Genomic DNA, 72,089 nt, shown 5'->3' on the forward strand with positions numbered 1-72,089 from the left:
AAAGGTTTTTCTTTTTCTGTGTTCCAATTTTAGTACTTTTTGGAATTCTTCAGAGTTGGCAAGAAAAATGGAAAATTTAGCATTTGAAAAGGACCAAAAGCACTTACCAGAGCTCTACTTTTGCATAGATTTTTCTATAAACTGAAAACTCAGAAATAAATGGCTAAGTCATGGACCACTACACATCACTATCATGGTAGAGTAGATAGTGTGCTGTACTTGAGAATCAAGATCACCACATTAAAATTTTGCTCAAACAGTAGCTATGTTACCTTGATCAAGTCATTTGATCTTTCCAACCTCAATTTCTTTATCAGTAAAATGAGGGTATTGGATTCCATGACCTTTTACATTCCTTCCATATCTATATCTATGACTTCTGAAGAATTAAAGTTAACTATCATGAAAAGGACAAGGCAGCTCAGTGGTACAGTAGATAGAGGGCCAAGGCTGGAGTCAAGAAGACACATCTTCCTGAGTTCAAATCTTGAATCAGACACTTACTAGCAGTGTGAACCTAAGCAATTTGCTGAACCGTTTGCCTCAATTTCCTCTTATATAAAATGAGCTAGAGAAGAAAATGGCAAGTTATTCCAGTTTCTTTGCCCAGAAAACACCCAATGCTTTCTCAAAGAGTTGGACACAACTGAAAATGACTGAACAACCAGGACAAATCATGCAAAGGGCCACGTTGATGCATACGATGGTGATGGATATGATGGTAATGGTGGTGGTGGTCTTTATGTGGTAATAATGGTCATGATGAGTCACAAGCCCCAGTGTTTAAACTATATGCATATTGACTTTGAGTGTCATGTTACATCCTATTTATGAAGAAAAACATCAAGCATTAACGTCAAATGATACAGTGCCAAAGTCTAGCAGGGAATCATATAGCTCATAAATGACCAGCAATCTTAATACATATCAGTACTGAAGACATGAACTTCTAAAACAACTTTGCTAGTCCAACTCCCTCAAACTAATATCATTTCTAAATATCATCAATAATTACAGTTGCCTTGCATCTAGCATCTCTCCTTCTGATTCATCTTTTACACTATTGCTAGTTTATTCTTCCTTATGCACAGATCTAATCGTGTTACTTCTCCACTTGAAACCCTTCAATTTTTCCCTATTGCCTAACAAACAAATTCCTGATTCCTTTTTCAGGCCCCACACAATCTGGTGTTCCTTTACTTTTTGAAATCAAAACTCACACTGCTTCACACTATTCTCTATAGCTTAAGTAAATTAAATTACCTACTCCAAGTCCTATTAATTTTTTGCTATTTCAGTGGTTTTCCTCATGTCATTTCCTACCCTCAGAACATCCTCCCTAGCATTACTATCCCATTCCCTATATGCCTTAATTACTATACATCTTTCACGATGCAGCTCAAATGTTTCCCTTTATGAAATAGTCCATGATTTCTCTGTTCAGAAATGATTCTTCTTTCCTTGGGACTCACATAGTATTTTCTACTTTCTTGATTCATGAATTCTCTTACTATATCAAAAAATCAGGGTCCCTAAATCACATATGTGTTAGGAAAGGTTTTAAGTCAACTAGCTCCCAATAAGTTTTTTTTTTTATCTTAAAACTTTCATTTTTACAGAAATGTGGTTCTAGTAAAGAGTTTAAAGAAGTAACAAGATCTTTCACTTTTATTGAATTTCCCATTTAACTATGAATGCTTAGAGATACTGATTTTTTTCTCCTGTCAAAGAAAGGTCTAAAATGGTCATTACCAGGGGGCAGCTAGGTGGCGCAGTGGATAAAGCACTAGCCCTGGAGTCAGGAGTACCTGAGTTCAAATCCAGCCTCAGACACTTGACACTTCCTAGCTGTGTGACCCTGGGCAAGTCACTTAACTCCCATTGCCCCACAAAAAAAAATGCTCATTACCTGGGAATTACATAAATTTATAGTTAGTCAATAAAATTTAGCATTGAAAGTGAAAATAGGAAAATAGACAGTGAGGGTATCACAAGTGGACTTAAACCAGAACCCATTGGTATATCAGATTTTTTAAGTGAGTTTGAGAAATATGAGAATTTTAAATTTTAGTTGCAATTTATTCATTAGAAGACAGGGATAAGAAACTATTGCTCTGGTGATGCTGAGTGGTTTAAAACTAAAGGAATACCTCAGTCTCTACAAAGATGAAATTCATGATTATTCAAAAAAGTAATAGAGAAATATATTTATGTGTTTATATACATATATATGTATTATATTCACATATGTACAATAAATATTTATATATACATATGTATAATGGGCTATAAATGAGTATTCAGGATAACAAATGGATAGCCTATACTCTGCATTTGTATCCAAACAAAGTCAAAATATCTAAAACAAGGTTTCAGCCAATTGGGTAGGCCCCCTATGACAGATGTATAGGAGGTCATAGGAAGAGTCATATGGTATGTGTGAGCATGGGTAAATTGTGTTGAACTGTTATTATGAAAATGTTATGCACAGGGACAGCAATATTGTTAGATGAAGAATTGTGAATGACTTAACTGGTTTCAGCAATACAATGATCTAAGACAATCCCAAAGGACTAATGATGAAGGATACTATCCTCCTTCAAAGAAAGAACTGATATTGATTGAACAGAGACTGAAACATGCTATTTTCACTTTCTTTCATTTTTTTCTTTTATTTGAGTTTTAATTCAAAATTACTAATATGAAATGTTTTACATAACTGCACACATATAACCTATATTTGATTGTTTACCATCTAAGGGAAGGGAAAAGGGAGAGAGGGAAGGGAGGGAGGGATAGAATTTGGAGCTCAAAACTTTATATAAAAATGTTTATTTAAACAAAAAAAAGATTATCAAGTTCCTTTTAGTCCTGCTGCCCAATTCCTCCATGGCTCACATGGATTTCTTTTCAGTTCTGCACATCTGGCAGAACACTAATTATTATGGCTAATATGATATGATAATTACTGATCCTCATTTCAGCATTGCTCCTAAAAGTCTGATTAACACAATCCAGAACCTTCTTGAATAGCCAATAAGAATATTGTCATTACATTATTCCTTAACTATACTGAGATATATATAGCAGGACATCTAATTCTATGCAATACAGTGCTATACACATTTATTTAAATTGTCAAATTCTACCTACTTTGGAATTTTCAACTGTTGAAGCTTTTTATTGTCTTTCTCATCACAATTTGTGGTTCTAGTAAAACTTTCCTGATATTTCAAGGGATTCTCATGTCTTCTTTCTTTTGGAAAAGCAGTTCTCAAATATTTGGACATCTAAATTAGAGTCTTTTGATCTTTCTGGTATAAAAATATCAGGAATGTCAAATTTGCTGAAAAGAACATATAGTTTTAACAAGATCCATTTGGAAAATGAATATTAAATAGGTTTAATGATCCAAATTGGGACTTTGACAGCTGATACACAATAGGTAGTACATTATATGAATGCCATTTGAAAATAACTGAATTTCAGAGAGTAGTTTGTCACCTCCAGACTATAAAAGTCTGTAGAGAATGTTATCCTTATTCTCCAGAGAGCATTGTGTTGCATATAAAGAATTAGTTCAGAAGCAAAATTAAATGCTCAAGTAGTTTATAGTTCTCTTCATTATCATTTTTTCAATACTTTAAAGATAGTTTGTAATAGCCACCTTAAACAAAAATAGAGTAAAAGGGACCCCAAACAGATGTGACATAACAACCACACAAGATGATGGAAAACAATCCCTGGTGATTGTAATCCACCAGTTGACTATTAAACAACATAATTCTCGCCCAAAAAGGAAGTAATTTGGGAATAATAATAATAATAATAATAATAATAATAATAATAAGCAGTACTTCTCTATCCATAGTAGCATTATACTGATTTCCTGATTAGTTCATTTGTTCTGCTTAGGAAAATCAAGACACCCTGAAACACTGGCAAAGAAACATGAATAGGGGGAAAGAGATCATTATAGTTCCTAATTCCAAAGAGAAAACAACAATAAAAATTTTGGATTTGGGAACAATATTTTAAATATTTTTCACTTATTTAGAATTTTATTTTTCCCCAAGTTATATGTAAAAACATTTTTAATGTCCATTTGAAAAACTTTGTGTTCCAAATTCTCTTCCTCCTTCCCCCACCCCTCATACTCCATCCCTTAAAAATGCAAGCAATTCAATATAAGTTATACATGTGTAGTCATGGAAAACATTTCCACATGAATCAAGTTGCGAAAGAAAACAGAAAAAAAAAACTTAAGAAAAGGAAGCTAAAAAATAAGCTTCAATATGTATTCGGACACAATCAGATATTTTTCTTGAGATGGATCTCAAGTTGTTTGGATCATTACATTGCTGAGAAGAGCCCAGTCATTCACAGCTGATCATCTTATAATATTGCTGTTACTTTGTATACAGTGCATCTCACTTTGCATCAGCTCATGTAAGTCTTTCCAGGTAGTTCTGAGAACATCTTGTCCATCATGTCTTAGAGCACAATAGTGTTCCATCACAATCTCATCCCACAATTTGTTCAGTCATTCCCCAATTGTTGGGAATCTCCTCACTTTCAAATTATTTGTACCATAAAAGGACAGCCATAAATATTTTTGTACATATAAGTCCTTTAACTTTTTTTCTCTTTTTGGATACTGACCTAGTAGTGGTATTACAAGATCAAAGGGTATACATGTTTTATAGCCCTTTGACCATATGTCCAAGTTGCTCTACATAATGTTGGAATCAGTTTACAACTCCACCGACAGTGCATCGATGTCTCATTTTCTCCATATCTCCTACAGTATTTGTCATTTCCCTCTGCTGTCCTATTAGCCAATCCAATAGGTATGAGGAAGTACCCCAGAATTTTTTTGACCTGTATCTCTCCAATCAATAAAAAAGAGCACTTTTTTCTTCATATGGCTATAGATAGCTTGGATTATTTCATCTAAAAATTTGTCATATCTTTTGATCATTTATCAGTTGGGGAATGGCTCTTATTTTAACAACTTTGACTCAGTTCTCTGTGTTAGAGAAATAAGGCCTTTATCAGACAAAATTGCTTCTATTTTTTTTCACAGTCACTATTGCTAACTGAAATGTCCTCTATTCTACTACATCCCCATGCAATGTACTCTAATCTCTATCTCCTTTCACTCTTTCCCTCCTCAAAGCTGTTTTGCTTCTGACTGCCCCCTTCCCCAATCTGCCCTCCCTTCTATCACCTCCCCACCTTGTCTTCCTCACCTCCTACTTTCCCGCAGGGTAAGATAGATTACTATACCCAATTGAGTGTGTATGTTATTCCCTCTTTGAGCCAATTCTGATGAGAATAAGGTTCATTTAATCCCAGCACCTTCCCCATCTTCCCCTCTACTGTATAAGCTTTTTCTTGCTTCTTTTATGTAAGCTACTTTTCCCCATTCCACCTCTTTCTTTCCCTTTCTCCCAGTGCATTCTTCTTACTTCCTAGTTTTTTTAAGATAGTCCCTTCATACTCAACTCACACCTGTGCACTCTGTCTAAATATACTCTATGCAGCTGCCCTAATAATGAGAAAGTTCTTATGGTTTACAAGTATCATCATTTCAACTAGGAATGTAAACAGTTTAACCTTTTAATATCCCTTATGATTTCTTTTTCCTGTTTACCTTTTTATGCTTCTCTATGGTCCAGGATTTGAAAATCAAATTTTCTATTCAGCTCAAGTCTTTTCATCAAGAATGCCTGAAAGTCCTCACTTTCATTGAATTCCCATTTTCCCCCTGAAGGATTATACTCAGTATTGCTGGGTAGGTGATTCTTGGTTGTAATCCCAGTTCCTTTGCCCTCCATCTAATCCCATGCCCTCTGATCCTTTAATATAGAAGCTGTTAAATCTTGTGTTATCATGACTGTGACTCCACAATACTTGAATTGTTTCTTTTTGGTTGCTTGCATTATCTTATCCTGTACCTGGGAGCTCTGGAATGCCTGGGAGTTTGCATTTTGGGATCTCATTCAAAAGGTAATTTGTGGATTCATTCAATTTGTAGTTTACCCTAGGTTCTAGAATATCAAGGCAATTTTCCCTGACAATTTCTTGGAAGATAATGTCCAGGCTTTCAGGTAGTCCAATAATATTCAAATCATCTCTCCTGTATCTATTTTCCTAGTCAATCATTTTTCCAATGAGGTATTTCACATTGTCTTCAATTTTTTCATTCTTTTGCTTTTGTTTTATTTTTTCTTGATTTTTCATAAAGTCATTAGCTTCCATTTTCTCAATCCTATTTTTTTAGTGAGGCAATTGTGGTTAAGTGACTTGCCCAGGGTCACACAGCTAATAAGTGTTAAGTGTCCGAGCCCAGATTTGAACTCAGGTCCTCCTGACTCCAGGGCCGGTGTTCTATCCACTGTGCCACCTAGCTGCCCCCCAATGAGGCTTTTCAAAGCATTCTTTTCCTCATTGGCTTTTTTTTTTTACCTCTTTTGCCAGTTGGCATAGTTTGTTTTTTAAGGTGTTATTTTCTTCAATTTTTTTTGTGTCTCCTTTACCAAGCTATTGACTATTTTTTGTTCTTTCACTCTCATTTCTCTTTCCATTTTTTCTTCTCCTTCAATTACTTTATTTTCAAAGTCCTTTTTGAGTGCTTCTATGATCTGAAACAATTCATATTTTTCTTTGAAGCTTCTGATGTAGGATCTTTGACTTTGTTATCTTCTTCTGAGGATGTATTTTGATCTTTCTTGTCACCATAGAAACTTTCTAGGGTGAGCATAATTTTTTTCTGTTTTCTCATTTTCACAACCTATTTCTTGATTTGTAACTATTTGTTAAAGTGGGGCACTGCTTCCAGGATGGATGGTGTAATGTCCCAAATTTCAGGAGATTCATGCAGCTATTTTCAGAGGAACATCTAGGAATTTCTAAGTTTCTAATTCTTCCAAGATGGTAGGATTTAAAGGGAGGTATGTTTACTACTCTTGTGGCCTGTGCTTTGGTCTGCAAGCAACTACAGGCCTGTTTTTTTGCCCTGGAACTATGAACAGAGTCCTGCTGCACTATGGCTGTAAGGTCTTGTGTGCTTTCGTTCCTCCCCCACCTGGGACTGCTAATCAAGACTGTGACCTGGATCCAAATATGGGCAAAAGAACAGACTCTTGCCTCAGTGCTAGCAAAGAGATCCATGTAATCTTATGGAAAATTGTTTGACTCCCTTACTGTAGGTGGGATGAGTTCTAGAAGCAGTTCTTGCTGCTGCTGATTTAGAAGCTACACAAGCCTGTTTCTGGTTTGCTGTGGCTGTGGCTGAGTCTGCACTGAGGGGTCCTGTGACAGGATGAGCTTGTGATGGGCTGTACTCCATTGTCACCCAGGTACAACAGACCTTTCTTCCTGACCTTCTAAGTTGTCTTGGGCAGGAAAATTACTTGACCCTCTCTTTTTGTGGGTTCTGCTGCTCCAGGAATTATCTTATTGCATTATTTGAAGGGGTCTTGGGGAGAACTTAGATAAGTCACTCTCATTTCTCCAACATCTTGGCTCTGCCCCTAATGATTTACATCTTTGAAAGAAAATATCTGAATGTAGAATCTTAAGGTTTTATTATGTTGCAACTGTTCAACCTATGAATTCTAACTCAATACCTACACCATGGAAGTCACCATACTAGACAATGGTGATATGAATATCAAAGTAAAATTACTTTTCTTATTTTTACCCTTTTAATTTAATATAAATTTAATGTTTTACTCAGTGAAAGATACAAATGCTTCAGATACAGGGACATGTTTCTTCCTTAGATCTAATCCACATTGTCAACTGCCTTTTTGGCATCCCCTTCATTCTACTCATACAGTAGCAACCTTAGTTTAATAACTATGATTCAATATCTACTTTTCAAAACCATTTTTCTGGCTTCCCATTTGGGTGGACAAGTAATTCGACAGAGAATTGGAACTTTGATCTGTTAGACATATTAAAACCTCATAGAACCCAGAGTACCCCTCAGGAGAGTGGGGGATTTTGCCACAAGGCTTGGCCATATCACCTCTTTCCTCCACTACTACATACTTTTAGCCAGATCAGGACATTTTGAGCTTAAAAGAGACAAACAGATTTTAGACTTTACCTCTTCCCATTGGTTTCCTAATGATATACTGAGATTAGGTGACAGCAACATCTCATTGGAAACTTAGGACAGATGGATCCAGATTCACTATGGTTAAAAGGAATATCATGAGCATTCCATGAATGGTAGAGGACTTCTTACAGTAACTTGGAAGTGTGAGCTACACCTTTGAACATGTACTCTTTAAACTTCAGAAAACTTTGCCCTGGAGTCTATATGTATTTGTGGCAAAATATTTTAAAGATTGTTGGGGTAAATAACATTTATGTAAGGGTAACTATATATCAAGCTCTGTGTTATGTGCTTTATAATTATCTTATTTGATTCTCAAAATAATCCTGTGAGATAGGTGCTTTTATTACCCCATTTTACAGATAAAGAAATTGAGCCAAACATAAGTTAAGTGATTTGCCAAGGATAAACATTTTGGAGTGTAGAGCCAAGATGGTGGAAGAAAGGCAGAAACTTTCCTGAGCTCTCCCCCCAACCTCTCCAAATACCTTTAAATAACGCCATAAGACAATTCCTGGAGCAGCAGAATCCAAAAAAGGAGAGAGTGAAATAATTTATCAGCAAAAGGCAATTTAGAAGGTCATCAGGAAAGGTCTGTTGTACCTGGGTATAAGTGGAGCACAATCCAGAACATGCTGGGCTAGCACAGACCAAGGCTCAGCAAACCAGGAGTAGACCTTGGGAGGCAATGAACCAGAAGCAACAGCAATTGCTTCTGGAACTCTCAGGCCACAGACAGTAAGGGGGTCAAACTACTGGTCAGATGAAGATTACAGGGGTCTTTTTGCTTGCACTGAGGCAGGAGTCTGTTGCTTTGCCCACACTTGGATCCAGGTTACAGTCCTGGGGTTGGGAGGGTAGAGTACCAGGGCAAGGAGGAGCATTAGCACACCAGAGCTTATGGCCACCATAGAGTGGGTACCCATGTCATAGTTCCAGGGCAGAAGAGAATAGTTGTCCTTTCTCACAGAGCAGAGCACAGGCCAGAAGAATAGCAAACATACCTCTCAGAGCATACTATATTGGAAGAACTGAAAACTTATAGATCCCTATAACTATCTCTGAAAAGAGTTACACAAAACCCCTAAAATTGGGACAGTGCACTCTTCTTCTTGGATGCAGAGAACTATTTTAACAGAGTCAAGAAATAACTTGGCAAAATGAGGAAACAACATAAAAAACAAAAATTCTTACCATAGAAAGTTACTATGGTGACAAGGAAGATCAAAATATACACTAAGAAGAAGATAACAAAGTCAAAGTTCCTACATCCAAAGCCTCAAAGAAAGATATGGATTGATCTCAGGCCATGAAGTTCTCAAAAAGGACTTTAAAAACAAAGTAAAAGAGGTAGAAGAAAAATTGGGAAGAGAAATAAGAGTGATTCAGGAAAGTAATTTAAAAAAATTCAATAGCTTGGTAAAGGAGACCTGAAAAATACTGAAGAAAATAACACCTTAAAAACAGACTAGGCCAAAAGGTAAAAGAGGTCCAAAAAGTTAATGAGGAGCAGAATGCCTTGAAAAGCAGGATTGGCCAAATGGAAAAGGAGGTACAAAAGCTCATGGAAGAAAATAATTACTTAAAAATGAGAAATGAGCAAATGAAAGCCAATGAGAAATCAAGAAACAATAAAACAAAACAAAAATAATGAAAACAAGAAGACATTGTGAAAAATATTATAGGAAAAAAAACGCACCTGGAACATAGATCCAGGAGAGATAATTTTAAAAACTACCTGAAAACCATGATCAAAAAAGAGCTTAGAAATCATCTTCCAAAAAATTATCAGGGAAAACTGCCCTGATATTCTAGAATGAGAGGGTAAAATAGAAATTGAATGAATCCGCAAATTACCTTTGGAATGAGATCCCCAAATGAAAACTCCCAGGTATTCCAGAGCTCCCAGGTACAGCATAAAATATTGTAAGCAGCCAAAAAGAAACATTCCAAGTATTATGGAGCCACAGTCAGGATAACACAAGATTTAGCAGCTTCTACATTAAATGATCAGAGCATTTGGAATATGATATTCTGGAAGGTAAAGGAACTGGGATTATAACCCAGAATCACCTACCCAGAAAAGCTGAGTGTAATCCTTTAGGAGGAAAAATGGATATTCAATAAAAAAGAGGATTTTCAGGTTTTCTTGATGAAAAGACCAGAGCTGAATAGAAAATTTGACTTTCAAATACAAGACCCAAGAAAGGCATAAAAAGGTAAATAGGAAAGGAAATTATAAGGGATTTTACAAAGGTTAATCTGTTTACATTCCTTCATGGGAAGATGATATTTCTTAGCCATAAGAACTATCTAATTATTAGGGGAGCTGGGTAGAATATATTTAGACAGAGGGCACAGGTGTGAGTTGAATATGAAGGCATGATGTCTAAAATATAAAATTAAGGGGTGAGAGGAATGCACTGGAGGAAAGGGAAAGTTAGAGGTAGAATGGGATAAATTATCTCCAATAAAAGAGGCATGAAAATGTATTTACAGTAGAGGGAAAATGAGGGAGGTCAGGGGGAGCGAGTGAACCTTACTCTCATCAGAATTGGCTCAAAGGGATTAACATACACACTCAATTGGGCATAGAAATCTATATTATCTTGCAGGAAAGCAGAAGGGGAAGGGATTAAGAAAAGGGGTGTGTTTGTGATAGAAAGGAGGACAGATTGGGGCAAGGGGTAGTCAGATGCAAAACACTTTTGAGGAGGGACAGTGTGAAAGGAGAGAGAAAAAACAGAATAAAGACAGGGGAGGTAATAGGATGGAGAGAAATACAATTAGTAATAGTAAATGTGAAAAAAATGAAGCAATTTTCTCTGTTAAAGGCCTTATTTCTCAAACATATAGGGAATTGAGTTAATAAAAGCTATTCTCCAATTGATAAATGATCAAAATATATGAACAGTTTTCAAATAAAGTAATCAAAGCTATAGCCATATTAAAAAACAAAAAGAAAACACTGCTCTAACTCACTATTGATTGGAAAGATGTAAGTCAAAATAATTCTAGGGTACTACTTCATACCTATTAGATTAGATAATAGAACAGAAGAGGGAAATGACAAATACTGAAGGGGATGAGGGGAAAATTAGATATTAATGCACTGTTGCTGGAGCTATGAACTGATTCGACCATTCTGTAGAGCAATTTGGAACTATGCCCAAAGGACTATAGCAATGCCATAGCTAGGTCTGAATTCAAAAAGAGATTTTTTAAAAAAGAGATTAAGAAAACCTATTCATGGAGAACTGAATTGATGTCATTAGAAACTGACTCTTTCGGGTACCCCTAAAATCCCAAGGGGAAGATGTAGATATTCTAGGTCTGGGAATATGATGCATCAATGAGAGGGGGAATTAGGTTAGGAATACTCAGAATGATAAGTGTGCTATATTTGCCCACCACAAAAGAATCATTGTTTATTGATTGGTAACTCATAGTACAAAATACCTATATCTATATCTATCTCTATCATCTATCTATCTATCTATCTATCTATCTATCTATCTATCTATCTATCTATCTATCTATCTATCTATCTATCTATCTATCTATCTATGATGACAATATTTATGATGATTCTTCTACTCACATTTAGATTGTTGTCTGGATTACTTTTTTTTTTGCAAAGCAATGAGGGTTAAGTGACTTGCCCAGGGTCACACAGCTAGTAAGTGTCAAGTATCTGAGGCCAGATCGAAACTCAGGTCCTCCTGAATCCAGCGCTGGTGCTTTATGCACTGCGCTACCTAGCTGCCCCCGTATGGATTACTTTTGAGAAATTGTGCAATTTTTTGTTGACTCCAAGCTTCTCACAGAAACGAAGAATTATTTTTCTTATTACCATATTCTCATGATATTGCTTAGTTGTGAATTGTCTACTACAGCTTCCCAAAAAGTTGAAATTGAACCCAAATAGCAATGACAGAAAATGTAGTAGAAATAAGCAGGCTACAACACTTAAATGAGGAACTGTGGAAGAGAGGGAGAGTAAAGGATTTCATCCAAAAAAATGTGTCACTAGTGGGTGAAAAATAGACCATTCCTTTAAAGTTACAAGGGATAACCTAGTAACTATTAGATATTCTGAGTACTCTTTTTGTATCCACACAGTAGTATGAGACATGCAGTAGATTAGGTTGAAACATCAGTGGTGGATCATATTTGTGGGAGATTATCATTGTAAATTGCACAGAATAATCAGTCATGAATATTTGCCCCACTATCTCAAAATCACATTAATTAGAACAGATTATTATAATATTACCAAATATTTTAACAAATCAATCAGTCACCTGTGTTTGGTCAATACTCTTGCTTCAGGAAGAGATCATGGTATAGTGAAAAAGGTATGGACCCAAGAAGCAGATTTGAATTCTTTATCCACCTTTGAACCTATTAAGATATAATGACTTTGGGCAAATCATTCCATTCCTCTAGGACTCCATTTTCTCCTCTTTGTGCTAAGCAGTTTGGATTAGATGATCTTTCAGATTCTACCCAGCTTAGAAGTCCTGTGGGATCATTGATTCCTATTGAGACAGAGCAACGTGTGTTTAAATAGGCTGCAGTTATCTACTGAATAGCAGCCATTCCTTTCTGCAAATAGTGAGTGCTTTGTGAAACAGCTGATAAACTGTATATCATCTTTATAGACTAATACTTGCATTAAACCATAACGTTATTCGTAAAGGGAAAACACACTTGTATGACGGCTGTTATTAGGAAGTAGAGTAAGGAATGACTGATATTGTTTCCTTAGACTGTATGACTTTGCCTCACCTTACATAAATATTGATTATGTAGTATATATGTGCTTCTACTGATTAGGTGAACTGGCCCCTCATAAGTTTCCTGCATAGTTGGCATACAAGGCCTAAAATGGATTGCATTTGCTAGTGCCTCTCCTAAAGAGAAATGTCATCTTTACCCTTCAGATAGCCCAATATAATTATTTGCCAGAAAACTAAATTTGGAATGGCTTTCCCTAATCTCATCATCCTCCTAATATAATATAATTGGTTCCTTAAAACCAGTGGGAGCATTCAGTGCCTAGTTCTGTCTATTCTGAATTTAGAAATCTTAGAAGTGACAAAGTTTTAGTCACTTTTACTGGATGCACTTCCTAAATGTGAACTTAGCCTTTATTCCCCAGTTAGGACTTGTCAGAAAATGCAGAGTAGATTCAAATTTAATTGATTTAATAGAGAGCTTTTGGGGCATAGTAATTGCAATAGCTATGTATGTTAAGACATTAAAGACTCCCCAAAGCAAGGAAATGCAGTTATTAAAATATTATTCTTCTATCTGCAAAGAAAAATTTCCTTAATTGACTTTCTTAAGACTCTGGAAATGATTTCTCTATTTTACAAAAAACCTCTCTCATCTCACAGATGCATTTCTTTCAATTGTAATAAAACTAACTGTAATTCATATATAAATCTGGGGCACTGTAATTCAACAAATTATGCATGATACTAGTCTCAAATTTAAATCAAAATATTAGAGAAAAAAGATTACAAGAGGAAAGTGGAAAAAATACTGATATTTAGGTTCATTTTGGTCTGAATGAAAGGTCTGTGTTTGCTTTAGATTCAGAGATGACTCATCTTAAAAAACAAAACACAATAAACAAAGCAAAAAAAGGCCTTAGTGTCCTGGCCCCTGCCCACAACTCACCCCTATTCCTTAGCTCATAAATCAGAGCTTTCATCCCTTGCTGCTTCTGAATACATATCCCAGAGGTCTTCATAAATGCATTTTCTATCGATCCAGTGCTTATAAAAAAGCTTTACTTTTTCACTGTACTCTACTTGTCATATATGCCTCCAAGTAAAGTCCAATTTGGGCCTGATGGTTTGACCATGTATTAAAAATGGGATCCCCACTACTGGGTGGTATTTGCTGTTTGGCAGTGATGAAAGATTCCTAGTTGGTAATCTTTCCTCTAGAGTCAAGTAGCCCTAAATATTTCAAAGATGACAAAAGTGGAATGCTCCTTTAAATTTGCATGAAAGTTATATGGAAGTGGTGAAATATGATGAACCCTGACTGTTCCCTCCTCAAATTTCCTACAGCACTTTATTTGGGTTTCTAATTTGCCCTTATAATGTTTTTACCTTGTATCATACTTAATTGTGTACATTTCCTCCCTATTAGATCATAAACTTTTTGAGGGTAGAGATCTGCATGGCTAGAGCCTAGTACTGTGATATGGTAGACATAGACATTTAATGATTTTACAATGACTACTGAAAAACACAACATAGTAATAGAGATAAGACTGAGCTTTTGATTTCATTGATATATGGAATTCCCATGTCAGAACACTCTCCCTACCAATACAAGTCAGCAACTTCCCTACAACTTATAGTCTTAGACAGTTGCCTAGTGAATTGAGAAGTTAAGTGGTTTGTTTAGAGTCATGCAGCCAGTGTGTGTTGGAGTTGAGACTTAAACTCCTGGCTTGAAGGCTGTCTCTTTGTCAACTATGTTATAGTCCTTTCTGCCTCTTTTTAAATAAAATCACAACACATTTGATTAACTGGAACATTAAATACATATGATTATGAAATCATGGGAAGAGTAGTTAGTTGCTATATGGTTTTGAAAGTCAGACTCAGAAGTTCAATTTGATAAGAAGCAAAAGGGGGCTATATGCTTTTCAGCAAATAAAAGATATGATTAAAATGGCATCTGATGTACTCTTTACTTCTTTTGTAGAGATGAAAGACTATGGGTATGGAACACTGGGTATGCTTTCAGACTTGACTGATGTGTTGTTAAGTTCTCTAGAGTTCTCTTAGGAGTTACCATGGAGAACTAGACAGGATTCAATTTCAATCTTTTACTAAGCCATGTAAATCCATCCTGTAAAGTGGAGTGGCTCTCCATTTTTAAGGAACTAACTCCCCCTATCCCTGTGGTGGCATGACTTATCTTTAACATCATCCACTCCTGTACCAAGTAGGGAAAGCCTCAAAAGGGACATTATAAGAAAAATGTCTACTTTCTCCAACTTGCCTCTCTTATCAGATAATTAAAACTAGGGATCTACTGATCATGGGTTCTTGCCCAAATACAAATACAAAGTATGACACTGATCTCCCCAACTTTGCTTAGCAGTTCTAACTTAGAGACTCAACTAGATTGCATCCTGTCTTCAAAAATGGAATGCTTTTTTTCTCTCTCCTTTTTCTATACCTGAGGTTTCTAACTTTTTTGTGTTTCCTTGGACCCTTTTGGCAACCTGGAAAACCTCTTCTCAGAATAACATTTTGGAATACATGAAGCAAAATACATAAGATTGCAAAGGAAATAAATTATCCAGAGATACAGTAATAAAGATCATATATATAGATCCCCTGAAATCAATCCATGTGCACCTTATAATTCTATGAATCTATAAATAAGTTTTATATATATATATATATATATATATATATATATTTCACCTATCTTGGCCAACATCTTTAATTATAGATAAAACATTTAGAAGCCAAAGTGTGCATTTTAAAACAAAGGTTAAAGTTACCCAGCCCATAAGGAAGCAAAGAAGTTAAAGTGAATGAAACATCCTGACTTCCTCTTTGGAGTGTATGGAGCTTGGGATGTAGTGTTTCATCAGTTGCTTCTCCGCCCTATCCCAGTGAGAGACTCATCACAGTCTCTGGAAATGGTATCAACTATATTCTAGCACCCAATCTTCATAGTTGCATACTTGCATATCCTTCCTGCAATTGGCTCTGCCTGCTTCTATCTCTTTTCTTGGCTTTCTCTCTGCTGGGTGTCCATATCTCCTACCCATAAGCCATTTTTCCCAAGGTGAGGGTTAACCTTGGAAGTCAAGGTAAGCCTATTCTCACTAATGACCCAGGTAACTCCTCTCAAGTCTTTTGGACCACACTCCCTGTAGTCATGGCCAAATGATCAATTATATTCAGTCATGTGAAAATGTTTTGGGGGTTGAGGAGATATTCTCAAAGGTAATGTTTCTTACCCATGATCACAAAGCCAATGCACATTGGAGCTCTTCTTAATTTCGAGGTCAAACCTCTGTCTAGTACTTCAACTTGTTTTTCTCATTTGAGGGAGATTATAAAAGAAACCAAAGATTGGTGCAAGAAGACCAGCTAGTTAGGTGACTGTTGTAGCAGTCCAGACTTGAGATGACTTCCAGAGTGAGAGACATTACAGGGTAACGGATGTTGACAACTTTGTAATGGACTGAGTCAGAATGTTTTAGCTTGCTAAATGGGAGAAGAGAACACATGCTTAGTGAATAGAGGTACTGAAATGAAAGTGCTGATTATTCCACTCACTTGACTTCCATTGAATTGAACAACCTACTGACAGCCTTCAGATTGCGAAGTCTTAACAGAAATTCCAAGTAGGAGCATGCATAAGATCAAAAGATTTAGAATTAGATGAGATGTCTGATATTATCTACTTTACATCTTCTTCTGCAGATAAAGAAACTGAGGACCAGAGAGGGCAGTCACTTTCCCAAAGCCACAGGTAGCAGAAATGAGATTTGGATCTAGGTTCTATTCCATACCAGCCATGAGTCTTGAACAAGGAGGAGAATGCTTCCTCTTCTGAAAATTCCACTGCTATAGCAATAGCAAAAAGGGATAGAACACACATGCTTATGTTTAAATGGAGAAACTATATGCTTACTGGAGAAAGAAGAACAAAGTCTGCTTCTTCGTTCCCTGCCCCACCCACCTCCAAATTGCTCCATTTACTATAATAGAGAAGAACTCTTTAGACCATGTTGTCCCAAGTCCTTCCACCTGTTCTTAATCCACCCCATCCACTTGTCAAAGACAATTGACAATTTATGCTTCCTATCATGTGTCCCAGGGGTTTCCAAACCCCATTAGAAAAAAGAACAGCATAAGTTGGTGATAATGGGCTGATGGAAGTGGGGATGAGGGGCAAGGGAGGAAAAGAAAGGATTCTGTGTTTCAGGCTCTCAAGGGAAATATGAATGGAAGTATAAAAGCAATGCTGTTGATGGGAAAAATGATAATGAACTCTTTTTTGAAATATTAAGTCTGGGGTTAGGAAGGGTGATATGGGAGCTGAGTTGGCTTCTAAATTATAGGGGAAAGTCATTACACAGAGTGTAATATCCAAGATAGGAAAGTCTGGGCCAATAATCTGAACTATTTGTGTTGGTGTGTATTTCAGAGTATCAAAAGATAGATGATTTCCAATTGAGATGGGGAAATGACAGTATATTAGACAGTAAAACATAAGAAAATAGGCCATGATTGTTTCCATAGGTTAAAATTCTTACAACCCTCTATAGACTACAGTTGCAAAGTGGATTTACTATGAATACTCAAACTTCCAATTCTTTCTCTCTCTAAAATGAAGCTCATCAACAGTGAAGCTGTGAAATTAGTCTGCAACAGCAGAAAATGTATCACTATTTGAAAAATCACCTCAGAAACTTTAACTTTGAGTTTCACTCCAGCTACAACATATGATTCATAGGTCTAGAACTGAAAGGAATGGCAAAGACCCTTTAGTCCAACCTGCTCCTTTTACAGAAGAGGAAACTGAAGCTTACAAAGGCTGATTACTTGTCCAATGACACATAGGTAGTATTAATCAATCAATAAACATTAAGCACCTACTATGTTCCAGGCACTATGCTAAGCATTGAATCAGAGGCAAGATTTAAACACAGGTACTCCAACTATATAAAATTAGTGTTTGGTTCACTGCTAGTACACTCTGCATCAGTTTATTGCATTCACAAAGCACATAAAGCATCTACTGTGATAAAACTAAATTATATACAGTTAGCTCTTCGTGCTTCTAATCCTAGTCCAAATGTGGCACTCATATCCCACAACATAACTATATAAAATAAAAACGGTTCATATAAATGTTTGGTATGGCTTTATTTGCCACTAGCTGAGCAGAAAGAGGTGCATACCCCAAGCCCAAATGAACCTGGGGAAAGGTCATTTACTGTTAGTTCACTAGGATAGGCCTTTGATTTATCAGGACCTGATTCAGTCACCATATGAAAATTCTTCTCCCATGCACAAATTAAATATTAGCACAAAACTTTCCCACTGGGCAGTGATTTTATCTCCAATAGCTTGTGTCATGGTCTAGCTACCCACAGTGTTACATGAAAGTCTGTTTCCCACAATTTGTATGTATTTATGTGGAGGTGCATATGTGTGTGTACATGTTTTCCCCTGGAAATTAAGGATTTCTATTATGTAAATAGGGAAACTCTGGTGTAGTGGAGAGAGTTCCAGACCTGGAGTCAGAAGTCGACTGCTTTTGACACTGATCTGATCTTGAGCAAAGTGTTTAATTTCTCTTAGCCTGTTCCCTCACCTGTAAAATGAAGACAATATGTGTAGCACTTAGCTCCCAGGGATGGTGTAATGATCAAATGAGGTAATATATACAAGAATCATTTACAAATCTTTAAGTGCTATCTAAGTGTCAGTCATTATTGTTAGATGAACCTTAAGATTCAGTACTGATAAACTGGCTATTCTTAGATGATCATTGTTAGGACATGCTCACCGATTATGTTTACTCACACGATATCATTGCACACCTCTGTTCCTCCTCTCTAAAAAGGCTTGCACTCACAATGCCATCTCCTTATTGAAACTCCCTGTGGTCAAGAAATTTTCCTTTCTTTCTAATATAAGTAATTCATATTTGAGTAACTGCCATTAATACAAAACAGACTTTTCTCAGAAAAAAAAAAGTTTTAATTGAGACACATTTTTTCTCTCTTGGAACTAGAGATTGGATAAACTCATATATTAACCTGTATCAGCCTATAAATTCCTTTTCCACTATTTAAATTTCTTCCTGCCCTCTCCTTTTGCCCAAACTTCTACTAATTGCTGAGACTCATCTTCAAGATCTGGTTTCTAGTGAATTTTTTTCTCCCTCAGTTAAGGATTTAACTTTTCAGCCTTTCTGTTTTATTCACAGATAGTAGGGCTTGTCCATCCATTGCTGTGACATCCGAATGGCATAAGCATACACATATTACTGACCTTACTCTCTGATTCATAGCTTTTTTCAATTAATATGGGTCTTAAAATAAGGGACATTTGGAGGCAATCCACACCTTCAGCTCAGATGTTCTCTAGCCAAGTCGGAGCCAAAGAAAAGACACATCTGTGTTAACAAAAACAAAATTAGCTTCCCTACTCAGTAATATACTTCAAAGCCTGAGAAGCATTTTTTTAAGAAGATGAAAAATCTAAATTCCATAATGAATCTAAATGTAGAGAGCTTCAACAGAGAATTGCTAATTAATTTGTAGAAATATTAAATGGGGCAAGCATGACCAGTTCTTTGGGTACTTGCCAGGAAAGGCCATGATGGCAGTGAGAGTAATGCTTCACATTTTAATAAAACATAGAGGGCACAAAGGGCAAATGATACAGAAGGCAGAGAGACAAATGGTGTAAAGCAGTGGCGAGGGGACTATCGATGCAGATAGCACTGGCAAGGTAAAGTATAGCAAGAAGTACGGGAAAGAGAATGTGAAAGGGAAGAGTCATATATATATATATATATATATATGTATATATATGTATATATATGTATATATAATATGTATATATATAATATGTATATATATATGTATATATATGTATATATATGTATATATATGTATATATGTATATATATATATATATATATATATATATATATATATATATATATATATAAAACCATGGATTGAAGCTGGGATCACATGAACAGCATGGGCCCTTAGGAGGTGGAAGAATGCTTGGGGAGGTGGGGCAGGAGTATAGGAATTTCATTTGTATAGGGTTTTGATTGGGGACAGACTAACTCATATCCATGACAATTTGGGGTTAGTTCATTAACATATCCATATCATCTCAACGTTATCAGTAACATTTAATGTTTTGCTGGCCTTACTGTGGATGTCTGGAGCTTAACTGAAGTTTTTAATGATAGGTCCAAAGAGCACTGACAATAAGGCCTAGCTGGCTTCCCCTGATTTAGCACATAGTCTCAAGATATGAATTTTAGTTAATATATGATACAGTTCGTAAATCATGCTCCTTTGATCTACAGGACAATCTGTAAGTGACTTCTAGGTTCCACTTTGCAATCTTCCTGCTATTGTTACTGTATACTGGCTATTTACAAACTGACTATAGGAGCCAGAGACAATTTAAAAACAAATAGCTTATATGAAGGGGAGTATTGGTAAAGAAGAGGTCAAACTATTACCAAGAAAATTGAAATATATTCCAGAATGCATTCGCTAGAAATTCTGTTCTTGCCTGTATCTCAACATTTCTTGATACTCAATAATCCAAACCCTCAGATGCTTAATTTCATTTATTTGCATGTTCTCACCAACTACACTGATAATGACTCAGCCATGCATTCCCATCCTGTATTGCTCTTATCCATGTCTCTCCAAGAGTTCATCATAGGGATTTTACGCAATGTAATAGAATTCTCCCTTGTTTTCTTTTGACAATGTAAAGAAAACAGCAAAGTACTATTGTGATTTTCCTGTCATCCCTCATCCTTGACAAAAGGCAAGCACATTTTCTTTATCATATATTTCCTTGATGACACCCTTTACTCCTCTGCTTCTATGAAGTTCTTCATGTATTATATTTTGCAATCTGCTTAAACCTACCATGTTTCTCTCCATTACCTTTTTTATGATACTTATTTTCAGTTCGTTAGAGACTATTGCATTGCATGCCTGATAGCTATATGACAACATCTATTGAATAGTGGTGTTAAAATAGTCTCTAATCTCCAACTAAATTCATATCTATTAACAGGAGTGTGTTAGTAAATGTATAACAACAATTTTTCTGAAAAAAAATGTATGCAGGACACACATTTCAGTTTAATCTGGATTTTAAACATATTCTCCATTATTTTCTTAATCCTAGGCTATCAAAAAATGGTTAATCAATCCCTGATTTGTAACTCTTCCAATTTTTGAGATGCAATTTTTACACTGAAAATTTAGCCATTGGTTTTGCTGAGAGCAGTTCAAGCTGGTTGCAGCATATCCTTGCCTGGAATGGACTTTAAAGATCATCTAATCTAGTTCCTGCTAATTTGTTTATTTTTAGTAATAAATAAATTGAGGCCCAAAGAATATAAATGAGTTAGCCAAGGTCATACAGGACATGGATTTCAACCCAGTTCAACCAAGTTCACATATAGTAACTTTCCCCTACACCAAACTGCCTTTAGCCCTCTCAGTTTATAGATGAACAAAGGGGATCCCAGGCAGGTTGAATGATTTGATGCAGATCACATAGGCATGTGACAATTTTGTCTTTCAAGAAGAAAATGTGTAATAAATACCATTGTGCTATAAACAATAAGGAAATAGATGATTTAAATGGACAAGGAAAGACTTGTGTGAACTGATTCAGAGTGAAGTAAACAGAACTCAAAGAAAAATTTATACTATAATATCAATTTCAGAAAAATAATTTTGAAGATTATAAAGTAATGAAGGTTGAAACTAGGGGACTAGGATAACAGTTTATAAAATAACAAAAGGTTTGTAAAGAAAAACAATTTTGAAATCTGCAAAAACTATGATGAGAGCATTGACCATACATGATTCCAGAGGATGGACAACAAAGGATTCTATCCATGCCATGATTAAAGTGATTGATTTAGAGTAGAATGTCAGACATTTCTTTCTTTCTTTCTTTCTTTCTTTCTTTCTTTCTTTCTTTCTTTCTTTCTTTCTTTCTTTCTTTCTTTCTTTCTTTCTTTCTTTCTTTCTTTCTTTTTCTTTCTTCTTTCTTTTAATAGTATTTTTTCCAATTAAATCAAGACAATTTTTAGCATTCATTTTTACAAGATTTTGAGTTCCAAATTTTTCTCCTTCTCCTCCCTCTTCCTAAAATTGTAGGCAATTTGATATAGGTTATACATGTTCTATCATGTAAAACATGTGAAAGAAGAAACAAAAGGAAAAAAATAAAAAGAATAAAGTAAGTGAAATAAGTATGCTTCAATCTACATTCAGAGTCCATCAGTTCTTTATTTGGATGTGGATGGCATTTTTCTTGGTGAGTCCTTTGTACTTTTCTTGGATCATTGTGTTGCTAAGAAGAGCTCAGTCATTCAAAGTGGAATATGACAAAATGTTGTTAATACTGTGTACAATGTTTTCTTGGTTTTGCTCATTTTACTTTGTATTAATTTGTGCAAGTCTTTCCAAGTTTTTTCTGCATATTCATTATTTCTTATTGCACAATAGTATTACATTATTTTCATATAACAGCTTGTTCAGCCATTCCCCAATTGATGGGCATTTCATCAATTTCCAATATTTTGCCACCATAAAAGTGGCCTACTGTGAATATTTTTGAACATGTGGGTCCTTTTCCTAAAATATATCTCTTTGGGATACATACCTAGTAGTCGTATTACTGGGTCAAATGGAATGCACAATTTTGTTATGCCCTTTGGGCATAGTTACAAATTGCTCTCCAGAATGATTGGATCAGGTCACAACTCCAGCCTCAGTGCTTTAGTGCCCAATTTTCCCACATCCTCTGCAACACTTATCATTTATCTTTTTTTGTCATGTTCACCAATTTGATCATTGTGAGATGGTACCTCAGAGTTGTTTCAATTTGCATTTCTTTAATCAAAAATTATTTAGAACATTTTTATAGGTCTATAGATAGCATTGATTTCTTCAATTGAAAACTGCCTGTTCTTATCTTTTGACCATTTATCAATTGGGGAATGGCTTATATTCTTATAAACTTGACTCAGTTCTCTATATATTTAAAAAATGAGACCATCATAGACACTTGCTGTAAAGATTGTTTCCCAGCTTTATGCTTTCCTTCTAATCTTGGTTGCAATCATTTTGTTTGTGCAAAACTGTTTTTTTTTAATTTAATATAATCAAAATTATCTATTTTACATTTTGTAATATTTTATCTCTTGTTTGGTTAAGAACCTGTAACTCAACTCAATATTTCTTTAAGAATTTGGATGCATTTCTACCAGGAATGCAGGGATGGTGCAACATTAGGAAAATTATCAACATAATCAACCATATCAATAACAAAACTAGCCAAAATCATATGATCATCTCAATAAATGCAGAGAAAGTGTTTGACAAAATACAACACTGATTCCTAGTAAAAACACTGGAGAGCATAGGAATAAGTGGAGCTTTCCTTAAAATTATAAGCAGTAGGTGCAGCTAGGTGGTGCAGTAGATAAACAACTGGCCATGGATTCAAGAGGACCTGATTTCAAATCTGGCCTCAGACACTTGACACTTTCCAGCTGTGTGACCCTGGGCAAGTCACTTAACCCTCATTGCCCTGCAAAAAATAAAAAAAAATAAATTTAAAAATTTTTAAAAATATAAGCAGCATACACCTAAAACCATCAGCAAACTTTATATATAATGGGGATAAGCTAGAGGCATTCCTAATAATATCAGGGTGAAACAGGGATGCCCCTTATCACCTCTATTATTTAATATTGTAGCAGAAAAGTTAACTTTAGCAATAAGAGAAGGAAAAGGAATTAAAGGAATTAGAATAGGCAAGGAGGAAATACAACTTTCAGTTTTTGCAGATGATATGATGGTATAATTTGAGAATCCTAAAAAATCAACTAAAAAACTACTTGAAACAATTAACAACTTTAGCAAAGTTACAGGATGTAAAATAAACCCACATAAATCATCAGCATTTCTATACATGACCAACAAAGCTCAGCAACAAGAGACAGAAGGAGAAATTCCATTTTAAGTGATTGTAGAAAATATAAAGTACTTGGGAGTCTACCTACCAAGACAATCCCAGGAAATCTATGAACACAATTTCAAAACACTTCTCACACAAATAAAATCAGATATAAATAAGTGGAAAAATATCAATTGCTCAGGGATAGGCCTAGCTAATATAATAAAAAATGACAATTCAACCTAAATTATTTTACTTATTCAGTGTTGTATCAATCAGACTGCCTGAAATTATTTTCTAGAGTTAGAAAAAAGGTTTTGTGCAAACAGAAGCAATGCAGCCAAAATTAGAAGGGAGGCAGAAAGATGGGAAACAATTTTCATAGCCAGTACTTCTGATAAAGGCCTCCTTTCTAAAATATATAGGGAACTAAATCAAATTTATAAGAATGCAAGTCATTCCCCAATTGAGAAATGGTCAAAGGATATTAACAGGCACTTTTCAGATGAAGAAATCAAAGCTATCTATTGCCATATATAAAAATGATCTAAATCACTATTTTTTTTTTTTTAGTGAGGCAATTGGGGTTAAGTGACTTGCCCAGGGTCACACAGCTAGTAAGTGTTAAGTGTCTGAGGTCGGATTTGAACTCAGGTACTCCTGAATCCAGGGCCGTTGCTCTATCCACTGCGCCACCTAGCTGCCCCTAAATCACTATTGATTAGAAAAATGCAAATCAAAACAACTCTGAGGTGCCACCTCACAACTATCAGATTGGCTACTATGACAAAAAAGGAAAATAATAAACGTTGGAGAAGCTGTGGAAAAAGTGGAACACTAATGCATTGTTGGTGGAGATGTGAATTGATCCAACCATTCTGGAAAGCAATTTGGAACTCAATTTGGAAAATAGCCCCTTTAGGGCTATGGGACTGTATATACCCTTTGACCCAGTGGTACCACTGCTAGGTCTGTATTCCAAAGAGATTATAGAAGAGGGAAAAGGGCCCATATGTACAAAAATACTTATAGCAGCTTTTTTTGTGGTAGCAAAGAATTGGAAATTGAGGGAATGCCCATCAATTGGGGAATGGCTAAACAAGTTGCGGTATATGGATGTAATGGAATACTATTTTGCTGTAAAGAAACAATGAACAGAGGATTTGAGAGAAATATGGAAGGACTTACATGAACTGATGCTGACTGAGAGGAGCAGAATCAGGAGAACACTGTAAACAGTAACAGCAACATCGTTTGATGAACAATTGTGATAGACTTGGCTCTTCTCAGCAGTGCAATGATCCAAAACAATTTCAAAGAATTCATGATAGAAAATGTTCTCAACATCCAGAAAAAAGAACTGTGGATTATGAATGCAGATTGAACCATACTGTTGCTACTTTTGGGCTGTTGTGTTTTTGTTGTTGTTGTTTGTTTCTTTGTTTAATTCTTTTTTGAGGTTTTTATCTGGTGCTCTGATTCTTCTTTCACAATATGACTAATACAGAAATATGTTTAATGTGATAGTACATATATAACCTATGTCAGATTTCTTTCTTTCTTGGGAGAGGGGGAGGGAAGGGAGTAGGAGAGAAAAATCTGGAACAAAAAATCCTATGAAAACAAATGCTGAAAACTGTCTTTACATGTAACTGGAAGATAATAGAATACTTTTTTCATTAAAATTTGGATGCTACACCACTTGGTGCATATATGTTTTGTATTGATATTACATCATTTTCTATGGTACCTTTTTTCAAGATGTAGTTTCCTTCTTTGTCTCTTTTAATTAGATCCATTTTTGCTTTTGCTTTGTCTGAGATCAGGATTGCTACCCCTGTTTTGTTTTGTTTTACCTTAGTTGAAGCAAAATAGCTTCTGAGGCAGCCCCTTACCATTACGCTGTGTGTCTCTTGGCTTCAAGTGAGTTTCTTATAAACAGCATATAGTAAGTTTTTGATCCATTCTGCTATCTACTTCATTTCATTACATTCAAATTCACAGTTTTGATTGTGAATTGTATGTTTCCTTCCATTCTATTTTTCCTCCCATTTATCCTCTTTTCTTTTTACCTTTTCTCTCAACAGTCTTTTGTATCTGTCTACCGACTCCTCTGGTCTAACCTCTCTTCTGTCAGTCCCCCAAACCCTTTACTTAATCTCCCCCTCCCCCCCCTTCTACTTTCCTGTTGGGTAAAATAGATTTTCATATTCAACTATTTCTGTATATTATTCCCTCTTTTAGCTAATACAACTGAGAGTAAGTTTCAAGCAATGTCCATTTTCCACCCTCCCATCTTCTCCTCCAATCTAATAGGTTTTTCCTGCCTCTTTATATGAAATAATTTACCCTTTTCTACCTCTCCTTTCCTTCTGCACTGTGCTTACCCCACTTTATCATCCCTTATTTTTTATGTAATTTACTCAAATTCACCTTATATCCCTACCCTCTGGCTATGTATATTCCTGCTTGCTGTTCTATTAGTGGTATAATTTTTAAGAATTACAAGTATCATCTTCCCATGTACACATGTAAACAGTTCAGCTCTGTGGAATCTGTTGTTTCCTTTTCCCTTTTTATTTTTTATGCTTCTCTTAAACTTAGAGATCAATTTTTTTGTTCAATTCTGGTCTTCTCCTTATCAATGCTTGAAATACTTCTATTTCATTGAATGACCACTTTCCCCCTTGAAGTTTTATGCCTAATTTCACCAAGTAGGTATCCTTGCTTGTAGTCCTAGCTGCTTTGCCATATGAAATATCATGTTCCTTAACTTCTGATTCCTTAATGTTGTGAGTGATAAATGCTATGTAATCCTAATTATGCATTCCTGATATTTGATCTGTTTCTTTTTGGTCACTTGCAATATTTTTTGCCTTGAACCAAGAGTTCAGTAATTTGGCTATAATATTCTTTGGAGTTTTTATTTTGGGATCTATTTTCTTAGGTGATCAGTGAATTCTTTCTTTCTTTTTTCTTTTCTTTTTTATTAAGTGCTAGCTATTTTGTGCATGATGCTAAGCACCACAGATACAAATATAAGCAAAAGAAAATCAGTCTCTGCCCTTAAGGAGTTTACATTATTTTTTGTTCATTCATTTGCTCATTCATCCATTTATTTATTTGTTTATTTGTTTATTTATTTATTTAGAATTTTCCCCAGGTTACATGTAAAAATAATTTTTTTCACATTGATTTTTTTAAGACTTTGAGTTCCAAATTTTCTTCCTCCCAACCTCCTCACCTCTCCCTAAGAAATCAAGTAATTCAATATAAGTTATACATGTGCAGGCATGCAAAACATCTTCACATTAGGCAGGTTGTAAAAGAAAAGAGACAAAATAACTTTAGAAAGAGGATCGAACAAGTAAAATTATACTTCAATCTGTATTCATATACCATCAGTTATTTCTCTGTTGACGGTTTGCATTTTCATGCATCATTCTGATACCACCCTGCTCATCATTTCTTTCACATTTACTATTGCTAACTGTATTACCCTCCATCCTATTCCCTCCCCTTGATATTTACTGTTTTCTATCTTCTTTCACCCTATCCCTCCTCAAAAGTGTTTTCTTTTTTACTGCCCCATACCCCAATCTGCCCTCCCTTCCTTCACCTCTCACCCCTTTTATGCTTCCCCTCCCACTTTCCCTCAGCAAAATATATTACTATACACATGTGTGTGTGCATGTTATTCCCTCTTTGAGCCAATTTTGATGAGAATAAGGCTCACTCACTTTGCCGCTCCTTCCCCATCTTCCTCCCCACTCCATAATCTTTTTCTTGTTTCTTTTATGTGAGCTACTTTACCACATTCAACCTCTCCCTTTCTCTTTCTTAGTGTATTCCTCTTACCCCTTAACTTTATTTTAAAGATGTCATCAAGGGTCAGTCAGCTAGGTGACACAGTAGACAAAGCACCAGCCCTGGAACCAGGAGGCCCCAAGCACAAATCCAGCCTCAGAAATAAGCCAGCCCACCCTGCCTGCCACACAAAAGACAGTAATAAGCAAAATATCATGCTTTACAAATATCATCCCTTCATATTCAATTCACACCTGTGCCCACTAAGGATATTCCTTTCAGCTGCCCTAATACTGAGAAAGTTCTTATGAGTTAAAACTATTATCTTCCAATGTAGGAATGTAAACAGTTTAACTTTTTAACATTCCTCATTATTTCTTTTGCCTGTTTACCTTTTTATGCTTTTCTAGGGTCATGTATTCGAATGTCAAATTTTCTATTCACTTCAGGTCTTTTCATCACAAATACCTGAAAGTCCTCTTTTTCATTGAAGTCCCATTTTCCCCCTGAAAGATTATACGCAGTTTTGCTCAGTAGGTGATTTTAGGTTGTAATCCCATTTCCTTTGCCCTGTGGAAAATCATATTCTATGTCCTCTGATCATTGAATGTAGAAGCTGCTAGATCTTGTGTTATTGTGACTGTAGCTCCACAATATTTGAATTCCTTTTTTCTAGCTGCTTGCAATATTTTCTCCTTGACCTAGGGTCTCTGGAATTTGGCTATAATATTCCTGGAAGTTTTCCTTTTGGGATCCCTTTCTGGAGGTGGTCTGTGCATTCTTTCAATTTCTCTTTTATTTTCTGCTTCTAGGGTATCAGGACATTTTTCCCTGACAATTTCTTGTAAGATGATGTCTATGTTCTTTTTTTGGTCATGGTTTTCAGGCAGTCCACTGATTTTTAAATTATCTCTCCTGGATCTATTTTCCAGGCTCTTTTTTCAAGGAAATATTTCATATTGCCTTCTATTTTTTTATTCATTTGGATGTCCTTTATTGCGTCTTGATTTCTCATAAAGCCATTAGCTTCTATTTGCTCTATTCTAATTCTTAAGTAATGATTTTGGCTTTGCAGGCTGTTGACTTTTTCTCATGACTCTCCTGCATCACTCTCATTTCTCTTTTCATTTTTTCTTCTGCCTTTCTTACTTTTTCCTGTAGCTCTCTTATTTTATCTTCAAAGTTCTTTCAAAGGACCTCTATGGCCTGAGAGAAATTCATATTTTTCTTGGAAGCTTTTGACATAGGAGCTTTGACTTTGTTATTTTCTTCTATGGGTGTATTTTGATCTACCTTGTTGCCACAGAAACTTTTGATGTTCTGCTGCTTTCTCTGCCTGATCATCTTGTTGGCCTATTTATTGGCTCTTCACTACTTCTTAACATGTAGTGCTACTTCCAAGATGCACTGTCCCAGGCTACAGGGGGTCCCAGAGGTATGATTTAATGAGAGGTGTGTTCTCAGCCTACCTGGCATGTAAGGAACCATGGCCAGTTTACTCAAACCAGAAGCAGAAATCTGATTGAAATCTTATTCTCTATGGTTGGAAGCTTGGCATGCCTGTACCCTTCCCCAACTTGAGCTGCTGCTACTTGAGTCTGCTTACTAGTTCAGAATATGGGCACTCCCCATTATCTCCAGCAGAGACTTCAGCTATTCCCCCTCTCAGCCAGCCACTGGACACCCTCACCAGTCCATGAGCCAAGCTTCAGATCCAGCAGCTAAAGCTGATGGTTCTAAGGCTCTGGAGGCATGGTCTTCCTGTGGCTTGATCTGAGTCACATGCTGAGCTCCTCTCTCAGCCTGGTTCCACAGACCTTCCCTGTTGCCCTTTTAAAAAGTCTTTGGCTTGAAAATGGTTTCCCTCTGTTCTTTTGTGGGTTCTGATGCTCCAATAATTGTCTTATGGCATTATTTTTTGAAGGTATGTGGACAGTTTCTGTTGAGAGCACCAAGGGTCATAGCCTTTCCTCCACCATCTTGGCTCTGCCCCCCACCATCCCCCAGTGAATTCTTTCAATGCCTATTTTGCCCTATGATTCCAGGATATCAGGGCAGTTTTCTTTGATAATTTCTTGAAAGATACTGTCCAGGTTCTCCTTTTGTTTATGGCTTTCAGGTAGTCAGATGATTCTGACATTGTTAATCCTCGATCTATTTTCAGGTCAGTTGCTTTTCCTATTAGATAGTTTACATTTACTTCTATCTCTTTTTATTCTTTTGAATGTGTTTCATTGATTCTTGATGTGTAATGGAGCTGTTAGCTTCCACTTGATCAATTATTACTATCACATAGTTGTTTTCTTTAGTTAGCTTTTATACTTCCTTTTGCATTAGGTTAATTGTACTTTTTAAGGAGTTATTTTCTTCAACAGACTTTTGTATCTCCTTTTCCATTTGACCGATTCTATTTTTTAAGCAGTTGTTTTCTTTTTCCAAACTATTGACTTTTTTCATAATTTTCTTGCATCACTCTCATTTCTTTTCCCAACATTTTTTCTACCTTTCTTTTTTTTTTTTTAGGTTTGTGTGTGTGTGTGTCTGTGTGAGGTTTTTTTTGGCATGGAAATGAGGGTTAAGTGACTTGACCAGGGTCACACAGCTATTAAGTGTCATGTGTCTGAGGCCGGATTTGAACTCAGGTGCTCTTGAATTCAGGGCCAGTGCTTTATCCACTGTACCACCTAGCTGCCCCCCACCTTTCTTATATGATTTTAAACCCCTTTTTGGCCTCTTCCATGGGTTCTTCCTTAGTTTGAGACCACTTTGCATTTTTTGGGGGGCTTTTGCCCATAGGTGTTTTGATAAAATTGTCCTCTTCTGAGTTGTACCTTGATCTTTCCTGTCATCATAATACCTTTCTATGATCAGATTCTTTTTTGCTGTTGATTTTTCTCATCCGTTTTTTTAAATTTGAGCTCTGCTTCTGGAGTAGAAGAGGCACTGTCTCCTGCTTCTTCTGCCAGGAGCTACAGGTTCTGGTTGTTTAACTAGTGCTGTGGGGATGTTGCCCTGTGGCCCATGCGTGACCCTCATGTTTGGTGCTTTGCTGAGAGGGTGAAGTTGGGAGTGATTGATGCTGCTGGATTCTACAGGAGTCTGGCAGGTTAGCTGGTGCTCAGTTGGGGCCCTAGTGCTGGTGTCTGGCATGTACTGTGGCTGGTGGGGGTATTTCTGTGTTTCCCCAGGACTACATTGAAGCAGTCTGGCTGCTGGTAGCTACTTATTTGCTTAGGCACCTGTAGAGCTGGCATCTTCCTGTTGCCCAGAGCTACCCTTAATCGTGATGTAGTCTGGTGCCTGTGGCTGTTTGTCCAGAGCTATGATGAAGCAGATTGTACTGGTGGTGGAGGGGTGTGGCTGTTTGCCTGCTCCACTACACTGGGGCTCCAGATCTCCCTCTAGTTTGTTCAGGTGGGGCTTGCTGCTGGTTTTCTGGGACATTTCCTGTCCTGGACTGTGCTCCTCTTTTACCTGAGTGAGACAGACATTTCTTGCTGATCTTCCAAGTTTCTAGGACTAAAAGATTGTTTTATACCATCTTTTTACTGGATTTGTTTGGGGGTGCTATTTTATGGTTGTTTGGAGGTGAATATGAGAGTGTTATAGTGATTTACTGCTTACTCCACCATCTTGGCTCCCTGAACTCCTTGTTTATTTTTGGTACAGACAATGAGGGAATTTATTTTGCTTGTCTATGTATATTCATTACAAGGAATTTGTTTTGCTTCTTTTTTTTCCCCAATGGAATATTTAGTCCAGTTGCATCCAACTCTATGACCTCATTTGGGTTTTTCGTGGCAAAGGTACTGGAGTGGTTTGCCATTTACTTCTCCACCTCAATTTATAGACAAGGATACTGAAGTAAATACGGTTAAGTGACTTGGCCAGGGTCACACAATTAGGAAGTATCTGAGGGCAGATTTAAACTAAGGTCTTCCTGACTCCAGGTCTGGTGCTCTTTCCATTATACCACCTAGTTACCCAGATAGAACATGGGGAGAAAAACAGATTTTTGTTCATTGAAAAATAAAATTTCATCTCAAAAAAGAAAAAAAATTAAGGAATATACATATGCATACATATAAATTTATATATACAATATACATTTCTATGTACATACATATATGCACACATATATACACTCACAAATATGTCAAATACAGGTGCCAGGATTATCCTTTATCAGAATATGAAGTAATTATCTCAATTATTTCTCTCTTTTTTTTCCTTCCCCATTTGTCCATTCTTATAGTAGTGGCATTTTACAACTTTGAAATTGCAAAATTGGTTTCCTCTTATGAGGGTAGCTAGGAGATTTAGTGGATAGAACACTGGCCTTGGAGTCAGGAAAACAAATTCAAATCCTGTTTTAGACATTTATGAGCTGTGTAATCCTGGAGCAAGTTATTTAGCCTCTCAGCCTCAGTTTTCTTATACGTTGTTATAAGAATCAAATTATATAACATGTAACATGCTTTGCAAACCTTAAAGCCAATGGCCAGTTATCATTAGCAGCAGTAGCAGCAGATGCATTATCATCTTTTTAGGCTTCCTGCTTCAGTGGGTTTGGGGATTTGAACATTTCACAAATTTATTATCTTCCTGTTTGATCGTTACTATATAATCAACTATTTTATACACAATTTTAAAAAACTTGAGATAGCATAGTGGACTTATACGTGTTTGTGTGTGTGTCTGAGTGCGTGTGCACATGTGCATGTAGTGAAAAAGCTCTCTTTGGATTTTTCCAAGTCTATTATAACTTCATAAACCTTAGTTGGATCACTTGAATGCATTCTTTTTTTCCAGGGAGACTAAACTGAGTTTTCTCAATCTCTTTTCCATAATATGTCTTGATGCCTAATACCATTTTGGATAAAGCAAGCTAAACTTATTTGACAGCAATTATAACATTCCCAAGGTATGCTGACTGGTATCTTATATAGTCCTCCAGGCAAGGTTTTAAAGTGAGACTTTATAGTACTACACTGCCTCAGGTCAATTCTACTGCATTTTCCCTTGTCAATACTATTTATTACTACTTGTCTTCTCTACTGTGCCATTTTCTGGAAGGTGTTTTGAAGAAGACGATATAAGAACCCAAATTGTTGATGTAAAATTGGGAAAAGCTGAGACTTTCTTATAAGAAGAGGAAGGAGAGGAAGAGGAATAGTCATTTAACCTCCCTATGCCTCAGGTTTCTTATCTGAAAAATGAGGTCTTTACTCAGTGATCTCTAAGGTCCTTTCCAGATTGATGTTCTATGTTCCTATGATTGAGTAAATGTGCAAATTATTTCATGGATTCTTGTTTTCTTTCTGGATTTTGGTATGTCTTAATCATCACCAGAGAAAGCAAGGGAGAGAGGGAAAAAAGGGGAGGGAGGAAAAGTAAATCTCTCAGAAAAGTAGAAGGGGAAAACCTCAGGTGCTTATGGACAATTTCGGGAAGCCCTCTTAGTCATTCCTTATTCATATTTCAAATAAATTCAATTATTAAGCACCTATTGTATATAAGGAAATCACTAGTTGACATTAACGATAAAAGTCTCTGCCTTCAAAATACTTACATTTCCCACTACCTAAAGATTAATTTATAATAGTAGCCTATGTTTGTTGTAAATTGATGGCCCTTTTTTATTTTAATATGAATATTGTTCTTGTAAAACATGACTATGTATTATACAGAGATGAGACACCAAACCAAAGATTAGTCTAATCCAATCCATATGATCATATATTTAGAGGTGGAGAGGTCCTTTGAGGCCATCAAGTCCATTCCTCCTCATTTTAAACATGAAGAACCTGAGACATAGTCAGGTTAAATGACTTGCCATGGCTTATACAGAAACTATTAAGTATCTGAGGCAGTATTCAAACCCTGGTAAACAAGTGTCTGATCTGTATACAGCTGCCTCTCCCAGCCCAACCCAACTCAAACAAATCCAATCCAATGTACAGTGCACAGAGCAGGACCAGCCTCGAACTGGCAGCACTGCCAGAGCCGTGGAATCTTCAGCTGCTTCTTCTGAAGCTCAGCTCGTGCACTGGTGAGGGGGTCCAGCAGTTGGGTGAATGAGCTGCAATCTTTGCTCAAACTGGAGTGCCGCATTCTGAACCAGAAAGCAACCTTGAGGGACAGCCACCCAGTGGGGGAGGGGCACAGGCATGCCAAGCTTCATACAATAGAGAATCATATTTCAATTAGACTTCTGTTTCTGGGTCAAAGAGAAAGTGGGCTGTGGTTACTCACAGGCCAGGTATGCTGTGAAAAAGCCCAATCACTCCTGAGGCCAAGCTGTAGCTTGGAACAGTATGTCCTGGAAGCAACACTATACCTTAAGAAGGTGTTAAAAGCCAAGAAAGAGGTGGTCATGATGAGTAAGAAGAAAAAACAGCAGACCATGGAAAATTTCTTTGGGGGCAAGGTAGACCAGAATACAACTTCAGAAGAAGAGAATAATAAAGTCAAAACTCCTGTATCCAAAGCTTCCAAAAAAAAAATAGTAATTAGTCTCAGGCCATGGAAGTGCGCAAAAAGGACTTTGAAGAGAAAGTAAGAGAGATAGGGAGAAGATTTAGAGAGATAGAGGAAAAAATAGAAAGAGAAATGAGAGCAATGTAAGAGAGTCATGAGCAAAAAAGTCAACAGCTTGAAAAGCCAAAAGCAAAAAGAGAAACAAAAGCTCTCTGAAGAAAATAATTGCCTAGCAATTGAGATTGAACAAATGGAAGCTAGTGACTTTATGAGAAACCAAGACACAATAAAGCAAACTTAAATGAATAAAAAATAGAGGTAAATATGAAATATTTCCTTGGAAAAACAGCTGACCTGGAAAACAGATCCAGGAGAGATAATGTAAAAATCACTGGACTACCTGAAAACCATGATAGAGCTTAAACATCTTCTTCCAAGAAATTCTCAGGGAAAATTGCCCTGATATTCTAGAAAAAGAAGGTAAAATAGAAATTGAAAGAATCCACTGATCACCTCCTGAAAGAGATCCTAAAATGAAAACTTTCAGGAATATTATAGCCAAATTACAGAGATCCTAGGTCAAGGAGAAAATATCGCAAGCAACTAGAAAAAAAGGAATTCAAATATTGTGGAGCTACAGTCACAATAACAGATCTAGCAGCTTCTACATTAAAGGACCAGAGGGCATGGAATATGATATTCCAGAGGGGAAAGGAACTGGGACTACAACCTAAAAATCACCTACTGAGCAAAACTTAATATAATCTTTCAGGGGGAAAAATGAGACTTCAATGAAAAAGAGGACTTTCAGGTATTTGTGATGAAAAGACCTGAAGTGAATGGAAAATTTGACATTCAAATACATGACCCTAGAAAAGCATAAAAAGGTAAACAGGCAAAAGAATTCATGAGGGATGTTAAAAGGTTAAACTGTTTATATTCTTACATGAGAAGATAATACTTCCTACTCATAAGAATTTTCTCTATATTAGGGCAGCTGAAAGGAATAGACTTAGAGGGCACAGGTGTGAACTGAATATGAAGGGATGATATCTGGAAAGCATTTATCCTTGTTTTTTTGTGGAGCAGTCAGTGTGTGATGGCTGATGTCTGGGGCTGGATTTGGGCTCGGGGCCTCCTGAGTCCAGGGCTGGTGCTTTGTCCACTGTGTCACCTAGCTGACCCATGATGACATCTTTAAAATAGGGTTGAGGGGTAAATGGAAGGCACTGGAAGAAAGGGAAAGGGAGAGGTGGAAGGGTGTAAAATAACTCAAATTAAAGAAATAAGAAAAGGCTTATGGAGTGGAGGGGAAAATGGAGAAGGACCTGGGGAGTGGGTGAGTCTTACTTTCATCAGAATTGGCTCAAAGAGGGAGTAACATAAACACTTAAGTGCATAGAGTAATATATTTTGACCTGAGTGAAATTGGGAGGGGAAGGACAAATCGGGGGAGAGGTAAAGAAGGGAGGGCAGATTGGGGAAGGAGGCAGTTAAGAGCAAAACACTTTTGAGGAGTGATAGGGTGAAAAAAGATAGAAAATAGAGTAAATATCAAGGGGAGGTAATAGTATGGAGTGTAATACAGTTAGCAATAGTAACTGAAAGAAAGGATGAGTAGGATGCTATCACAAGGAATTGTGAAAAATGCAAACCATCAACAGGAAGAATTGATGCTGTCTGAATAGAGACTTAAGTATAATTTGATTTGTTAGTTCCTCTTTCTGAACTTATTCTATTTTCTTTCACAACTTGACTAATGTGAAGATGTCTGGCATAACTGCACATGTATGTCTTATATTGAATTGTATGATTCCATAGGGAGGGGCAAGGCGGAAGGGAGGAAGAAAATTTAGAACGCAAAATTTTAAAAAATCAACGTGAAGAAATGATAAGCAGGCAGATTTCAGAGAAACCTGGAAAGACTTACATGAACTGATGCTGAGTGAGATGAGCAGAACCAGGAGAACATTGTACACAGTATCAACAACATTGTGTGTTGATTAACTGTGATAGACTTGGCTCTTCTCAGCAATACAATGGTCTATGATAGTTCTAAAGGACTCATGATGGAAAATGCTCTCCAAATCCAGAAAAAAAGAACTGTGGAAATCTAGATTCAGATCGAACTATACTATTTCTACTTTTTTTGTTTTCCTTTTTTGAGTTTTTTTTTTCCTTTTGCTCTGATTCTTCTTTCATGGTATGACTAATGTAAAAATATGTTTAACGTGATTGTATAGATATAGATATAGATATAGATATAGATATAGATATAGATATAGATATAGATATAGATATAGATATAGATACAGATACAGATACAGATACAGATACAGATACAGATACAGATACAGATACAGATACAGATACAGATACAGATACAGATATAGATATAGAATACCAATATCAGATTGCTTGCTCTCTTGGGCAGGGGTAAGGAGGGGAGGGAGGGAGAAAAAATTGAAAGTAGAAATCTTATAAAAACATTTAAAACTCTCTATATGTAACTGGAAAATTATAAAATACTTTTACATAAAAAAGAATGTAAAGAAATCATAAGACTAAAAAGGATAAGAGTAGCTGGTATAATTAATATAAACCTGGGAGAAGCTTCGGGCTCAAATCTTCCTTCTGATTCATCCTGGCTATGAGATCTTGGGCTCTTAATGCCCTAGGCAATTCTCTAACCTGCAGATTAAGTGCTACTCTGCATTGGTAGAGGTAGTTACTCAATGTGATATTTCTTCATTGATGAAACCACAGATCAGCTCCAAATTTAAAATAATAACAAAGTGTTTATTTATATCCTTTGTGATGCTTAGATATAATTTCTAATGTTCTTATAAAGAAGAGTTTGAGTCTTGGGGAGACACAGTAAAATTATATGACCTTTAATACTTCAAAAAGCTGAAACCTCAGGGCAGCTAGGTGGTACAGTGGATAGAGCACCAGCCCTGGAGTCAGGAGTACCTGAGTTCAAATCCGACCTTGGACACTTAACACTTACTAGCTGTGTGACCCTGGACAAGTCACTTAACCCCAATTGCCTCACTTAAAAAAAAAAAGTGCTGAAACCTCTTTATGCCTGAATCAACAGTTTTATGAATTGGTCTGTTAAAAAAAAATCATTACATGATGGTCAAGCCTCTGGTGTTGAGCTTCTTCAAATGTGGCTGTTGTGGACTTGTACTTAAAGCCCTTCCATATTGACAGTGTCATGAAATCATTTCCATTCATTCATTCATACCCCAATCACTAGACTTCAAGTTCATAAAACACAGTTTGGATAAATTGCATAAACTAATCTAATAGTAGCTATTCATTATTGCTCCCCCAAATTTTATCACTAGATGAGAGGCCACTTGAATGTAGAGCCTTGCCCTGGAGTCTTTCAAGGCTCAATATAAAAGTACCATTGACAATCTTCTTATCTAACCCTAGTCCCCTCTACCTTGTTACCTCAAACCTTTCCTTTGGCTCTACAGTATCCCTCTTTCTGAAACCCTTTGATTCTTCTTTGCCTCCTAAATCATTCTTTTTTTAATGTAAAACATTTCCTTATTAATCATTTTGTACAAGATTTGAATAAGAGAAAACAAATGAAAGTGAGAAATAGTATGATTTAGTCTGTATTCAATCAATATCAGCACTTTCTCTGGAGGTGGATAGTATGCTTCATCATTAGTCCTTTAGGATTGTCTTGGATCATTTTATTGCTGAGAATAGCTAAGCAATTCACAGTTTGTCATCAAACAATATTTCTGTCATTGTACACAAAGTTCTACTGGTTCTCTTTGTTTCACTATACATCAGTTCATGTAAGTCTTTCCAGGTTTTTCTGAAATCATCTTGATTGTCATTTCTTATACTACAATAATGTTTCATTACAATTATATACCTCAGCTTGTTTAACCATTTCCCAATTGATGGGCATACCTTTGATTTCTAATTTTTTGCACACCAGAAAAAGAGCTGCTACAAATATTTTTGTACATATATATCCTTCTCACCTTTTCTGGATGTCTTTGGGATATAAACCTGGCAGTGGTATTGCTAGATCAAAGGGTATGCAGTCTTTGCACATAGTTCCAAATTGCTCTACAGAATAGTTGGATCAGTTGACAACTCAAAAACAGTGGACTCATTCTTACACTTTCGCTTTTCCTCCCCAATTGATTTACAGACTAAGTATGTATATATAGCCTTTGATTCTCTAATGTCAGAATCAGAGATAGCTCTTAATGCTTCTTAAATGTCCTAAAAAATAATTTATAGTTATAAATCAAGGTCACCCCCCTCTTCCCAAACAAACATGTATAGTTTGCCTTTTGCCAGCGTGTTTAAATACCTATAAGTAGGTAAGACTTAGAGGTACTTCCAATTTCCTTGCCTTTGAAAAGCTTGGCTCAATGCCATAACACAATGAAATATCAAAGTCTGTTACAAATACATAAAAATACACAGGAAATATAATTATTTGGTTGGGCCTCTTATTTATGGGTTGGATAGCAAGACAATGTAATCAAATACCTTGGTGCTAAAAGTATTCCCTTCCATACATAAGATTTCTTTATGATTCTCGATCCTCCCCTTGCTGCACAGTGACTGATGAGAGGAAGGAGGTAACTGGCATGTATATCCAGTAGGCAGGTGTAGCAGAACAAATATAATAACACTCTCTTTCAGAGTATCATAGATGTAAAATTAGAAGTGAATTTAATATTCCTCCATCTAGTATATGCCTTCATTTTACAGTAGTACAGAGGCTACCAAACTAAATGACTTACCCAAAGTCAGCCAAGGAATAAGGAGAAAAGCTAGGATTGAACCAAGAAACATTGAGTCCATTTGTAGCAGTTTTTGTACTTTACCACACTGCCCCTCAGTTCTTTAGTATATTATACCTTAGGGAATCAACCTAGAATAAGAATGTTGTATGCTATCATGGAAAATGGCCTTTTAGTGAGAACATCTAGGTTCAGGGTCATCTACTCAGTATCCTTTGGCAAGGCACTTTCATTCTCTGGTCCTTGATCTCCTCATGTGTACAAAGAAGAAAAAAAACTGACTACATGATACTTAAATTCTTTTCCAGTTTTAAATAACTCTGACTCAACAATCTCAATACTTGTCATAGTTCACGAATAGGCAAAAGACAGAGGAAAAATTCTCATATGTTTTGAAATATTCAGAGTAGCAGTTTTTTTGGTTTTGGGGAGTTTTCGTAAAAAAGAATTAGAAATGGAGAAATAATGATTGAATAAGGAATGACTGATGGCTGTATGGAATATTCATTTAGGAGGAAATTATTATGTAGTAAGAAATTATAAATATGACAAAAATCAGAGAAATGTGAGAAGACTTATATGATTTGGTAAGGTAAGGAGAGCCAAGAGAAAAAATAAAGTCACTAAAATATGTAAATGAAAATAAAACTTTTTAAAAAGAGCCAAACTCTGACCAATTTTAATGACAAATCTTTGTCTCAAAGAATATATATGGAAACATCTCTCTCTCTTCTCAGCAGAGGGACATGGGAAACTAGAATTGACTTATACCTCAACTTATTCCACCATGCTAGGTAGTAATCCCATAATAAGTCTCTGGGGATGGAGTCATAGAATAGATAAGCTTATATAGGCAGGTGTAGAAAGGGAAAAATAAGGGGGGAAATAGTGAACTTCATCATGAGTCATTGTCATGGAATGCTTTTAAAAATTTATTCACTTGTTTTTGTATTTCACATTCATTTATCACTATATCTATTTCCCCAATTCCTTTCAGGAAGTCATTCCTTTTAATAGAGAATATATATAAACTAATGCATTATGCTAATGTGAAAATACATTTTGCATGACTTCAAATGTATAACAGTTATCATATTGCTTGCCTTCTGAATAGGAGGGATAAGGAAGAAGCAAGAATTTGGAATCCAAAATGTTATATGTATACAAAACATATATAAACTAATACATGGGGGGATGATATTATATGCAGTGCTCCGTACCCATGATACACACCTCTTCAAAGAAGGTGGAGGGCTGATATATTTTCATATCTTTTTGGAGGACTACAATCACCACCACCACTACCACCACACCAACAATAACAAAATAATAACGATCAAAATTGAGTGCTATGAAATTTTAACGGCCAGGCACATCTTCAAAGGAGATATTTATTAAGCAATGATATTGTATCCATATCCCCTATGATTCCAAAATGACAAGTCTGAAAAGGAATATAACTTATTCTTTCTTCCCTAAATATTTTATCCAAATTACTGTTAGAATATGAGAGGTAGACATCAATGCCCATACTCCAACAACTCAAAACAATTATTTTTTGTTAACAACAAGGTCAGTCTTATAATACCAGAAGTTGGACATGACTGAAATGGGTAGCAAGTGCAACCTGAAATTACAACTATTTAGAGATGTTTCTAAACTCTCATTGAACCCTATACATTAACATATGTATTCATCTGTCAGCTTAAAGCATCCAGAAATGGACTCTTATGTTACCTGAGGAGATGACAATGTTTTTTATTGTTCTTGAAGTGTCCAGGATAGTGCCCATCATATACATGACTCTTGGAATTAATGTGGATCAAGTCAGAAGACCTGGCCTTCAATTTGGCTCTACTCCTTACTACCTATGGGATGTTGGGCACATCCTTTCTGGATGTTAGACTTTTATTTGAAAAATAAACAGGTTGAAATAAATAATCTTTGAGTTCTGTTCCAACTCAAATTTGTGGGTATCATTTGACTTTACTTGATTAAGAAGTAAGTGGAACTAAAGAACCATGAAATATTAAAAGTGGAATCTGGAACCTGACAGATTGTTTAGTCCAGGGGTCCTTCACTTTTTTTTTCCTGGTCATGGACTCCCTAGGCAATCTAGTGAAAGCTATGGACTTTCTTGCAAAATGATGTTTTATTACTTACTTGACAATTGATTGAAATGCTAGATTTCAATTATAGGCTACCAAAAATAAAGATGACTCCCTGCCAAATATAATGTCACAGACCCCTTGAAATCTATCCATAGTCCCTTTGGGATCTGTGGACCACAGGTCAAGAACTTGTGGTCTAATACAACATCCTCATTTTACAGTATAAATAAGGAAACCTAAATATGAAAATCAGACTTCTTGTCTGATACAAAGAGAGGGACAAAAAATTTTACTGGGATTTTCCAGATTGAGGGGCACATCCCTAGCCCCCATGATGTGGAAAGGATACCTGTACTAATCACTTACTCTGTGTTAGCAATGTGGTGGGTTCTGGGAATAGAAAGGCAAAAAAAAGTCTGTATGCTTGAGGAACTTGCATTCTAATAGAAGGACAATATATTTATATTTAAATTTATATTTATAAGCATAAATAAACAAAACCATGAATATGTTTTTATATAAACATAAACATGTATATTCACATATAAATAAATGAACAAGCAGATAATAAATGAAAGAAGAAATATATACATATGTATAGATGTGTATATATGTATATTCTAATGGAAAGACTATATATGTGTGTGTGTGTATATATTACACACATATACATATATTCCATTAGAATATATAGGCACTTACTGATCTCATGCATATTTGTGAGAGTACACCCAAATTTATGAAGAGAATATGTGTTTCTACTGGTTACATTTTGCCATTTCAGTAAAGGGTTTTTCATTTTAACCTGATTTTGTCAATTAACTGTCAATTAAAGGTGAACCCACTGCTAGTAGGGTCCTATAAGCTATACCCTCTGAACAACCCAGGACTTTTAGATATGATGTATAGGCTTTTATGTTTTTTGTTTTGTTTTGTGGGGGGCAATGAGGGTTAAGTGAATTGCCCAGGGTCACACAGCTAGTAAGTGTCAAGTGTCTAAGGCCAGATTTGAACTCAAGTCCTTCTGAATCCAGGGCTGGTGCTTTATCCACTGCACCACCTAGCTGCCCCTTTTTTTGGATTTTTCTAAAGATATCCATATATTAAATATAGAATGTGAAGTCATAGAAGGTCTTGAACCTGACATTATTGTCCTAGGGGGGCCAATCTCCGAGTGCCAAGTTGAGAATGAGTAGCACACTAAATACTGTGCTAGGCTTTGTGACACCTTTTAGGGTTTTGTTTTTGTTTTTGTTTTGGCAAAGATACTAGAATGGTTTGCCATTTCCTTCTCTAGCTAATTTTCCAGATGAGAAAACGAAGGCAAATGGGTTAAATGAGTTGTCCAGGGTCACTAAACCAATATTTGAGGCTAGTATTTTTTTCCACTTCCAGCTTGGTTCACTTTAATCCCACAAGGAACTAGGACTACAGAGCTTTCACTCTGTAAATATTCAAGCTTGCTATTACCGTTTCAACTGTCCATATGAGGAAGGGGAGACCATTACCTGGTTAAGTGTACCAGGAAGTTTTGAAGGTCATAATTGAGAGACTAAAGTCATCACATTAGGGAAGGAGGGGAGTCCAAGTATGGGGGAGGAATTTGGGAAGAGCTGGGAGGTCCGTCAGCATGGAAAAGCAGGTGAAAGGAATACTGTAGAGGGCTCTAAATGCCAGACTTAGCACTTTACAATTTATCTTAGAAGGAAGAGGGAGTCACTAACTGTTTTTGAGCGTAGGTGTGACATAGCCAAATCTGATCCTTGGGAAGATTACTTTGCCAACTGTGTGGAGGATGGAGTAGAAAAACAAGAAACAAGTTTTGAGGTTACTTTAGTTGAGGTCAGATTTCATTGGGGAGGGGAAGGGAATGAAATTAGGATAGAGGCCATGTGAGTAGAAAGAAGGTAGGTGGGGTGAGGGAAGTAAGTTCTGTGCTTGTTGAGAAGGAACTATGGTTCAGAGGTGGCCCCTTGTGTCCCTTCATTGACCCTAACTCTGAGCAGGCATTACCTGGTAAAGGTCCTGGAGGGGAACTTGGGTGAACAAAGGATGGGAAAACTTTCCAAGCTTCATCTCTTTGTATCCCCATTCTGTCCCCCCGACCCCCTCAGGTCCTGTGAAGCAGAGCAAAGTCAATGTCTATCCCTCCAATCTTGGGAGGATATTATTGTCTCCATTTTACAGATAAGGAAATGGAGGCCCAAAGAGGTCAGGTGACTTGCTGAAGATAACAGGGCACTGATAAATTTCACAGCCAAGCACCCAATGCTCTCAAGTAGAGACTCCATACAGACCGGTGCTCCTTTGGGTGCCCTGGATCACCCCAAGCGGAGCAAGAGGCTCTAGAGATGCTCTTCCCTGAGATGTCCTGGAGCACAACTGGAAGGCCAGGCCCAGTCCACTAGGGAAGGGCTAGGCTCTCACTTTTTTCCCCTGGATGACAATCCAGCCGTCTTCAGCAGCTTCATACCCAAGTGAGGCCCTGGCTAGAGGCAGCCTATGGTCCAGCCTGGGAGCCACAGGGCAGGACGGGGCATCCGTGCTGTGGGTCACCTCCTTTTTCTCGGCTCCCCCATCTGTCCTTGCCTCCTGGTCAGAGTCCTTGTCACTGGTCTGGTCGACTGCCCCAAACTCCGTGGCCTGGACCTCCATCTGCTTCTGGCCTATGTGGGCGATGAGCTCTCTCATCAGAGATCCCTCAGCACTCTGGCAGTACCTGAATACTGTCTGAAGCTGCTGGCTTACCTGGGGGCAGGCTTCCATCTTCTACCAGGGTATCAAATTCGGTGCTCATGATGTCGGACAGGAAATCCTCCACCCACCTCACCCTGCTCCAAGTCAGAATTCTGGATGAAACAGTCCTCCACCACTGCCCTTAGCCACAGGGCCTTCTCCAGGCTGCGGACTCCTCTGAAGCCGTTCTCCACAGCAATCCGCAGCGCTGGCCAGGCCTCCAGCATCACCGGGACACAGACACTAAACCAGGTCGACGCTTGTTCGGCAGACGCTGCCATCTCGGACTCATCACTGCCAGCCACTGGAGCATGGTTGGAACTGGCACACTGTGCAAGCCCAGGGCTGGTCGCCTGGGGGGAGAGGAGGGGAGCAATCCCGACCACACCCACCATCATAGTCTCCCCCCCCTCCCCCCCCAGCGCCTGAATGCTCATGGGTGGTAAGCATTTGAGACTATTTGGTCTGAGATCCCCTTGATTCCATTCCAGGTCCTATTGTTCTATCCGCTGTGCCACCTAGCTACCCCAAGATAGATTATATTTATATATTTATAAACTCTTTAAAAATAAATGTATTTGGTTTCTTTTGTTTTTATGTTGAAGTCCTTTATATACTTGACCATCAAACTCTTCTCTGTAACAAAGGAAAACAGTTAAACTAAAATAATATAGTGACAACATAGTTAACATTTCTAGTTCATCCCTACGTAATGACTTCCTTTCTTTAGGACCAAGATTAGTAACAACAAGAGAATTCTTCTTCCTTTTAGTTAATATTATTTTTTAAAATATTTACACCATTGGTCAGTATCTAGTGGCCACCTGTTTTGCTTACTTCATTCTGAACCAGGCTGTATGAATTCCCACGTCCCTGAATTCCCCTTCTTTTTATGGCAGATCAATAATGTTCCACTAGGTCTATATGCCAGTCTGTCCAGGCATTTGCCCCTATTGATGAACTGCTACTTAGTCTTCTAATTTTGTTTTATTTTTGCTACCAGAGAAAGTCTGGTATTAAAACTTTTGGATTTCCTAAATCTGCTCTGTCTAAAAGAGTATCCTGTTTTGCCCATTGTCAAGACCAAAACTTTGTCTTTTCAAACAATTCAAAAAGCGGTCCACTGTCATTCTAGAACAGCTTAGCTAGTCTCCCTTCCTTCACCAAAGACTCCAGCTTCTGTTTTGATTGCCTATTGTTTCTTTGTCTGGCTCTATTTGATCACATTCCTAGCCTAGCATTGGTTTGAAGATGAAAAAACAGCCTATTGGACTGATTTAAAGGCTACAGTGATTATCTTCAGGACACTCTGTACTGGTTCCTTCCATTATTGTGATTATGGATCACGTATGTAGCACTTCATTTTTGTAAAGAGCTTTATATCCCTTTCATAACTTGTCATCAAGAGCATCATAGTGGGATAGGGTACTTTTTAACCGTTAGAGAAAGAAAAACAAAGGTGTGTTAAAAAATTGTAGAATAAGACAATCTTAACCCAGGATAAGAACAAAGATTTCATAATGGTAGAGTTACCATGAAACCAGCATAATTCTATTAAAGTAGATAATTTACATACCTAGATTTTAATAATTTTGACAGTTTTTTAATGTCTTTTTAAATCTAGAATTTAGGGTAGCAGTGTGAGACAGTGAAGTACAATCAGATCTAGTGTAATAAAACCTAAAACTAGAGTAAGAAGACCTATGTTTGGGGGCTCATAGAATATTGGACAAGTCACTACCTCTCTTAGCGTTCAGTTTCCTTATTAGTTGATGGGCCTGAAATAGATCATCTCTCAGATCCTTTCTAGACTTAAATCAATTATCCTGTAACCTTTATTTGGATCAAATTGGCTGAATTGTTCAATTTTCTAGGGTTGTTCTATGGACAAGCTGCCCCAATCAAAATGAAAAAGCATAAAGTCTATTTGAAAATTGGCTACTTTCAATTCCAAAACACTCATAATGGAAAGTGCTATGGACATACAGAGAAAGAACTGATGGAGTCTGAATGCAAATCAAAGCATATAATTTTTCGCTTTATTTTCTTTTTCACTGTTTCTTTTCCTTTTGTTCTGTTTCTTCTTATACAGCATGACTAATATGGAAATTTGTTTTACATGATGGCATATATACATATATTATATATATGTATATATTATATATATTTATATATACACAAACCTATATCAAATTGCTTACCATCTTAAGGAAGGAGGGTTGGGAAGAAGGGAGAAAATTTGAAACTCAAAATTTTATTAAAAATTATTGTTTAAAATTATCTTTACAAGTAATAGGGAAAATAAAATACTATTTAAACAACAAAATAAAAAGAGTATTGATCACTTTAAGTCAAAGGAGACTTTCTATTCAGAAAATTCTATTTCTCCATGAATTAATAACCATTCATTTCAATCAACATTTTAAACACCTCCCATTTTCATTCAATCATAAGTATCAGCATCATGTCTAGAAAAAAACAATAGCAATATCTGGACAGTCTACATTGCTTAGGATTTTCAATGTATTTCACATACATTAGGGGATTTGATTTTTAGAAAAACCCTATGAAGTTAATCCTACAGGTCTTATTATCCATCCCTCAAGTCCTGCCTGTCTCTTATACCTACTACCTGTAATTTCCAGGTCAAGTCACCTGACCTCTAAGAGCCCCAGACAGCTCTATAAAACTAAAAGTTACAGAAGGATTGCCCAGATTTGTTACCAGGGGGAGCTTCCTCTGGGTGTGAAATCACAGATACACCCAGATCAAGAAGAGGGCAACCACTGAACTCACCAAAGATAGGAAGCTTTCTCATATGTTTCATCAGCATGTACTAATTATTCAGTATGACCTTTGGCAAGTTCTTTATATTCTTTGGGACTCAGTTTTATCATCCACCAAAGCTGAAGTTGAACCATGTAGTGGCTAAGATCCTTACAATTTTATGTCTATGATCTTATAACATCAATCAAACACACCTAAATATGCAGAGATATACACACATATACAGATAGACAGACATATGCACATGGATATGTAAGCATATGTATATATATATGCATATGTGTTTTATGCCTGTGTGTATATGTACACAGAGAAACATACACTATGTATATGTGTATATATGTATATGTATGTATATGTGTGTGTGTATATATATATATATTAGAGAGAGAGAAAGAGAGAATGAGAGAAGATTCAGTATAAATTTTAGGTAAACATTTTTTCAAGCTGATTCCATTATTAGAGGTATTCAAAATTAAGGTCAATGATAGGATTCTTCCAGAAGGCAATTTGTTAAAATAAAACATACTCTGCATTTGGTATTAGTGGCCTAGAGTTTAATTTCCAGCTCAGCCATTTACTACCAGTATGACCTCAGACAAGTAATTTAAATTCATTTCTTTATGGATAAAATGAGATAGTTAGATGACACATTTTTGGAATGACATTGGTAACCTAAGCAATGTCTAGAGGAAGACAAGCAGCATGGTGAAGAGCCTTGAATTCATAACATATTTGAGGAACAGATGAATATATTGAATGTATTAACACTAAAAACACAGAAATAGAAGGGCATGATAACTATCTCCAAAAACTTGAAGAGCTGCCATATGAAAGAAGGATTAGATTTGTTCTGTTTGACCCAAAAAGCAAATTCAGAACAATAGATAGGAGTTTCAGAAAAAAAGAGAGTTAGGCTTGATAAAAGGAAACATTTCCTAACAAGTACAGTTCCCAAAACTGTAATGGGCAGCCTAAGGTCTTTGAGTGGAGGTGGTATGATGACTTGCTCTATGTTCCAGAAGGGTTGTGGCTATTGTTGGTGTACCCACCCTTTCTCCCCACCCCAAGTTTCAGGCATAGCTTTAAGATTCCTATTAACATTAAGATTATGTAATCCTATAGCTATAACAAATTATTGCTCAATAGATACACTTGAGAAGAACAAAACAGAGTTGTTATTGGCCAGCTCTGACTCAGCCCAGTGCCCTGGTAGTTTAGGTTTGCTAGCTGAATAAAATAAAATACTCATAAAATATCTGATGATTAAAAAAAAATTTACTTAGCCTTAACAGGGGAATTATATTCAAAAAGGTTATTCAGTGAGGGTACCACACTAATCATCTCTACCCTTTTCTCCTGTCTCTCTGTTGCCTGTGGAAGCCCCAGTGGTCAAGAAGCAGGGGCTGGTTGGAGCTCCTCCTATGTTGTTTATTTATTTATTTTTACTCAGATGATTAAGAATTCACTTTAAAAACAGAAGCTTTGAAGCTCTGAGCAAATTAAACCTAATGGACCTATAAAAATACACACACACATATTTTAAAGTTTAATCTTTGTGAGATGAGTTAGTATTTCCATTATATCCCACTCCTTGGTCCTAAAGATCTTCTAAAGTAGGGCTTCTTAAACCTTTTCCACTAGCAACCCCATTTCTGGCCAAGAAATATTTTTATGTAACCCTAGGTATATAGGTATATAAAATAGGTATACATGGCCTTTTACTGTTACCAATTTATTTTAGCAACACCCCCCATTCAGTTATGCAATCCCATATGGGGTTGTGACCCACAATTTTAGAAACTTTCTTCTTAAGGACCTTTCATCACTTAAATGATTTTAGAACTATTCCTGAAAAAACTTGATATTGGAGATAGAAGATAGAGAAGCCTGTCATAGGAAACACTGGAAGAAGAAAAACTAAGCCAAAAAGATAGCATAAATTACACAAAATAAAAGGCAAAAAATATTTTAATGGCCTGCAGAAAGAGTGACTGAATATGGGAAGAATCAAGATTAGAAATCATAAGTTTCACCACCTCCCTTTGAAAGGATCAGGTCTAGGGAGCAGTTAGGTGGCACAGTGGATAAAACACTGGCCCTAGATTCAGAAGGACCTGACTTCAAATCCAACCTCAGACACTTGACATTTACTAGCTGTGTGACCCTGGGCAAGTCACCTAACGTTCATTGTCCTGCCCCCTCCCCCCCAAAAAGATCAAGTCTCAGATCTAAATGATCTGGTCAATGTGATGCATTATTACCAAATTACTGCTGTTCATAGTGGGCCTCCTGATGTTAATGTGACCTTGAATAAGAGGAATATCAGGTATATTCAGTATATAGCAAACGTGATATTACCTATGCATACTTGTTGATCCTCATCATAAGTAAATCATCTATAGATAGAGGTAGCTAAGGGGTAATTATGACACCTTGCCTAACACTGTGGTCAATTGAAAAAAAATGCATTTTTTTACCCTCTACTCAAGAATCTCAGAACATTAGCCACAACATACCCTTACCTGGGAAACCATAGGGTGTAGGGAGAAAACTGAATTCTGGCTTCTTTAGAGTCACCTGAGGGATTATTAGCCTCTTCATCCCTGAGAGCTAAGTAAGTAGTTTTGCCTTGTTCTTATTTCGAGAAAGCAATCTTTCTCCCAAGAAAGCCACTCCTTGATTTTCCAACTGTTTCTGGAAATGAGTTTTCTGAAAATTCCTGGATATTTTACTTATAGCAATATGGGGATTATAGTAAGCAAAGTGCTTATTGTAAACTTGAGATTAAGCCTTGTTTATGAGGGCCCTACTCTACTGGTGTCCATATCTCTGCCCACTTTGGTGCTTCTGGGGACTGTGTCAATGCCCATCCTGCCACTTCATGTCACTAGTGCTTATTCTGCTACCTGCTGTTGTCTATTACCATTGCCACTAGGACCAATAATGTTTTCTACTCTGATTTCTCCCTTGCACCAAGGTCTGGATGTATCCCTCAGTGTTGCCACTGTCTCCTTGTTCAACAGTGGGATGAATGCCATTGCTGGAACCTGATTCTATCCCACTGTACCAAAGAAAGCTAAATATCACGCCCCCCCCCCCATTAGAGCCTGACTCTGTCCCACCCACCGAGCCTAATGATACTCCCATGCCAGAGTCTTTCTGTTTCCCCCTGTATTAGGTCTGAAGTGGTCATGGACAATCTCCTACATCTACAAAATGAGGGTAATAATTAAACTCATACAGGGTTGAAGAAAATGCTTAAAGTGCTTTGAATACTTTGAACTTGGAATGCCATGTAGATGTGAGTTGTTGTATGCCCAATAAAGTAAAGATTCCAGTAAATAATATAATGAAAGGCTCTGTGCCAGAAATAGGTGATTTCAATACTCTAAGGCCTTCATTCTTATTTTCTGCTGTGTTTTATTTTTACAGTTTTCCTCATTCAATAACGCTGATCAGAATGTTGGCTCACTGTATCACAAGCAGCATTTCTATGATACCAAAACCCTGTTTGGAGCTACTGAAGTGTATCATCTTGGTGAATCATTCATTTCATTGGATGACCTCAGAACTCCAAATTACATGGAGTAAACTTAAATGCTTAATTGTTTTTACCGATTTTTCCTCACTGATTGTACATAAGTTCTTCTTTGCCTTGTGAGGGTTTTTTCATTAATTATCTAGGAACTTTATTTGCCGTCAAGTCAGAGAACAAACCTCACAACTCTAATCATTTCTCAGCAGTGAGTTACTGGATGTGGGAAACACATCATCCCAATAATGTAAAATGGACTCAGACTTATTGATCTCAATTTAAGGAATTTGAGAGTGTAAAATAAAGGGCATTTGCTCCATGAGGTTGGAACAGAAGGGAAAGATACCCCCCCCATTATAGCCATAAGAAAGACTTCCCAGTGAGAGGGAAGCTGCCCTCCTACCCCTATCATACCCTACTAATTGGTTTTCAAGGCTATTTCTATATGGGAATGTTAATCATGTTAATGCGGAGACATTTCTGAAAGTTCTGTTGAATCTTCCAAGATCCATCCTCTACTTGCTCCAACTTGAAATTTGTCCAGAGTATCATGTAGTATGTTGAGCAGAAGAGTAAGTAGCAAAATTTTGTGTCTAGGACAAAAGAATAGGATTTTCCCAGAATAATAACATGAAATAGACCATCATGGTCTATAATTAGCATGAAATATGCCCCCAATTTACTTGGGAAAGGTTTTAGGAGATCCCAGGACATTATAAGGACACCACCTGGAATATATTTGGATAGTGGGGATAAACTTGGGAACAAACTATGGAAGACCTTACCAAGGGTGCAGCACCAAGGGTGGTCTTTCCTATTTTAGCTAATTATTCTTGTTAACTAGGTATTAATGTCAACTGTTGCTATGCTGCTGAAGTACTGAAAATGCTCTCAGCATCCCTCTAAATTTCCCAAGTGCCCAAGGTCAAAGCTCAAGTTGTCCACTTCTAGTTATAGTTCTGCCTTTGGTGTACCTAGAGCAATAAAAATGTTTCTTAACATACCAATATCTGGATAGTGAATAGAAAGGTCAGAAGAGTGAAGGGTATAGAAGGTGCCATTAAAGATACAACTATTATTTACTTAATGCCTTTGGAGCAGTTTGTAATAAAGAACCACACAGAAGATCCTTACTAGTATGTTCACAAAATGGGACTTTAGAGACACAGTAAAATTCAATTAGGAGCTATATATATAAACTACTCTACTGCAAGGATGTCTTACCAAGCTTCCCTCTCATCCTTTCCTTTCCCTTCATTTTTCTTCCTAGAAAGTCAGTTCAAAGAAAGAAGATGTCCATTGACTAGGAAATAAGGAAACAAGTTGTGGCACAAGAATGCTATCAAATATTACTTTGCTATAAAAAAAAAATATATATATATATATATATATATAAATATAGTGGATATAGTGAAACATGGGAAGATTTGTATGAAGTAATGCAGAGTCAAGTAAGCATAACCAGAAATGCAATAGACACACTGACTGCAGCTATGTAAATAGTGTGAGAATTGGTTTGGCACCCCCTACTGGAGAGATACTGTAGGGAAGCTCCGCCATGAGGAGAAAGCATGTGATTTAGAGACCATGTGGCTTTAGCATCCGGAAGGGACATCTATTGAACCACCTGTGGGACTTGTCAATCAGAGCTACCAGCCAATTAGCTTGGAGCTATGTGTGGGTGGATGGCCCTGTTTCCTGTTGGAGAGGAGGTTTCTGGGAGGAGGAAGGAGCGAGCGAGCTCTCTTTCACCCAGGACCTCAGTTTGCTTGCAGCTGAGATGCTGGCTCTCTGAGATAGATAAAGGAATCTTGGCCTCTTTATCTCTCTTCATCAAATTCTTATGCTCCTTAATAAATACTTAAAAGTCTAAACTCCTGCTAAAGCTTATAATTTATGGCGACCACTCAATAGAATTTTAGACAGTTAAGGTAGAATTTTAGCCACCGTACAGATAGCAAATTTACAATAAAAAAAGAATAATGCCAAGGAAGCAAATTAAACTGAGTGCTGCTAAATTATAATGAACAAGGAGGCCACAAAGAGGAGATTTGAGGAGGCACTTCCTTCACAATTTTGCAGAGGTGGGCAACTATGAATAAATAAGCATCACAGATAATGTCAAAGTTTTGTTTTCTTTTCATAGTGTTGGTTAATGTTACTAAACTTTAAAAATATATTTAATTTTTAAATAATGCATGGCTCTTTAATAGGGAGGATGGGAGATTACAGTTGTAAGAACAAAAGATTTCAATAAACATTTATCACTTTCTTTTAAAAAGTCAGTTCTGCAGCTGCAGAGTAATAGGTCAACTAATAGCAGAAATCCTGCTTTTATCTTCTGACTGCAGATAAATGTGCTGGTAAATATTGAACATATTTACATATTTGGCTCTCCCAAAATTTGATTTATATGTGTATGTATAAATAGATATAGATATAGATATAGATACAGATACACACTTATATACACATAAATACATATATGCACAATACACATAGATACATACATGCATATACAATATGCATATATGTACACATAATGTATATATACATACATAAAAAACACATATTTAATTGGAATCTACATTATTGACATTTTCCCATCATTTTCTTAAGTCTAGACAATCAATAAAACAATAAATCAAAAACAAAATTGTAGCATTTGGCTATTTCCAAGGTATAAATTTTCGTGCTGAAAATTTTAGTCCTTCTAATACCTCCTGGATGCAGGCACACCTGGCTTAGGGGAGAGACTGGTACAGTTCACTGGCCTTGTGATCTCAGCTGCTGCTTGCCAAACCACCAATTCTGGGGTCCAGGTTTTTTTTTATTTTGATAAAAGATACCACCTAGAAGGTAAGTAAAAAACCTCATTACAACAATATGACTCTATCTACTTACACAAACCTTTCCTTTCAAGGAAATGCAAGATTCATATACGCATATACATATATACATAATGCTATTTTAGCTAACTGTTAGTTTTGCCCACCTTCTATTTTAAAGTGGTAGAAAATAATTTTCTAAGCAAGAGTTGCACAGTAGAGTTCTGGCAGAAAAGTAAATTAACTCTACTTTTTCTTTAGTTTCTTATTTACTTATACACTGCCTGTCAAAACTCTTCCAGTCACATACATAATATCAAATTCAGAAATTTTGGAAAATCAAAAAGGTGAAGTACCAGCAGGCCTGTTCCTAATGACAACTTTTACCATTTGATCACTATTAACACTAAACTCATGATTTTTTTTTAAATTAGGCTTCAGACACTTACTAGATGTGTGACCCTGGCCAAGTCACTTAAACCTGTTTGCATCAGTTTCCTCATCTGAAAATGTGCTGGAGAAGGGAATGGCAAATCACTCCAGTATCTTTGCCAAGAAAATCACATATGACGTCACAAAGAGTCAGACATGACTAAAATGACTGATCAACAGAAATCTATAAAAATAATTACTTTCTAAATATCACTGAGTTTACTTCATGTTTGAGAAAGGGAGCAATGCATAGTGTCAGATTCATAGATTGTAAGACAGAAAAATATGTACTTCTTATACTATACTATATAACAGGAAATTCTTAGTTTACTCCCTTATGAAGATGTAATACCATTTTTCCCTGGAAGTCTGACTGGCTAAATCATTATAGCCTTTGCAAAAACCGAGACACATAGGAGTTAATGAGTAATATGGATATAAAGGGTACTTTATTTTTATTCTTTTATTCCATAAGGTATTATAAATTAAGGCTTTAACAGAAGGAAAGTGTAAAGTGATGTAGCCCCAACTGTAGTTAGCACCTTGTATAGAGTATTGACCAAATCCAATAATATTTACGTGCTTATTCTTAGAGTATTTCCTAATGCATAAATATATGAAGATAAAATCCTCTAGAGTCATGTACCAAACAGAGCCCAGTCCCTCTTTGATGCAGGCATAATGTATCTCTCACAGTAAAGAGATCAATTTATCTAATTGGGGCCAATAAATAAGTCAGAGATTAAAACTAGCCAAATGTTAAGGGTAAAAGACTTGAATCATCATTTAGCTCTCTTCTTCCTTTAGAAGGTTTTATTTGTCATCAGTTTGGACAAAAATGACATCACATAGCATTTGCATGCCGTTGAATTCTTTTACAATACCACCATTTAGATTCACTTTCTATAGGAACTTGAGAAGTTCTGACAGATTGTTTGCATTTAAAAGAAACAAAGACATAGGGGCATTAAATAACTTGTTCACTCTCAGAGGAAGTCAGTGGGGTTGAGACAGATATTTTTAGGCTTTTGATGGCAGTTCAGAATCCTCACATTTATTTTTCAAAATAATCACTAATAATAAGATTCTAGGATAGAAAGTTTGAAAGAACTTTTGAGATCATTCGCTTCAACTTTCTAATTTTACTTATGGAGAAACTGAGGCCTAGAAAAGTGAAGTTAATTGTTTCAGCTCAAGGAGGCAGTGAATAAAAGAGCTAAGATTTGAACTCAGGTCCTCTGACTCCAGATCTAGTGATCTTTCCATTATTCCATGTGTTATGTACTTCATAGGTCTATTTTGCTGAATTAAAGAAAATAAGACTCAAGAAAGAAAAAAATACACCATTGAGAATTCAGTACAATTTAATAGGATGAACAAATACTGTGTACAGCAATGATGCATTAAAAGGATGGACTGTGAATCAGGTACTTATTTAGTACTTGTGAATAGTGTTTATAGAATGATTGATAACAAGAGTCCACACCTGGGACATATAAGTACTGGATTTATGAAGGTCTTATTTCCCTAACACTTCTGGATTCATAGCAAGATAAAACAGAGGCAGTGTGACAAAGTGGTGAGAGTGATAGATTGGAATTCATACTGCCATGTAACACCTGCCTGATCTTAGGGAAATCATTTCATATCCACTTTAATTTTGCCTGCAAAATGAGGGAGCTGGACTATAATACCTCAAAGATCCCATCCCGCTCTAAATTCATAATCCTATGAACAAAATGGCTTACCATGCATCACTGCTGTGCCTATATGAAATGACATAATAACTTGAAGTGAATTCAATCCAATAAAATATAAGTTTCTTGAGGACAGAAGATGCTTCATTTTTATCTTCCTATTCTCAAGGTCTAGAACAATGCTTGGCCCATGATAGTCCCTTAATAAGTGTTTGCTCAATTGAATAGAATTGAATGGAATGAAATAAAATAAAATTGTCCAGTTTAGCAATGACAGTTTGTCTTTCTTATATAGGAAATATATAAACTCTAGTTTATTCAAAGATGAGCAAAAATTGGTGATGAAACAAAAAAAAAATAAAACAAAAAACAAAACAAAAAAAGAGCTGTGTTAGCTGTCCCATTTCATCCAGCCATTGAAATTAGGGCTTAAATCATGATCAAAGAGATTATATAAAAACACAATTGTGGGAAAGGATATAATGGGGAAATTTATTTCCTAGTTGGTACTAAAAACCCTTCAGAGTTTTGTAAAATGCAATTATTTTGCTCAAAATTCATTCACTTTGCTTTGCCTCAGAAATCATCAGTAAATATAATTGTTGGGTTTCACTATTCAATTCAGAGCAAAAAGAAATGAGTGCCTGAGTTCTTCCTGATATTTTGCTAAGGAAGAGAAAGAAGGTTTTGTGAATATAGAAAAGATAGAACTGAATGAGAATTTAGATGATTGCACACTATGCTCAGCTATGTCAAACCTTCAGATCCTTTTACAAATAAAGCAAGTTGCTTCTGTTTTGTTCTGTTTTGTTTTTTGAATTTATGTTTTTGATGCAGACACTAGTTTCAGCATAATTCAACTTAAAAGAAACTGTAATAAGAAATTCCTTCCATAATAGCCAGTCATCTACTTATCAGATGATTATGTACAAATCATTCTGCACACTTTCTTCTTTTTTAATAATAAACATTTTTTATTCATAGTTTTGTGTTCCAATTTTTATCTCACCTTTCCTCCCTCCCCTCCCCCACTCCCAAGATGGTAATCTATTCTGCACTCTTTCCAGTTGTCCCAATACTTTTGGCTTTAAGTTATTAGCTAATTTTTATTGTATCAGATTAAAACTTCCATGTAACTTCTTATCCTGCGAGATTTTTGTTAATCTCTATCTATAAATCATCTAGGGAATATCTCCCCAAAGCTTAGTGATCATCTGTGATTCTTTTCATATTTCAATGTATGCAGAATGTCCCATGCTATACACAGGCTTTCTCTCAATATCGCTACATGACTGATTTATCTCCTTTTCTAGTCATATACTTCAATGGGTGTGTTTTGTGTACAAATCAAGTCACATATACAAGTTATGGTTGGTCATCTGCCATAGCATATGCATGACTTTCCATTGTCTTTTGCATCACTTGCAATCATTACTCTTAAAAATGCACCATTCTAGTCCTATAATCATGAAAACCATTTATTCTGGTCCCTGATCCCAAGCTCTCTGGAAATCCTGATAATTTCATTTATTACTGTCATAATTAGGAGGCTAGATGGTATAATAGATAATGTGCTGGACTTGGAGTCTAGAAAACCTGGGTTCCTATCCTGCCTCTGATACTGATAAGCTAAATGACTAGAGCCTTAAGTTTCCCAAGTCTCAATTTCCTTATTTTTATTTGTGTTTTTGTTTTGTTTTGTTTTGGTGAGGCAGTTGGGGTTAAGTGACTTGCCCAGGGTCACACAGCTAGTAAGTGTCAAGTGTCTGAGGCCGGATTCGAACTCAGGTCCTCCTAAATCCAGGGCCGGTGCTTTATCCATTGTGACACCTAGCTGCCCCAATTTCATTATTTTTAAAATAAGGAGGCATTTCCTCAATTACTTTAAGGTGCCATCTAGCTCTTGTAAAATGAGCTAAAGAAGATAATGTCAAACCACTATTTTTGCTAAGAAGATCCCAAATGGGGTCACAAAGTGTCAGACAAAGTTGAAAAACAACTCAACAGCAGTAACAACAAACTAGCTCTAAATCAATGGATTTTGACCATGTTTTCTCACTCTTTGTTCTTTATTCATCATTACTAGCATCATTAAGAGACAGAGTAACACAGTAGTCTAGAATTTAGGAAGACCTGTATTCGAATACTGCCTCTGACACTTATTGTGTGACCATGGGAAAGTCATTTAATTTCTCCCACTAAGCCTCAGTTCACTCATCAGTAAAATGAGGGGATTGGTTGATTTTTAATATTTTATATCAATCTATGATCCTATGACCATGATGTCCCCCTTCTTGTTTTTTGGTCCATTAGAAACTATAACCCTTAATATTCATTTTCCTGGAGAGGAAACAATTGCAAGACTACATGCATAAGTGGATTGTGGGAGTTTGATGAGTTCTTTCCTATCATGAATTCACAACTGAGTTATATAAAGTAATGGATTCTAATAGCCCTGGTGTAGGTATATGTCTATGACTATGTCTATGTCTATGTCTATGTCTATGTCTATGTCTATGTCTATATGTATGTTTATGTCTATGTTTTTATATGCATATATTTGTATATGTATGCATATGAACAGACAGAAACACAGAGAGAAAAATGTCTGAATTGCTTTACATCTAAGTAGAGAAGACTCCAGACAATTGTCTTGCAATAGACTTGAACTAAATGAGAAAACACTTTATTCTGTATTACAAAACTTCTCCAACAAAAAGTAACACTTGCATTTCCCTAAATCAAATCAATGGTTACATGTCAGCCTTTTTTGTTTTCCTTCTCTCTGGTAAAAACAAAGAAAATTGTCATTACTATCCTTTGATAAACATTAAGAGATGGACTGTGAATCAGGTACTTATTTAGTACTTGTGAATAGTGTTTGTTGAGTCATTGATAACAAGGATCTACACCTGGGATATTTAAGTACTGGATTTATGAAGGTCTTCTGGATTTATAGCAAGATAAAACAGAGACAGTATGACAGAGTAAAGCAGGAGAAGCATGTTAAATGGTCTTTAACTATTATCTACCTATATAAGTACAGAAAAATCTTTCAATAGGAATAGAGTTGACAGTGATGATGACAGTGTATCTTACCTAATAGGAATGGAAAAAAAAGTGACTGAAAAGTCCAGCAATCTCCATATTCCAAGATTGGGAGCCATCAGTGAGAGAAGTGTTGGTTTCCCTTTCTCTCCTCTCAAAGTCAAATATGAGAGAAACCTGTGTTCATAGAGATTCTTCTTTTCTCTTTCTTATCTCATACTCTAAAGAGCATTGTAACAACTTCTTGCTTAAGCAGTTAGGTACCCTGAAGAAAAGACAGTAGTCAGCCTATGACAGGTTAATCAAATAATCATCACTTCCTTGACCACCATATATCCTCCAGAACCCAATGAAAATAGTACAGGACCTTGAACCTATGAGGCTTGAAAAGAGCAGTTCCCCTCCCCCAAGCCACCAGATCTACTTTGGTCCCAATCTCTATGGCCAATTAGTCTTGCTTCCAGCCTATTGTTCCCTGCCATAATTCAGGGAAGTATCTCCTCTGGAGAGAGGGTAAATCATCCCCATCAAATGCCAAGCAACTGCTACCTATAAGATGGGCAAGTTATTTTAGCTGATGTGGCAATGAAATCTGAGGGAAATAGAAGTCATCAGAAACTTGTGTCAGGTAAATCAAACCACCACTACCACTTTAACCACCATCCTCCCTTGGATCCCAGTGAAGATAGCTCAGTACCCTGATTCCAAGAAACTTGGAAATAGTAATCCTTTGAGAAAAGTTTTAGTTGACTCTTAAGAGTTTGAAAAGACTCTCATATTCCAGAACCTATCACCCTTTCTCCAGATTATTGCAATGGGGACAGTTATGTGGCTCAGTGGATAGAACACTGGGCCTGAAGTTGGGAGGACCTGAGTTCACATCTCACCTCAGACACTTACTAGCTCTGTGACCCTAGGCAATTCACTTCACCCCAATTGCCTTAAATATTTAGGGCCATCTCTAGTTGTCCTGATATATGTTTTGCACTGGACCTAGATGGCTCTGGGGGAGAGAGTGAGGCTGGTGACTTTGCATAGCTGTCCCTCACTTAAATCCCATTCACTGCAGGTCATAACATCATCCTGATATCACCATCCACTTTGAGAATGAAGGACCAACAACAACAGCAGCAACAACAACAAGAAGATTATTGCAATAGTCTCTGAGCTTAACTCCCTTATTCAAATTATTCTAAGAATCAGAGGATTCTCATATATGGGAGACAACATTATATTTGAAAACTAGAAAGACCTGGAATCAGTCCTTAGCTCTGACAATAATTGTGTAACTCCCTGTATCTCCACTAACTTCTCTAAATCTCAACTTCCTCATTTTTGGAGTAGGAATAAAAAAACCTGTATTATCAACATCAGACCTACCTAACCCAGGTATTGTGAGTAAGGCACTTTGTAAGCCTTAAAGTACTTTATAAATGTGAATTATTATTATAATTGCATTGTTAAGTTATATTACGTTATTATATTTATTGAGAGGCACTGTTGTAAAATGAAGACTTGGAGTTGGGATGTCTGGATTCAACATATAATGCATAGGCAAGTCACATCACCTCTCAGCAGCCTAGGAAACCCTAAGACTATACATTGCAAAGAAGGTGATGACCTATGTTTGATAGAAGAAATTTTGCCTTCCAGTTCTTTGCTATACCAATGGAATCACGGGTTGAGGCCCATTACATTGTGAGTTCCTTAAAGGCAGGGACTTGCTTTTTATATCTCCGGAACTTAGTAAAGTTCCTAGAACATAGTATGTACTTATTAATTATAGACTAATTGATAGTATCTAACCCAGTATACATCTCCTACCTCCAATTTACTTTCCTTAAGGAAAATACATTTTTTCTGCTAACAAGAGAAAATAAAATTAAAGCTACAAAATGTATTTATTTTGTCAGATTCTTCAAGATTCACTCCTCTGAACTATTTTTCAAGATTCTCCACAGTCTGGAAACATTGTCCATATTTGTACTTATCTCTGACCTGTTTCCAGCAACAACAACAAAAAATTCTGATTCATAGAGAATTGTCTCCTTATTGTCCAAAAAACATGTTTATTTATACAAAACCTTCATTTGTACAAAATTAAAGGGGCCTCGAGAGTCCAACCAATCTATGCCATTCCTGAGCAAGGATTTTTTCTACAACATTTAATGTGATTGAGTAAATACTTATTATCCATAGGATTTTAGAATTAGGTGTGGAAAAGACCTTACAGGTTTTCCACTTTAAATGCCTCTTTTGCAAGTAAAGAAATTGAAGATTCTGGAATAACTTTCCTAAGGCCATAGATATACTAAGTGACAGACCTGGGATTTGAACCCAGATGATCATATGCATGTTTTCTGATTCCAAAACCATTGATTTTTTTTTTTCTAGAACACCATGCTGTCTCTTAACTTAGCACTTCCCATCATAGTCTTCCCATTTTTTCCCTTAATTATTCCAATTATAGTAATCTTTGTATTTCCAGTTAGAACGTAGCTCTTTAGAGAAAGAAACCACATATTGTATTTCTTCTAACCCAGCTCTGGACAAAAAGCACTAAAATATGTATCAATCGGTCTAAACTGCGACCGTCTCCATATTTGGACTTGTTTGCCCTCACTGAGCTTCAGTTCTCTTATTTCTTAAGTGAGAGTGTTAGACTCAGTAAGTTCAAAGTTCCCTTCCAGCTCCAAATTTATGATCCTAAGATTGACCATTATCTATTCCTATTTGCTCACCTGATTGTTAGGTGGCATGCTTCCGTTTCACATAATACGCATAGTGGAAACATTTTGTTTTTTCTTCTCTTGAATCTTCCCCTCTCCTCCTAAGTGTTTTCTGAAAAGCTAGCTAACCGATGTCTCTGGTTTCATGTTTTGACATCAGTTCTACCGCTGTGTTCCTAAACCACTGAAGAAGAATAAGCCAGTAGGTGGCTCTCTAATTCCTGCATTATAATCAAAGAGTAGAGCTGAGAGCTCTGACTGCCTTCTGCAGAACAGCTTTGATTTGATTGCACCAGTGACAGGAATAAACCTCATGCAGACTTGCTGAAATGGTACACTTTATGTTGTTTTGTCATGCAGCTTAAAATGGGAAAAGCTATTCTTGACCCTTCTTGTCCTTGACGAGTTCCAGAAATCACTGAAGGAATCAACATTCGGCAGAGAAAAACCATTTGTTAGACTCCATGAATAGAAATTCTAGTTTGATCAAGGCTTACTAACTAATTTATCTGGGATGTTGGTTAGTAGGGGATGAGGAGGGGGAAGAGAATTTGTAGTAATGAAAAGAAATTAATAAAACCATTCCTATTGGTTGTTATCAAATATTTGTTTACTGTAGTGGAGGGGAGGAAAGGAGATTCGCTTTAGCAAATATTTATTAAGCACCTACTATGTGCAAGGCGTTATGCAAGTAGGTCCATGTTATACAAAAAAAAAAAAAAGACAAAATATCCCTTTTCCTCAAGGACCTTGCATTCTACTAGGCAGATACAACATACTAAAAATGAAAAAAATATAAGTATGGGCACTTAGATAGGTTCACTTGCATTTGGAAGGCTGAACACAGCTTATATCATAGAATGAAAATAAAAACTTTCTATGTATTTTTAATAATGAAAAAAGAACCTTAAAGTATTTATTGCCCCTTTCTCATCTCAGCTTTTTTCTTTCTTTTTTTCAAATGTATTTAGGATTTTATTTTCCCCCAATTACATGTAAAAACAATTTTAACATTTGTTTTTAAAACTTTGAGTTCCAAATTCTCTCCCTTCCTTTCCACCCCCATTGAGAAGGCAAGTAATTTAATATAGGTTATACATGTGTAGCCATTCAAAACATTTCCATATTAGTTGTGTCAGCTTCTTTTTTTCAAGACATTGGCCCAAATTCTATTCCAGAAATTGCAATAAAAAACAAGAAAGAAAAAGGCAAATTTATAAGCTTAAACATAAAAGAGTCTGCATCAATAAATGTGTACATGCATTTATATGTGTATATGCATGAGTATATGTGTATACAGAGATGCATATTTAATTAAAAGTACTTCTTTTCCTGACTAAAGCATCATACTGTGTTGAACAAGATACATACAGCTGCTCCTGTGGATCAGACAAATTTAAATAAGCCTAGAAGAAAAAACTAGAGGTGATGTTCAAACTAGCTTCTGTGGTTCAGGAACCTTATTTATTTCACAATCATTTCTCATTTACATAAAAAATAACAAGGAAAGTCAGAGACTACCTCTAGATAAGCCATTTTTCCTACCCCAGGCTAAGGATCCTGAATTATCCATTGTAGGCTCAAAATGGGTTTTCCTTGATCCTCTGACTTTCTATAAGTATCTAAAATCTATAGTTTTGAGAGAGTCTGAATATAGAGGCACTGAATAAAGGTCATCATATAGTTTGGATCTTAAATAGTGTAATTAACAACTCCTTTTAATATATCCCAGAATATAGTATGTTGCTCTATTTGTTCATATGGTATTAACCTCAGAAGAATAGTACATATAAGAAATATTGACAATCTATGATTCTTAATTATTTCTGCTAGGAAAATTTCAGTTTTCCAATATGTTGTACTTCTTGTTAAATAAGTGGGATTTCAGATAGGAACTGACACCCACTACTGAAATGTCTAACCTTAATAAATTTTCTCCCCTTAATGTAAAACTTGGTCTGATGGAAAGAATATAGACTGAGAAACAAAAAGCTTATATCTTCATTTTGGTCTATTTAGGACTGAGTGACTTTAAGAATGTAGATGGGGGGGGCAGCTAGGTGACACAGTGGATAAGGCACTGGCCCTGGATTCAGGAGGACCTGAGTTCAAATCCAGCATCAGATACTTGACACTTACTAGCTGTGTGACCCTGGGCAAGTCACTTAACCCTCATTGCCCTGCAAAAATTTACAAAAAAAAAAAAAGAATGTAGCTTAGTTTCTCAGTGTCTTAGTTCCCAAATCTCTTAATATATCACTCTGCTGCTCAGAAAGATCCCTCTGCTCCTCTGACCACCTTCTGCCATTGCTGAGTTCCTCTTGGAAATTCTATGTGAGGAAATGCCTGGGCCAGACATTGTCTCCTTTCCTGACTCCATTCTGGACCCTCCACACTTTACGACCCTGCACCCCCCCAGCTTCCATTGCTGCCTTCTTATCTCCATCCAACCCCCCTTTTACTCCCTTTTTTATACAGCATTGTCTTCACCCATTCTCGAGGGCAGAGATTATCTTCTTGTTTGCTTCTATCTGTATTCTTAGCATTTCCACACAGTGACAGGCACATAGTAAGGACTTAATAGGGCATCTAGGTGGCTCAGTGGATAGAGTTGTGGGCCTGGAGTTAGGAAAACCTGAGTTCAAATCTGATCTCAGACACTTACTAGTTGTGTGAACCTGAGCAAGTCACTTAACCCTGTTTGTCTCAGTTTCCTCACTTATAAAATGAGCTGGAGAATGAAATGTCAAACCTCTCCAGTATCTTTGCCAAGGAAACCCCAAATGGGGTCACAAAGAGTCAAACACAACTGAAATGACTGAACAATAGCAGCCACTTAATAAATGTTTGCTGACTTACTACTCACTATTTTTCAGGAGGTTTTGAGAGCAACAGAATAGATTTAGTGTTTATGCTTTGAGCTATATGGAAAAAAGGGTAAACCTATTGCAGATTTCTGTCACAGTTCCCAAGTACTTAAGAATTAATATTTACCATCAATTCAATTCAACAAGTGTTTAAGTATCCACTTTGTGCAAAACACTGTTCTGGGCACTGGGAGATTCAAAGGAGGGAAAATTTACCTTGTCCTCAACAACATTTTTTAAATATTATATTAGCTATTTTCCTTTTTTATTTTTGATAAGATTTTCAGGGTTCTAATCTCTCCTTAGACTGGAGAATAACTGTGATCATTGATCAATATACATTGGCTTTGCCAGTGGAAAGATAGGCTTTCCCTACATTGCTAAATGCTTGTTGAATGAGTGAATGCATTAAGAATAATTCCTGTAACATGGGTTGGATGGATCTGGTGCTGAGAAAATGAATTGTTCCCTTTAGGGTGATAGACTTGGCCTAATCAAGAAACCATACTGGGTGGGGGAACCAGGGTTCATTCTTTCCTTTGCACCAGAGGGAAGCACATTCCTGAGTATGAAAGACAGAAGTGCTAGCATTAATAAAGTGCCTGAAGATGCAAAAAGCTTAAGTACCTTACTTGCTGGCTCCATTATTATAATATTATTCTTCCTTTTGGTTATATCTCAGCAGGGAAACACAAAGTTAAGAATAGTATATGACCAAGAACCTAAGAACATAATGAAAATACTAATGTTAATCCCATCACTCTGTAGTCTTACCATATCCAAATCCCCATTCCCTGTTCTCTGTTCTCCTCTAGCTACTAGAGTCCCAATCCCTTGCTAACATGAATGCCATTATTTTTATATATTCAAAGTGATAATATGGCTGACTTACATGATACTAACACAGTGATTTTACAACTCATTTCACTTAAATATTATTTTTGCTTCTAGGCAACTTAAAAATTAAAAACAGATTTTTGCCAGAGCAGTGGCTAGGCTCTGCTAATGTCACTTTCTCATATGATTCCCATTACAACATTCAGAAAATTCACAGATGAGTACTTTCCACCATCTTTTTCATTTTCTTTTAGCCTCAAATATTTTAGTGTCTCTCTGTGGCAAAGCAATTTGCAATGATTCAGGGCTCCAAAGGGTGGAGTAGAAGGGTGTGGAGGAGAGATGGGGGGCAAAAGAGTGAGTATGCCAATAGCTATTAAATAAATTAGAAACTGTCAGAGAAAGGGGGCTTATGCCACAATGTGATTGTATTTACCATTGGCATTTCTTTAAAGAGCACATTTAAGAACCTATTATTCTTTTCAATTTATGTCAGTTAATGTCCATGTCTACTTAGCTATTATTATGAAGTATGGAGGGTGTGGAGTAAGAAGGGTGGGGAGGTGTAAGATCTGGAATCACTAGGCACCAAATAACCTAGCAAGTTACTTTCTTTTGAGCTAACCTTAGAAAAGTAAATAGCCCCTCTAGGACAGAAAGCTCAGGGGGTTATTTTTATTCCACTCACTCACAGAATTCATCACTCCTCAGGATCACAGACTCTCAGACTTGAGTAGCTCAGAACTTATCTAGTACAATCTGCATGGGAAAAAGAAAGTCCTCCATAATGTACCTGAAAAATGGTCTTCCAGTATAACCTTTGCTGCCCTTAAGGTGGAAGAATGGACTGCTTCCTTTCCTAAAAGATAGAATTGTAGAATAGGAAAGGACTTCACAAGTACAAAATCTCCACCTGAAGAATGAATCCCCTCTATAGGTTCCCAATTAAGTGCTCATCCAGTCAACATTGAAAGACTTCTAATGACATCAACTCACTTCCTATAATAAATTCTATTTATTGCCAAACTCTAATTGTTAGAGTGTTATTTCTTCTGTCATTTCTTTAGAATATAAGATCCTTGAGAATAGGGATTGTTCCATTCTTTGTATTTGTAATCCCAATGTCTACTACAGTTCCTGACCATAATGAATGCTTAATAAATACTTACAGATTGAGCAAAAATTTTCTTCTCTGGAATCAGCACTGATTTCTTCCTCAGGATAATTCTAATCCCTTTTATATATATTTCAGGCTTTATTTTTTCAGTCATATCTGACTCCGTGACCTCTTTTGGGGATTTTCTTGGTGAGGATCCTGGAGTGGTTTTCTATTTCCTTCTCCAACTCATTTAACAGATAAAGAAACCAAGGCATGCAAGGTTGAGTGACTTGCTCAGGGTCACATAGCTATTTTCTGAGGCCAGATTTAAGCTCAGATTTTACTGACTACAAACCACTGAGCCATCTAGCTGCCCACTTATATGTGACAAAGTTTCTAATATTTGAAGACTATGATTATCTTCTGTACCTCTAAATCTCTTTTTCAACATGTGAAATATCTTTAGTCTCTGTACTGACCCTCTTATCCTGATCACCTTCTACAGAGCAAGTTCCACCTTGGCCTATATTGACAATAGCTATCACACAGGTACATTATTGTATTGTCAAGAGAACTCAACTGATTGCATATGATAACTCTCCCTACAGGGTTGCCCAAGGTTCAAAGAGATTAGGGACTTTCCTGTGGCCAGGCATGATAGTTTACATTTAGAATCCCTGCTGCCCAGAAGGCTGAGGATGATGGAGTGTGGGAGTTCTGAATTGCAGTAGGACTAACTCGAACAGGCATCTGAACTAAATCAGCATCACTATGGTGAGCCACAGAAGCAGGAAATCACCACACTGCCAAAGGAAGGGTGAACTAGGCCAGACTGGAAATGGAGGCCAAAATTTCCATTCTGATAAGTAGTGGAATCAGACTTGTGAGTGGCTATTGTATTTCCAGTAAGAGAGAAAGAGAAAGAGAGAGAGAGAGAGAGAGAGAGAGAGAGAGAGAGAGAGAGAGAGAGAGAGATGGAGGGAGGGAAGAAAGGAAGGAAGGAAGGAAGGAGGGAACTAAGGCAGGAGGGAAGGAAGGATAGGGAGAGGAAATTGGAGGTAAGCAGAGAAGACAACAAAAATAAAAAGAAGAAAAAATAACTTTACTGTGATCACAGAGTTAATATATATTAGAAGTTGAATTTGACCATAAGTATTCCAGATTCCAAGTAATCTATCAAATAATCCGGGAATGAATGAGTAAATGGATGAGTGAAAAAGCATTTACTAAGCACTTACTACATTAAAACATTATTATAACAGATGGGGAAGCAAATAAAAACATGTAGGCATTCCTTTCTCTCAAGGAGCTCACATTCTTAAAGAATGATAATCGATGTAAATAACCAGAGGTCACTAAAGTTCAGTGTCAAAGCAGATAGTAATGCATCTTCAAAAATGTCATTTAAACAGATAAAACCATATCTACTTCTGATGAAGCATTAAATATTGCCAAGTTGGTGATAAGAACTTTCTTATCTATATCTTAAGGGGCTATGATTACTAAAGAGGAAATAACTACAACATCTATCTGCTGATGGCCTGTAATTGTTCAGTAGTTGAGGCAGTATTGGTAAACTATCTTGTTTGTTCAGAGACATATAGTCTCAGTCATTTTATAAATGCCATAAAATTATTTTTTACAACATTTTACTGTGAAAATTGATAGTAAATTTTCTGTAAAATTAAGCATGTGTCTTATCAAGGAGTGAGGAATATTTTAATATAATTATTTGCTTTTTAAAACCAAGAAAATAAAATATTCTATAATTATAATAATATATCTATATGTATATCTATCACCTCTCTATCACTCTATCTATCTCTCTATCTATCTATCTCTTTTTGATAAGATATGGATATGTTCCTAATAGTAAAGAAACAAGCCTTAAGACATAAGTTGGTATTTTGGTTTATTCTTTAAGTTCTTTGAGTACAAGGACATTTTTATTTTTGCATTTATAATGAATATATGGTAGACACTTAATACATAATTGTTAAATGAATGAACTAATGAATCAATGAATGGATGATCCATTAAATGGTATGAGTAATTCCTATCTGGGTTCATTTTTTAAATATTTTCATGCATTTTCATCTTATGGGTTTCTGAACTATTTAATTCCATAAATATTCTCTTCTTTTATTATCTTCCTTTCCTTCCCTCTACTCCCCTACCCTTCCATTCTCTTTTCCCTTCCCACTTTTCCCCCTTCCCTTTCCTTCTCCCTCTTTCTCCCCCTTTAATTTCCTTCCTTTTCCCCTTTATCCCTTTCCGGCCATTCTCTCTCTCTCTCTCTCTCTCTCTCTCTCTCTCTCACTTTCTCCCCTCTCCCTCCTTCCTTCCCTGTCTCTGTCTGTCAGTCTGTCTCAGTTTCTTTGTTTGTGTCTCTCTCCTCTCCCTCCTAAGAATGTTAGTTCAAACCCAAAACTGCCTATGTATTTTTCGTGTCTCCTTTTTTGCAGCATCACTGGCCCACCTCCTATTCTAGTAATAGATCATCTTGATGATATCTTTTGTATTGTTTTTGCAGAAAAAGTCTTCATTGGCTATATACTACAGTTAGCTTATGTTCCATACATCTTTCTTTTGCCTAGAAACATAACTCTTTTAATATAATTATTTTGACAGCAATATTGGGTGAGAAAGTAGTGATTTTCTATTCAAATTTTCAAATTCCTTGGAGTTTTTTATCATGACCATGTCTATTTAAGTTGAAAGAGGGGGAGGGAGAGAGAGAGAAAGAGAGAGAGAGAGAGAGAGAGAGAGAGAGAGAGAGAGAGAGAGGTGACTTTAGGAAGGTAATCACTATTTACCTGACGAAAACTTTAGACTCTGGTGGCCCCAGTGAGGATATCTAGGTAATGATAACTAACCAACAGTGTGCTTGTAAATATTTAACTGGGCCTCTGGAGAAAACAAAATAAAAATAAAAATGAATGTAAGACACACTTCTAAGTTCGATCTGAATTGTTAACATTTCTCTATAATTTTCTTAAGTCTCCATAAACAGCAAAATAATAAATCAAGCCTATTTTTAACCTTTGCCAATTTTCAAGGTGTGAATATGCACGCAACATTTAACAATTTTTTTTCTGGAAGCCAGTTTGAACTTACTGCTGCACATCTTTGCAACCAACCCATTTAACTGTGGATACGGTTCTAATTTACACACTCTAAAGATTGAGTCACTTAGTAAGATACTGTGGAAACCAGAAATTTGGGCTAATTGGATGTCACAAATAAATATTAATTTTTAGCATGCAACTGTCTCAGAGACCATGGAGTTGAAATCAATCATGGATAAATTCTATACACAGGGGAAACCTGGTTGGTAACAATTCTGTAGCTGCCTGCATTTATAATATAGAAGGGATAGTCAGAACCCACATGCAGTACATAGAGTCCTTCCTTGATTTATGGAAAATCTGTACATAAACTTTGCCTCTGTTTGATATGCATTTGGTTGGTTTTCCAGTTCTTTTCAGTGTGTGACTCTACTAACAAAGTAGAGGATTGAAACAAGTATTCAGACCAGACAAAGGAGCCTGCTTTCAAAGATATATGAACATCATAGATAACGCTTTTTCTAGGTCTGAATTATTGGTTAATTGCCCACCTTTTTTTTATAGGCAACTGGTGACACGGTGAATAGAGCATTGAGTATTCCAGAAATTCTTATTTTTTCAATTTCTTGAGTAATTGATGGATGCTCTTGTTTCTGTCTTCAGTATCTATCTTTTCAAAAGTCTCTTAATGGCAGTTGATTCTTTTCCTCCTCATCAAAATCATTTCTGTCTCTGTCACAAGAATTTAATTCACCCGAATACCACACCACTTTAGAGCAAGTTTCCTTTGTAAGATCTTTGGCTTTCTTATTCTATTAATCATTTTTTTGAAGAATGCAAACCAACTCAATAAAAGTACAAATTACTAATCATATTATGACCTACTTTTCTCTCCTTACCTTTCATAAAATTCCCCCCAAGTTTTCCATCATTTTTACCTCATTCACTACTTTTCTATTGGTTAGATTTAACAATAGAATAGTAATTCCCCTCATTGCTTCTTTTTTCTCATTGCTTTTTCTAGCAAAAATTGTCCCAAATTGATCAGCCATTCTGCCTTTAACAAAGAGATGATTCCAGCAAATATCCAGATAGTTGAAGCATACAATTACCACGAACTGTATCATGATTTGTTTCCACCTTTGTGATCTGCTTTTGGAACTCACTTTCCATTTCCTTTGTCTGGCTGATTAGATGGGCACCTTATTAACATTAAGATATCCCCTTCATTTTTCCTTTTATTAATAGTCTTCTCAAAAGTCTCTGCCATATTTCTCCTAATCAGTTCTTGATTTTTCAAATAAAATCCTGCTTTCGTCATACATAATGCCTGTCCTTTATCTCTTTTTACTCAATCTCTCCTTTTTATACCTTTAAACTACTATATTTTAGTCAGGCATCGTATCCCACCAAATCTAATTGATGGAACTACAAGTTCTAATTAACCTCCTTATGTTAAGATCATTAGTCCCCTCTATTCATTATTCATACTCTTCACATTTGCATATAGGCCTCTGAGTCCAAGAGTAACCATCATTCTACCAGAATATTGTTTCTTATGAATTATGAGTCCTCTATAGCTATTTTTCTTTCTGTATTATGGCCACTCTATGGTGGCAGCATGCTATAATATAAAGAACCTTCAGGATTTGGATTCAGAAAATCAGAATTTAAACTCTGGCTCTGCTACTTATCTGTGTGTTCTTGGTCATGGCAGTTAATTTCTGTGGGCTTCAGTTTTGTTTTGTTTTTTAAATTTTATTTTTGTTTGTGATATATAATTATAGATTATACATATATCAAACATAGATATAATATATATATATACACACATATATGACATAGGTAATGTAAATGTCCTACATTATTCCATTTAGATATACCTAGATTTATTCTAATATCTTAGTATTTTAAATCTTAAAATAACTTTTATTTAAAAAGTATACAGTTTTACTTTGTTTTTAATCTTGGAAATGAGAGCATTTAACTTGATAATGTCTATAGTTCCTTCAAAATAAGTTAGATAATCAAAAATAATATTTAAATTCCTACTATGGGATGGATATAATGTTAAATGTTGGGATAAAAAGAAAAAAAAAAGCAAAGCTCTGTCTGTCTTTGAGGTGCTTCCATTCTAACAAGAGAAAAAAGTATATATAAGATACACACACACAGTATATTTAAGGCAATTTTGAGAAGGATCACCCTACCATTTGATGTAGACCAGGAGGGACTTTATGGTACTTGAGTCTAATTTTGAGGAAAACCAGAGAGATTCCAGGAGACAAAGGAGATAAAGGAGAGTATTTGAGACATGGGACACAGTTGGTGCAAAGAAAAAGAGAAAAATGGGTTATCATATGTAAAGAACAGCAGGTATACCATTATAACTGGACTATAGAGTTGGGTGAGAGGAGGAATGTGTTAGAAGAAAAAGATAGGAAGCTTCCCAGAGCTAGTATGACTATTTATATATGGACATTTCATTTTTTCCCTCTATTCTTTATATAAAAACATCATTAAACAGTACTACAAATTTCAAAATCACAGTCAGAATTAACTCCGAGAGGTCTAGCAACATGTAGGGTCTAAAAAAAAAGATGGCTGAATCCTCATTTTTCACCAATATTGCTAACTCTAAATATCTAATCGAAAGAAACAATGTAACAGACATGATATAATTAAAGCTGAATCTGCAAGATTAGAAGGCACAACCCACATACTTCACATTGTTGCACTGTGGGAGAAAATAATGGGGCTCTAGAGGGACCCAGAGGCTCCCCCACTCCAAATGAACCTTGTCTGACCTCTTTTAAGGCCAGCCCAGAGTCTCTGAATAGAGACAATAGAGATTAAAACCACACTTCCTCAAAAGCCTTTCCCCTCAGAGGATCTATCCTCTGGATTCTGACCTCAGTATGTACTGCTCATTTTAATATGGACCACTCTCAAGTCCAGTAAATTAATGGATTTGAATGATGCAAGCCAATTAGCTTTGAGCAGTGTGTAAGGGCCACCTCTCCTCTGGAGTTCAGGGAGCTTATGTTCTCTCATGGGCTCTCTTGGCTGGGACACTGAAGGAGGCAGCCACACAGCCTGCCTTGCGCTCTCTCTCTCTCTCTATTCTAGGTAATGTAGAGCTTCTGAACTTTTGGAGCCATGTGTTCTCTCTTTACTAACATTTAATATGCTTTAATAAAGACTTAATGCCCCAAACTGGTGCCTTTATAAGTAGCAATATGTTAGAAACCCCAGTTAAGTTCCCTAAAATTTAGGACAGAGATAGGCACTCCCATATAATTTCAAATGACACACCACATAGACACACAAGGTAGAACTGTCATCA

At 36.3% G+C, this 72,089-nt stretch overlaps 1 protein-coding gene across 1 annotated transcript; it reads right to left on the reverse strand.

The window, feature by feature from the left end:
- Positions 1-39,959: 39,959 nt before the first annotated feature.
- On the reverse strand, positions 39,960-44,208 carry LOC122738604 (pre-rRNA-processing protein TSR2 homolog). Its single transcript, XM_043980604.1, is given in 5 exon segments — positions 39,960-40,011; positions 42,684-42,775; positions 43,505-43,831; positions 43,833-43,898; positions 43,900-44,208. Coding segments are annotated over 5 exon segments (846 nt in total).
- Positions 44,209-72,089: the final 27,881 nt, after the last annotated feature.

This window comes from Dromiciops gliroides, chromosome 2 (genome assembly GCF_019393635.1).
Source record: "Dromiciops gliroides isolate mDroGli1 chromosome 2, mDroGli1.pri, whole genome shotgun sequence".
In the NCBI taxonomy this organism is placed as follows: Eukaryota; Metazoa; Chordata; class Mammalia; order Microbiotheria; family Microbiotheriidae; genus Dromiciops; species Dromiciops gliroides.